The sequence below is a fragment of the Prosopis cineraria genome, unplaced genomic scaffold (genome assembly GCF_029017545.1).
Source record: "Prosopis cineraria cultivar Desert tree isolate PC_DT_omini unplaced genomic scaffold, ASM2901754v1 PC6, whole genome shotgun sequence".
NCBI lineage: Eukaryota > Viridiplantae > Streptophyta > Magnoliopsida > Fabales > Fabaceae > Prosopis > Prosopis cineraria.
The window spans coordinates 35,547,516-35,619,604 of NW_026555337.1; the positions used below are offsets into that span (position 1 = coordinate 35,547,516).

The window sequence follows — 72,089 nt, forward strand, 5'->3', positions numbered from 1 at the left end:
GAAAACAAGGAATCGAGTCAGTTACAATCAAGAGAACTTGGTAAAGCTCTTACTTTTATTTCTCAAGTCACACGGTGGATATGCTATCACTCCTTCCCTCTTCGCTTCGACCTTCCCTCATAGCTCCTTCTAAGCATCTGTAGTATGGCACTCCTAGACACCTCTTTAGCTTCTTCAATCTAAAATATAAGCTAAAGGCGACGATGCTCCTTGACGTGAGAAAGTGGTTCACAAGGCTGCTGATTTGTTACTACCAAAGGGAGGAGTATGTGGAGCATGGCAATTCTCACGAACCAGCTCAAGCTGAAATTTTAGGAACCAGAAAAGGAAGATGGTGGTGACGGCATGGAGGGTGGCTACCGGAAGTAGCCAATCGAGGAAGCCAAGATTGAGCTTTTGTTTTGAATGAAGGGAAACTTATTTGCAATTAAAACTCATTTTTCCCATAAAAAAAAAAATCTTGGGATTTTAAAGTTATTTTTACATTTCATGGGACTTTTAAGTTATTAGAATTCTTTTAAGGGACATCTGAATGATTTTCTCATGATAAATTTGTCCTTGACAAAAAAATGTTTCTTGTAATTATATGACACCTAATATTATTATTAGTCATCAACACTATATATAAAAAAAACCTAAAATTTGAGATAGAGAAATACCAATGGATTTGGGTTTAGTCAAAGAAACAAGCACATAACGTTAAGGTAAAAATTTAAATAATTGCCAGAAGATATGCTTATATTTAATATCCAATTGTGACTCGATTATGATTGCCTTTAATGAGGATTTTTGTGTGCAGGAAAATAAAGTTGAGATATAAATTTAATTAAAAAAAAAGACCTATTGCAAATTGACCTTGTGAAGATTTTGCAATAGGTTGTGTCATTGCCAACAAAGGACGTAACAAAATTTTTACAAGTATTTAATTGCAACATAAATTTATTTTATCAAAAACTCAAGACCTCAATCTTCTTTGCTGACTGAATTTCTTCTTTAATAAATCTTTAGCTTAGAGGTTTTGGTTCGATGATTGCAAAAGACGTTTGTTGTCTTCTCACCAACTTCAATGTGGTCTACACTATGAGAGATTACGCTCAGAACTAGTGCAAGCAGATGCGTGCCTCTTGTGTTTTAACTTATTCTTTTAACTTCCAGGTTGTAATGTCTTTTTTTTTAATTATCTTTTCTTTTTAGCTTCTGGTGTATTTGAAACTATTTGGTCATTTATCCCATAAAAAAAAAAAACTCTGTCATAATGCTTTTGTTTTGCAGTGACTTGTTCAATTTTAAAATTGTTGGGTCTAATTTTAAAATTGCTTTTGTCATATTACTTGGTTCAGTTGGTTGTGATTCCAACCTAACTCCAACTTAATAATTAATTAATTGATCCTGCGTCTAGAAAACATTTTTGGATTATATATGTAACATGATCACCTCATCACCTGTAACTTGTACTACAAATAAAAAAAAAAAGTTTCATGGAGATGAATGATCACAACAACACATGACCACCAAACTTCACAAATGCCATCTCAAAGCTTACAAGTGCCATAGAGTTCTAAGTTCTAACTAAACAACTTGAACACAATGATCGTTATTATTTTTGAGGAAAAATGCATTTAAATATTTGAATTTCAGTTTACCAAAAAAAAAAAGATTTGAATTTAAAAAATACTTAAATTAAATAAAATGAGGTTGCAATTACTATAAACTTTCACAAGATTCACCACTTGATTTAAGAAAATAATATTATATTTTCACAAATGACAATTTTAAGTAGTTATGCAGAAAATATTTTTAAAATTAAAAAATTTTAAAAAAATCTGTGTTAACCGTGAATTTAAGTGTTAATTTATAATTACAATTTTCAAGAACATTCAATATTTTTTTTTCAATTTTAGTTCATAGGGAAAAATATTTATTCCCTTAACTTATAGATTTATCTTCTTGGAAAATTCCATGAAATAATCTATGTCCAGTTGGATTTTGTCTCATGAAATGACAAAAATGCTCCTAATTTTTGGTTTGAAATTTTACCTTATAGTAATTATTTTTAATTGATGCTTTCAGAAGCTTATCGAAAACGTGTAAGAAGAGTATTTTATGAAATAAATATTTTTAAAACCCATACAAGTGAATGCACTTTTTTTTTTAACTACGCTTTAGGCAATATTTATTAACGGCAATATATTCCAGTATTATTATTTATTGTCAAAGGCAACCATTTTTCTAACTTTGAGGTAACAATTTTCATGTTAATCTATTACAATATTTTTAAATGTTGCTTTTCTATTAAAATAAAATAAGCAACAATCAAGAATTGTGTAAACCTAAAAATAAGCCAAATTTAATATACTTTTTCCGTACCTATAAGATTTTCAATCTTGCACTTCAAGAATGTAAGTCATGACTCCAAGTGCAATGTTTGACTTACTCATCCAATAAGTAAACTATTCTACCATGTTAATTAAGAATTAACCAATCATATTAAATCTTACCATGGTAAAAACAACTTGACCATGGTTTAAAATAGATCAGCTATTGTAGAAAAAGAGCAAACAAACTTCAGGGTCTACCAAGTTAAAAAGTAATTTACTTATAAATCGAAATCCACACAAAATATGCTACTATGGGTAGAAAATAGTTTACTATGATAGTAAAAATTAAAAACCAAGTTAATGAAAGGTCTACTATAGTATAAAAGGATCAAACCAATATTAAAAGGACTATTATTGTCAAAGGAATTTATATATCTTAAATTTTTAGTTAGATATCTTATCATAGTATAAAAGAGTCTATAGATAGAAAAGAAATAAAGCAAGCCAAATACGATCTACTATAATATAAAAGAATTAAACCAAGATAAAAAGAACTATCGTAAATTAAGTTTTCCAAATTAAAATCTTCAAAAAAATCCCAAAAACCCAAAATAATTAGTTCTTCTAAATTATGAAATTAGTCAGAATCCCTTAAATCAAATTAAGAACACATTAGGGAAGCATGAAAAATGGTTATGATTGAAAACATTTCAAAAAGAGGCTTAAATGACTCAAAATTGCTCAACAAAGGCACATCTAATACCATAGCCAGATGCATTCATCGTGACGTGACACAAAAAACCCCTTTTGTGTTTAGAAAATTTGGCACAATAGATGCTTCATATGCCATTATAGAAACATAGAGACTACACTCCAAACTTTGTACCATGCATAATGGCCAAGGCGCTATGTGTTGCGGTGCATTGATAGCAAATCTATTGTCATGACAAAACCCGAGACCAAGCTTCCAACATCACAACTTCTTTTTTTCAATGTCCTATTGAGATGATTCAAGCGTTCGTATAAAGTTTATTTAACAAATTAATTAATGACATAGGCTTCATCACAAATAATATCATATGAAGAAATTAGACACCTGGAACATTTTACCACTTTTGCTCATTTCAACACAATTTAAGAGTTCAAATCTCACAGTAATGCCATTTGCTTTTTTGGGTCTTGATTCAATGAACCATTATATAACATATAAAGCCAATATAGACATCTCATTGACAATAAATCATAAAATGGCTTTCTAAAACAAGACGACTTCAAGGGATAAAGGGTGAGACTTCAACCTGTTAGCCAACAACATTATTTGAAAATCATAATTCACTTGAAAACATATAAATACACTTGCATAAGTATTTAAGGTCTCACAAAGTACTCATTTGGCAAAAAATACAACAAAATGACCAAAACACATGTATGATGCAAGTGTAAAAATAAAAGTATCATCCTAGTTGTAATATAATATCAATTCACAAAACTCAAAATATGGAGGCATTGTACTCCCTAGCCTCTGAAGCTTCCCATTTGATCCTTGCAGAACCTTCGCCTATAAAATGTTAATCCACGGAAGTGAGACAATGTCTCAATAACTAGATAACCAAATTCAATCTAATGCAAGTGAGATAAGGTCTATGATCATGCAAAGTGAATATATGTGAAAACATTCATATCACATATTTGATTAATGTTATCATTTATAAATTCATGCTTGATTATTGCAAATCTCCCTTTTATTTGATTTCCTCTTATCAAATCCATAGGCTCTTAATATAAACATGACTAATCCAAGTGACAAGACTAGTACAAGCTTTCCAATCATGAGGGTAAAGCCTAGCCAAAGCAACCATGCTTACACTTGGACCATAGATTTCCTCTATTTGAATTAACAGGTGTTATATGCTCAACCCATACCAGTTCCCATTTGAAGGTAAGAAAAAGTAATACAAGGCAATGTCTGGCCTTACTTTCCCTTACCCATTTCCCATATAAGGAAAAGGGTAATACAGGGCAATTAAGAAGCTAGACACTAAGGCCACCATAGTATTGGCAACACCGTGTGGAATTGAGAAGTTCCCCAAGATGAACTTCCACCCTTACACTCATATGATCATGTCATCATGCAATTTCATTTTCATGTTCACGTATTTCTCAACATATGCAAATCATATTCATTCTTCACAATCATTTTTATGGAAATATAATTTTCATATTAAAATACAACAGTTCACAAACTTTACAAACAAGATCAAACAAGCTCAATAAAGGATTTAGGTTTTTCAGTTATCCTAAACCTTTAGTTTACCAAGTAATACACATGAAAAAAATCAAATCTTTTGACCTCTCTTTCCCATGAATGACTATTCGAAGTTAATCTACAATCCAATAAAAATTATAATCATCCAACATTTTACATTTCTAACTATTTAAATTAGCCCAACATTCTCTAAACTCATTGTTTCTCCCACTGTTATTCAGCTAAAACCATTTCTACTCCCCATTAACTTAAATAAACTTCTTTTAGCCCAAACATCATCATTGCATCGTTACATTTTCCTCAAATCATTATTTTCACACTTAGGGTTTGTGTAAAAATGACAAACCATCCACAATCCATCATAGAAGCCTAATCCAATCCATCAGAAATTATATAAGCTCTAAACAACTCCGTTAAAATCAGACTAATTAATCAGTCAAGACCTTTGCCATTTTGAACCCATGTCAGAAATCATTAAACTTAGGTGAAAAACCTAGCTAGCTAGAGAGTAAGGGAAACAAGATTGGAGGGTTACTTTACTGATTCAAAGCTCCAATCCACCCCAAATGACTGAGCAACTCATGCCCTAATAGAGCCCTTTCGTCCCTCTTTGTTCTCCTATTCTTTCATTCTTTAGCCATTCTCGTGAATATGATTATATTAGAATTCAAGCATCTGCCGCGGTAATTGTGTCATACATCACAGTGGATAACACAATGCGCTAACTTTCAAATTTGGTGTTCCTAGTCCAATTCCAAACTTGTCCAATCATCCAACACGCCCAATGGTCATCCTTAATTACCCTTATCACATCAATTATAATTAAATTACTATCTTAACTTTGGTCATCTTAATTAATCTTGAAATTTAAATTTGGGATGTTACACTAATCACTTCTAAAATTGCTATCATATAATGTCTTCCAAAATATTATTATACAGAGATGATTTTCAAAATAATTTTTAAATTAATTTAATAAATAAATTATTAAATTAATTAAATAATAAATAAAATAATAAAAATATGTTGAAAAATATATCAAAACATGAAATGTGAATAAAATTTTTATATATAGATTAACAATTGGCACAATTTTTAAATGTTGCAAAGTAGAACATTCAAAGGTAACATTTATTTTTTTTTCTTGCCTCTTAAAATAAGGAACCGTTTTCAAATATCGCAATAAAAGTATTTCTTTATAGGCAACATATTTTATATTTCCTTCTGAAAATTTTCCCCAGCAGTTGAAATTGTTGACTTATATTCCACTTTACAGTACAACTTTCACTTGTTGTGAAATATTTGTGGCTTAAAGTGGGGAGCAATAGCAACATGTAACACTTTAGTGAAACCAATAAAAACATTTACTATGGCAAAAAATTTTTTTAAACCAGATTAACAATAACATATCAAAACAATGCTTTTCAAATATGGGATATCCCAAAACTCGTGCTGGTATAAAATCCATCTTTAAATTAAAACATCAATAATAATATTTTAAGTCAAACAACTACAAGCATTCCTAGCCATAACGTTAATACAAAAATAAACTGATTAAATGTTGCTTATTTACATATTAGACAACATTTTAAGAACTGTTGTTACAAAACAATGTGTTGCTAGAGGTGAAAAAATGTTGTCGTGGCAGAGAATTATTATTCAGTTTTAATTTTTAAATTTAAATTTTAATTAAAATTAATTCTGTTTATTTAATAATGAAATTATTATTTTTCATGTTAAATTCCTGTCCTGTTGAATATAATTCGGACACCAAAATTATTTTTCATGTTAAAATTAATTCTGTATTTTTTAATAATGAAATTATTTTAAGAACACTACAAAAGCAAATAATAACAAACCAAGCTTTAAATTTCTGTCCACTTGAATATAATTCGGATACCAAAATGATTGATCAGGTAAAGAAGAAAGAAGAAAACTCTTTAATTACCCTCAGCAGGTGATATTCTGGTAAAAAGAAAAAGCTAAGAAAAAATGAACACCAACTATTGGAGAGTTTGAATCTCACACACTATAAACTAGGAGGGATGAAATGCTTTCAAAGCAAACTAATTTAATTAATCATATCAGTTTTTTTCAAATTGTAGCGAAATTCAAATCTGACAACAAAGGATACGTGTGTGTATTGGATTAGGTGGAATTGATCTATTCAAGGCAACCGCAACCTTCCAAAATGCTTCACATGATTTTCAGTCTAATTTTCTTCCGTTCACACTAGTAAATTTATTTTACAAAATAATATATTGGCAGAGATCGAAGTCCCTATATGGGGACAAATAATTAACTTCATGAAAAATATTTCTTTAACGTCAAGTTCGAAGCATTGTTTTAAAATATTAAAGATGGAAAACTGTGATAGCAACTACTCCTCCTGATACTCCCCCACATGAGAGAGATCTATTTTCTTCCCCCAAAATTTTAGACATTTTTTGGTACATTGCAAAACGTTTAAAAAATGAATGACATAATATTTTTGACTTATGAATTGAACAGTTTTGATGTAAATTATATATTTCAAAATCATATAATTGCTTCATTTTAACATATAAAAACTAAAATAATTGAGTAAATAAATATATTTTTAATGATCAAAAGTTTGAATGAGCTAGATTTTAGGAGCTTATTAGAGTCATGACATGCTTTTGAGTTCAAAATATATTTACAAAAGTATTTATAAACTGTTTATCAACAAAATTCTCCCATCGACAATAGAATCTAATCTCAATCTTATAGGTTCTGGACAAATATCCTAGCTAATTAGACTATTTTTTAATATTAAAAAACTATTAATTAAAAAATTGTCAAATGTCCCCATGCATGACATGGGACCAAAACAACCATCATGAATCATCAAATGTAATCGCATGTTTATTTTTCCAAGGAAAGAACGTTCAGCCATTTAAGTACGGAATCAAAGCTTTTCCACTATTTTATTATTCGTGCTTAGCAGTTAAGGAATCAAAGCTTTTCCACTAATTTGTAAATTCAAGAAAGGGTGTGAGTTGTTTATTTGTAATATATTATCCCCAGCATTAGTAATTAATTCATGGTTCTCAAAAAATATTAGTTAAAATCTTAATTATACATCCTTTCAATTTTACCCTCATTAAATACCCTATATAAATACTTTGATAATGATAACTAAAATTTAATGCATCATCTTTCAAAAAGAATAATAAATGAAGTAGGGGTATGGTTGAAAAACTAATTATAAAATTTATCCAATATCTTATATTTTGGAACAAGCAAAGCTTCTAGAAGATGCTCTATATTGTGATCTAGATGGAGTAATTGTTAAAAATGTGAGTGATCTTTCAAAAATGGGGAAGATAACAAATGGGCGAGACTAGTGAAAGAATATTATATCTCAATTCAAAATTTAAACTCAAGTTTATAAGTCATTTTTTTTTATTATATATTAGTTATTAAATTCAACTTTGTCTGAAATTCACTTACACTTGAATAAATTAACAGTAACTAATATGTAAGAAATTTATGACATATTTTCAAAAATAAACACTGCCATAATTAATGCACTAGCACAAAAATGCTCCCATGAATAGGGGTATTATGGAAAAGGAAATTTTAATAAGAACATCAAGAAGAAATTAGGATCAAACCAAAATCTTTAAAATAACCTTATATTTAATATTGGAGGGAGTATTATTAACCATTACTTTTTTCTAAACCACAATATAGAAAGTCTTCTAGAACCCTCAGTTGGTCCAAAATATAAAGTATTATGTAGGTTGTAGATATACTTTTTTGCAATTATACACTTTATTATATTCGACTCAAATAATTAATTAATATTTTAAATAAGTCAAATATTATATTCATTTTATTCAGGGATAAAATGGAAAAGGTATGAATTTTTTAGAAAAATTAAAATTTATACCAACTTTTTTTATAAATATAAATTAATTAACAGTAACTTACATCATGACATGGAGGGAGTACTAATTATGTTAATCATATAATAATATAAAGCATGAGTAGGCGTGGATTCCAAAGAATAAGCCTGTTTGGATTATAAATTGAGGTTTCCATCAAACCCTAAATTCTCCATAGACGTATGCCTTGTCTTCTTCATCTGTAGCTCTGAAAAGAGGCTCCAAGCAATTTTTTTCATCAATGGCTACCTTGATTGCTCCTAATGAAATCTCTCCTGTTCAAGATGCTAAGGCTCTCCACAAGGCTGTCAAAGGTATAAGATCTTTTTCTGTAAACCTCATATATTTATATATATGTCAATAAATTGTTTAGCATTTAGTTCTACTAATTATTCAAAATTTTAATTATCAGAAGTCTTTTTTTTAAACTGTATTTTTATTTATAAGTTTTGGACTCAAGATTAGCTGACATACGTAGGTTATTAACGGGGAAATACGTAGATTCACTTTTGCTTAAATCCCATCCATGTGACTCGATTAATTGATGTTGATGAAAGTGAAAATTTTAACCAGGCTTAATCACCAAAAATGAAGTATTACTAATTTTAATCTGGATCTAGAGGTAATAAATACCACAAAACTATCTGAATTATAAATCAGGTTGGGTTTCAAATAAAAGTAAACTTTTAACATAGTTTTTATTAATCCACACAATCTGAACTCAATATCTGACATAAATGACATCAAATTTCCCAAATATTAGACTCAATGACCATTGATAGAAGAGAAGATTAATTATGTTTAGGTTTGATTACTGCAGAGAATGTAATGTTCCTGATATTGTGGATTAAATTTTGTAGGATGGGGCACTGATGAGAAGACACTAATAGCAATATTGGGTCACAGAAATTCATTTCAAATTCAGCAAATTAGACAAGCTATGAAGAAATTTATGAAGAGAATCTCATCAAACGGCTCGAGTCTGAGCTTTCTGGTGACTTTGAGGTACACCATCATATTTCCTCTCCTCTATATTATAAGCATATTTAACTACCTTGTCGGAACCAAGAAGAGGCAAGTGGTGAGATTATAAATATTGTCTAAAAATAAAATAAATTTTTAATTTTATTCCTTTTTAAATGAAAACTTTTCAAATTTGCACTACATTCTCTCTCATAGTTAATGAGTTTAAATAGGGATAATATTGAAAAAATATAATTAATACCTTATCAAATGCCTTGTACTCCCTCCAATCTAAAATATAAGCAGTTTCTAGGAAAAATTTGCATATCAATAAAGTTCTTATTCTTATAAAAATATATATTATTTTTTTTTTTATCTTTAGTCTCAATTACAACACACTTCATAATGAGTGAGAGAAAATCTACATAAGGACCTAAGTTAATAAATATAAGAGGTAAAATAAGAGAAATTTTTTTTACATATACTAAATTGCTTATATTTTGAACGAATATTAGCTAAAGGAAAATGTTTATATTTAAGACGGAAGAGAGTATTAAGGACCAAAGAACTCTTTAGAATGCACCCTATGATAGAAACTGAGTATGCGTCTGTGCATGTGTGTGTGTGTGTGTGTGTAGCTTCTTATACATTTATTTAAATTAGTATTTTAGTCTTCCACAGTTGTGTAATTACAAGTTTATGCCAAAAAAAAAAAAACTAGAGAGCTATGTATCGATGGGTGTTGGAACCAACAGATCGAGATGCAGTGTTGGCAAATGTGGCCATTAGGAATAGCAAGAATGTTGATTACTGTGTCATTGTCGAAATCGCTTGTATTTATTCTTCCGAAGAGCTCTTGGCTGTGAGACGAGCTTATCACAATCGTTATAAGCGTTCTTTGGATGAAGATGTTGCTTCTCATACCACTGGTTATCTTCGTCAGGTAAGCTTTAGTTTCCTTAATGCAAACATCATCAATTAGCTTACCTACGTTTACATGTTACCTTTTCTTTCCTAGAACATGTGTGTGTGTGTGTGAAACCATCTGGTTTTCAAAAGTATTAGTGAACTCTAACTAATCCAAATCGAACTATATATGGGTGGGAAAGTTTATCTCCCAATGAGTTTTTAGTGTAATGCATATACCGAGCTAGGTCTCAAATCAATAAGACCAATGGTTAAGTCAACATACCTTCGTTAACTGGTAATTAACTGAACTTTATATAAGTTTGCTAGTGTAATATGAGTTAAAGGGCAATGCTATCATGCATTATTAAACTATAGATTTAGGAGCACCTATAATCCTAAACTTTTTCTTTTTTATGCATATTTCCCTCTAGTAATTGAAAACGGTACAATGTTATTCTTTATTAACAAAAGTCAACTTTCTACCAAAAAAAATTTAAGATCTCAAATGTTACTTTCTTCTAAAGAGTAAAGTTAGATCATTAATTAATTCTATATATATATACACATTGTTGATTCGTATTACTTAAAGGTTGAATAAACAGTAATCTAAGTTGATTAATTATTTTGAGCAGCTTTTGGTAGGGCTGGTAAGCTCTTACAGGTTCGAAGGTGATGAGATGAATGCAAGGTTGGCACAAACTGAAGCTAACATTCTTCATGATGATCTGAAACACAAGAGTGGCAATCACGAAGAGGTTATAAGGATTCTCACTACCAGAAGTAAGACTCAACTTGTTGCAACTTTCAATTGCTACAAAGATGATCATGGAACTTCCATCACCAAGGTTCAATAATTATTTTGATTATATTTATCATTATTTTAAAAGTCTTTCCTTATAGTAATTATTTCTTGATTTTATTTGTGTAGAAATTGTTGGATGATGGCTCTGATGAATTCCTCAAGGCAGTGCACATTGCCATTCGTTGCATCAATGACCATCAAAAGCACTATGAAAAGGTAGATTAAATTTTATAATTAAGTTTGTAATTATAACAATATTACTTTTCTTATGAGATTGAACTCGTATTTTTCCCAAGTGACAGATTAACGTGGCTGGAAAATTTCTTACTTATATCTATATATAGGTTTTGCGTAATGCGATTAAGAGGATAGGGAATTACAGGGATGCACTGACACGTGTCATCATGACAAGGGCTGAGAGGGATTTGAGAGACATAAAAGATCTTTATTACCAGATGAACAGTGCGCATTTGGAGCATTCAGTGGCCAAGGAAGCTTCTGGAGATTACAAGAAGTTTCTGCTCACACTTCTGGGACAAAGAATGAGATTAAGTACTTCGCTGATCTTTTCTAATCGATGAAGCAACTTATGATGAATAATGTTCGAGTTCATTAGTTCATCTTAGTGTATGTGGTGGTGCATGTCATATTTCATATTTCCTCTAAATCTGAGTCTGTTTCAGTCATTTTTTTATCAGAGGCACAACCTTGTCTTTCTTTATCTGTTTTGCGTGTGACCACTTTGGACTCTCTTATCTCAATATTTAGTGCAAGTTGGATTTAATTACGTACTAAAGTTATGATCAATTTCCACCTCCCAAAATATTTTATTTTGATAATTATCTGACATTTAAAATTGTTAATCAACATTATCGCAAGAACTAAAATTTGATATGGAAATTAAGAAAGATCTATGAGTTGCAAATAGACTTAATTTGTAATGGCATATTTCACTGCCAACAAGGGCTTAGCAAAATTTTTTACAACCCACCCAACTCATGGGTTAGCTCATTTAACTTACAACAACTCTTAATGATCCTTAGGATTGGAAGGTTGGGATTAATCAATGAATTTACTTTTCAAAGAATTGCAAGCCACAACTCATGTGATCCTTTTCCTTAAAATGTAAATCTCAATTACCTTGGCATCACTCAAACAACTTATAAATCTACAACTACATTTCTCATATCTAAAACATCATATTAAACTTTTTACGATGCAAATTATAATTGTTCTAGACAGCACAATAATTTCAATACCTTAAAAGTGTATAACCTTAATTCACCAACCCACCAACTATTCAACATTAATATTGTAGGAACAATTTGCATAAGAAAAATACTCACTATGTCACTACTACAAAATAACCCTATGGGAGCACTTATTTTTGGCCTTTAGGAGAGCTTCCTAAGCACTCCCTAATCCAGTGCTCTGGTATACATGGGAGTACTTTATAAAGCGCTCTCATATGCTAGACCTATGAGAGTGCTTACGAAAAAGCACTCCCATAGATGTAGGGAAAAAGCACTCTATTAAACGACCATATAATGAGCACTCTCATATTCCTTATGCCTCATATGGTAGTACTCCTATCATGAGTGCTCATATATGTCAAGATATTAGAGTGCTTTTTTCTAGAGTACTCTCGTATGTTGAGGCATTCTGGAGCACTCACACCACGAGCACTTCCTTATTCCCCTTTTATAGGAGCCCTCTGATTTAGAGCGCTCCTGTATATAATTTTTTTATAATTTAAATTTTCTTAAGCTACCTCCTTTGTATCTCTTAAAAATGACTAATCCTAATATCCAAAAACAATATTATTGAACATAACAATTTCTATACAATGAAAGAACTTGCAAATAAAACAACCTAACTACTTATGTTTCCCAACTTGTATAATCTCTAGCAAGTCTAACAAATGAAACTATTTGTATTTTTCTAACATTGAAAGCTAGTTACCTATTACAAAAAACCAATTATATATTCTGACTACTTTTCAATTACATCTTTTACTTGCTCCACAATAAAATGCGAAGCACTTGCTCCCACAAAATACTACATGAGAAATGAAAGTGATATATAAGTAATTAACATTATATTAATTTAATTTTAAAACACTTGACTTACATTCTTAGGAATGATCAACTCTTGTTATGTGATTATTTCTCTCATGAACTTCATCACATAGTATCCATACTCTTAATCTTGTATTTGTGTTTGTACCTATAAAACAATAAAAGATGTCATTATCCAAATATGATAGGAACAAATTTCAACTTAATTACTAACATTTTGGGGATGAAATTATATATATAATTCTGATTTGTTGGCAAAAATCCAATAGAATCTCCCCTATAAATTGGACATTCCAAATTTTTTTAAAAATTCTACATTAATCCAGAACAGCATATTCAGTAAAACAAACTTAAAATATTAATCAAACAATCATTTAGATGCACACCAACTTGTTTAATTAAGCAAATAATACAAATCTTTTTTTTCATGTATAAAACTCAACAGGATCAAGCTTTCCAATATTTGGAGGGAGACCTTCACCATCTCAGCAATGTGCTATAGCTTTATAAGAATTAAGCACACCAATTGGACATTCTTACTCTAATTGTTATAATAGACATGTATAAAAGATATATAATAGAAAACTTACTGATTAATTAATATCCTCATACATTTTTAGTTTTTAAATTCTCTATTTCTTAATGAGTCAAGATAATAAATTGCATTAAAGGATAGATGTGTAATGACTCTAAATAAACCTTTGCCTTTTATGTTATAATAGAAAAATTTTGGCCGTTGCTTGTAAGTTTCTCAATTCTTCTTTTGACAAGATTTTTTTCCCTTTCCTCGGCTATCTGAATATCAGAATAGATAGAGGGCGAAGCTTCAGGATCGCATCCTTCTATCTCCATTCTTTCTTTTTCACCGATCTAAAACCTCTGCCTCGTGATCTCGATTCATCGCCCTCCCACTTCTGTTGTCGTTGCCAGTGATATGAGTATGCCAGAAATCCTTACCTCCCTTTTGTTCCCTGCGTCTCCTTCTCGTTCGTGCCTCTGCTGTGATTGTCATCCTGTTGTGTTGCATTGCTGTCATCACTAGTGGCGTGGTTAAGGGCTGTATGAGATTCTTCCTTTCTTTCTCCTTCTCCATGTGACCTCTTCCTTCTTCGTGCTTCTGCTATCGTGGTCAGAGCTTTCCCTTGTGCACGACAGCAACCATTTCTTCTTCCCCTGTTTCTTTTATGGTGAGTTGCTGTGTTGGTTGCCGTCATTAATTTTTGTTTTCCTCTACTTGGCGTCGCCAGTCATTTTTTTTTTCTTGTTTGAACGGCAATATTTCTTTTCTCTCAGCTCCTACTCTCCTGTTGCTGTCACTGGAGGTTGAGGATGGTCGGAGAACTTCCACCTTGCAATACCTCTGTTCGTGTGTCACTGTAGATGTTATTGTTGGTGGGTGAGTTCTTTTTCCTCAGTTTCGATCAGCTTCTTTCTCTACCTCTTCTTTATTGTTGTTGATTCATGTATGAAGTTTTGAACTTTTCTTCTTATTATTTTAGTACGTGGACATTTTGCCTCTCTAGATGCTGAATATATACGTGTGGGTGAGAGGTGAGTTGCTTTTTGTTTATTATATCGTGTGAATGGATGGTGGATGATTAAGTAAGTAAGTTGGAATTTTAATCCACTGAAGAAGATGAAGCAATATGGGCTGAAATTGTATTTGAAAGTATTTTGATATTTGTTGAAGGAATGGCTTTGGAATATTGAGATAATTTATACAATCATATTGTTAAACTGTTAAAGAAGTGGTTTTGGATGAAATAGGAAGAAAAGAGCCTAAACTTGAACTTGAAGATGGATAGCTAAGGTATTTGACAAGTGTTTGTTAGGAGAAGTTTACTTGGATTTTATATTTGTCTAGAATTTCATAGATTCTTGGGTGAAGTTTGCTTAGTTGGGTGTTATTGACCCATGAATTTAACTTGTAAGGTTATTGGTAAATTGTCAGATGTTCAAATTGAATGAGTAGAATAATGCACCTAAAGTATTTGGTGTAAAGCTTGAGAGAAAATTATGTTTCAAGAAAATGGATTGGCATGATTAAAATAAATTGGAGGAAACTAGTAATGCAAATGATAACACTTGAGCCACCTCTAGAGCATGAATTTTGGTTTTGAAGTTATTATGTTGAATTATCATCTTTCAATTATTTTATGTGATTATTTGAGTTTATTATTTTAATTGTTTTGAATTCTATTTTGAGGATACTATTCACTGAAAAATTATTTTGGTCTCAGATTCATTAGCCGACGCTGATCCCACTACCAGTCTCTGAAGGAAAATACAGCTATATTGGGTGAAAATTTTATTTGGTGTTGTTACCTTTTTATGAAAATATTTAAGTCATATGTATTTTAATTTAAAAGAAAAATTAGTTGCTCCATGTAGATTATTGCTAGGATTTTATTTTGATTTATATGTTGTTTGCTAGCTAGAAGGAGCTAAGCTCTTGTCTGATATTATATTTTGTGAAAATTTTTGTGTTGTATAATTTTTAGGAGATCCTATTTACAGAACAAGTTCTACCGAAATTTTTACAAAAATATTGAAACTTTGTTATGACAATTAATATTTAAAGTGTTAGAATTTTCATATAACTCAATTATTAAAAAATGAAAATGAAACAAATTTACATTTTGAGGCTTATGAAAATGCATGATGTAATTTATACCCATGTCGGTCACCCTCTATTTTCGGGGCGTGACAAGATGGATACAAACAAGCATGCAATGTTGCCTAATATTTCATTAACTCAAATGTTAACTAGATTTAAAGATAAATAATAATAACAACTCAATCTGGATTGTGACAAGCTCAAAATAATATGTTTCTCTTGCTTTTGGCCTTGAATGCATCGGTAATCTTTTGAGAATGATAATCAAAATTGTAGGAACTTGTGTTGTGAGGGCTAACAAATGAAAATTTCATCATTATTGAGCTCGGCACCATAAAAGTATGTTACAAGTACCTAAAATAAAAAAATACAAATAATCACAACTAATATTAAATAAATACCACAATAAAAAATAAAATTTAAAAAGTACCTGATGTATAAACTAATTTGTGTGGTTTGTAGCCAATCCTTGGTCAGAATCTCATTAACATTTTCAGCCACTAATTTTTCGCTAATCATTTCACCATAAATCTCATTTTTAAATTTTATTTCAAGAATCTTATTTTTAAATGTTGTCCATATAATCACTTCACGTGTGTTTTAATGAGGATATTTTAGCTGAGTAGATTCTGCGCCAGTCTTCCCTACCTTAGTTATAGAGGTAGATTCCTTCTATACCTTTTCTTTTGATTTGATTGGCTTCTTTATTGTTTCTTGAGATTTTGAGGACTACAAAATGTAAAATTAATTGGTAATGCTAAAATTAAACATAAATGATTTTAAAGAACCAGCAATTATTATCCCTATAACTTAATAACCATTGTAAGCCAAGCCACATAAGTGCTAGCCGTGTCAAAAATTGTGAATATATCCTCATTTGCTATTTGCAGTGGCAACTCAGCATTATTTTCTATTGGGATAGTTATAGTCACCTTCAAGTGATCAGCAGGCAAAGGTTTAGGGTGTATAGTAATGCTATTATCATTATTCATAGGTTCGAGTGCCACAATATGATAATGTGGTGATTCTAACCATAATTGACATTGTGATTCACCTTAAAAAAATTAATAAATTAATGTTTTAAGAAAATGTGACATATAATTCATGAATAAAAAGAAATTATAACCTTGGAAAAATCTTCGATAGTGTAAAATGAGCAACTATCTTTATCATTGGGGTTGACTTGTGACACATTTACTACCCAATCACTTGATGTAATCTTTTTTCCATGTGATCTTGAATTTTTTTTTTTCCCATTCTTGCCTCCCTTTTTGCTATTTTGAATTAAAGTCATCTTCAGTAAAAACTTTAGACTGATGTCCAAAGTATGTACCTTGAGATCCAATTCCTCTAATGTGACTAGGGACCTTTAAGGCTCCTAATGCCTTACCAAGGATGTCCGCATATCCACCTATATCATCCTGTAATACTAATTGTGATAATACTTCCTATTGAACAATTGTAAACTAGTTATTGAGTAAATAATGTAAATAAAATCATACAATGAGATATCATTACTCACACAATCCTCGTATGGGTATTGGATTAGGTGGAATTGATCTATTCAAGGCAAACGATAACCTTCCAAAATGCTTCACATGACTTTCAGTCTAATTTTCTTCCGTTCACACTAGTAAATTTATATTACAAAATAATATATTGCAAGAGATCGAAGTCCCTATTAGGGACAAAAATTAACTTCATGAAAAATATTTCTTTAACATCAAGTTCGAAGCATTCTTTTAAAATATTAAAGGTGAAAAACTGTGATAGCCACCACTCCTCTTGATACTGCCCCACATCAGAGAGATTTCTTTATCTTCCCCCCATTTTTTAGACATTTTTTGGTACATTACAAAACGTTTAAATTATGAATCTCGTAATATTTTTGACTTATGAATTGAACGATTTTGATGTAAATCATATATTTCAAAATGATATAATTGCTTCATTTTAACATATAAAAACTAAAATAATTGAGTAAATAAATATATTTTTAATGATTGAAAGTTTAAGTGAGCTAGATTTTAGGAGCTTATTAGAGTCATGACATGCTTTTGAGTTCAAAATATATTTACAAAAGTATTTATAAACTGTTTATCAACAAAATTCTCCCATCGACAATAGAATCTAATCTCAATCTTATAGGTTCTGGACAAATATCCAAGCTAATTAAACAAAAATATTTTTAATGATGGAAAGTTTAAGTTAGATTTCAAGAGCTAATTAGAGTCATGACATGCTTTTGTTCAAAACATGTTTACAAAAGTATTTATAAACCATTTATAAATATTTTTTATTAGCAAAATCCTCGCATCAACAATAGAATCCAATCTCACAATCTTATAGGTTATGGACAAATATCCATGCTAACCAGACTTTTTTTTCTTTTGATATTAAATAAAACTATTAATTAAAAAATTGTGAAATGTCCCCATGCATGACATGGAACGAAAACCACCGTCATGAATCATCATATGTAATGGCATGTTTATTTTTCCAAGGAAAGAACCTTCAGCCATTTAAGTACGGAATCAACGCTTTTCCACTATTTTATTATTTGTGCTTAGTAGTTAAGGAATCAAAGTTTTTCCACTAATTTGTAAATTCTAGAAAAGGGAGTGAGTTGTTTATTTGTGATATATTATCTCCTTACCAAAATATAGAGCATTAGTGATTAAGTCACGGTTCTTTAAAAAATATTAGTTGAAATCTTAGTTGTTAAAAAATTTACATCTTTTCAATTTTACCTTGATTAAATACCCTATATAAGTGATTTGATAATCATAATTAAAATTCTAACGGATCATTTTTAAAAGAAAATAATAAACGAAATAGGGTATAGTTGAAAAAATAATTATAAAATTTACCCAATACTTTATAATCTTGGACCAAGCAAAGCTTCTAAAAGATAATCTATATTGTGGTCTAGATGGAGTAATCCTTAAGAATGGGAGCGATCTTTCAAAAACGGGGAAGATAACAAGAGGTTAAGAGTAGCAAAAGGATATTATATCTTAATTCAAAATTTAAAAAATCAAGTTTATAAGTCATTTTTTTATTATATATTAGTTATTAAATCTAACTTTATCTGTAGTTCACTTATACTTGAACAACTTAACAATAATTAATATGTAAAAAATTTATGACATGTTTTCAAAAATAAACACTGCCATAATTTAATGCAGTAGCACAAAAATGCTCCCATGAATAAAGGTATTATGCAAAAGGAATATGAAAATCACAAAGAAATTAGGATCAAACCAAAATCTTTAAATCAACTTTACAATTAAGATTAGAGGGAATATTATTAACAATTACTTTTCTCTGAACCACAATATGTGATGTCTTCTAGAAGTCTCGCTTGGTCTAAAATATAAAATATTATGTAGGTTGTATATATATATTTCCAATTATATACTTACTTTATTATATTCCACTCAAATAATTAATGATTGTTTTAAATAAATCAAATATTATATTCATTTTATTTATAGGTAAAATTGAAAAAGTGTAAAAAAATTTTAAAAATTAAAATTTTAGCTAACTTTATTTATAAATATAAATTAGTTAACAATGACTTACATCATCATATAGGGGAAGTATTAATTACATTGATCATACAATAATATAAAGTACTTCAACCAAGCATGAGTAGGCGTGGATTCCAATGAAGCTTGTTTGGATTATAAATTGAGGTTTCCATCAAACCTAAGCGCTCATTTGAATTTCAATTGGGTATAATAGATTATAAAAATAATTGATTAAATAGTAGATTTTAATCACAATTAATTATGTAATAACGCAATTTATTTGGATATAATTTTTTTAAAATTCATTTTAACAGAATTGAAGATGTTTGGATAATTTATTCAGAATCAATTTTATTTGTATAAATTACTATAAAGGACATTGCCTTTTAAAAGTAAATTATTGATAAATTTGTATATAATATTATTAAATTTTTTGCATTTTATTTAAGAAGTAAAATATATTATTTAAATTACATATCTAATTAATTAAAAAATTTAAATATATTAATATTAACATTTAAATTTACGTAAATAAGTAACTCAATATATCTTAGTTAAAATAAATTTAATAAAAGAGAAATATTTAATTTTTAAATACTAAATATCAATTTTACAATAACTAATGAAGATGATAATATATAAATTGATCTCTAATGACATCATGGATATGAGTTATATTTAACAAAGATGTTAAGCATTACCTTAAAGTTTTAGCAACATAAAAAATGTAGTAATGTAATAAATGACTCAAAATCTCTCTCTCTTTTTGGTCCTTTGCAACATTCTTTGTAACGAGCCTAAATTTTAAATTAAATAAAATTAATTTTTCTTTACCAATTAATATTATATTTGAATTTGAATTAGTTTTATAGTAAGTACTAAGTAGAGGATGTTTGGTTGACAAGAACTTATACTAGCAACTTTTTTGAAGATTCAAAATTTAAATTTTACTAAGAAAAAAATAAAGAAGAGAAGAGAGTTTGATTTTATTTTATTTAATGTTGTGCTTTTTTTATAATTTTTCCCAACACTCTTTGATAACTTTTTGCGAAAAGCTCGTTAAGAGAGCTTATGAAAAAACACGTGTATAAGCCAATAATTGATTTTTGACTTTTTTGACTGTTTGGATAACTTGGCCCAAAAAATCAATTTTGAGCTATTTAATCGATTTTGACCCTTATCCAAATACACTAAATTTTCCATAGACGCACCCCTTTTCTTCTTCATCTGTAGCTTTGAAAGAAATTGAAAGCTCCAAGCAATTTCTTTCATCAATGGCTACCTTTATTGCTCCTAATGAAGTCTATCCTGTTCAAGATGCTGAGGCTCTCCACAAGGCTGTCAAAGGTATAAGATACTTCTCTGTAAACCTCATATATATATATATATATATCAATAAATTGTTTAGTATTTAGTTATACTAATTATTCAAAATTTCATAATCAGAAGTCTTTTTTTAAAACTATATTTTTATTTATAAGTTTTGGACTCAAGATTAGCTGAAATACGTAGATTATTAACTGGGAAACACGTCGATTCGCTTTTGCTTAAATCCCGTCCATTTGACTCGATTCATTGATGTTGATGAAAGTGAAAATTTTAACTAGGTTTAATCACCAAAAATGAAGTATTAATAATTTTAATCTGGATCTAGAGGTAACAAATACCACAAAACTATCCGAATTATAAGTCACGGGTTTCAAATAAAGTAAATTTTTAACATAGTTCTTATTAATCCACAAAATCTGTACTCAATATCTGACATAAATGACATCAAATTTCCCAAATATTAGACTCAATGACCATTGATAGAAGAGAAGATTAATTATGTTTAGGTTTGATTACTGCAGAGAATGTATTGTGGATTAAATTTTTGTAGGATGGGGCGCCACTGATGAGAAGGCACTAATAGCAATATTGGGTCACAGAAATTCATTTCAAATTCAGCAAATCAGACAAGCTTATGAAGAAATTTATGAAGAGAATCTCATCAAACGGCTTGAATCTGAGCTCTTTGGTGACTTTGAAGTACACCAGGATATTTCTTCTCCTCTATATTATAAGCACATTTAACTACCTTGTCGGAACCAAGAAGAGGCAAGTGGTTATATTATTAATTTTGTCTAAAAATAAAATAAATGTTTAATTTTATTCCTTTCTAAATGAAAACTTTTCAAATTTGCACCATATTCTTTCTCATAGTTAATGAGTTTAAATAGAGATAATATTAAAAAATATAATTAATACTTTATCAAATGCCTTATACTCCCTCTGATATAAAATATAAGCAATGTTTAGAAAAAATTCACATACCAATAAAGTTCTTATTCTTATAAAAATATATATTATTTTCTCTTTTTATCTTTAGTCTCATTTACAACACACTTCATATCGAGTGAGAGAAAATTTACATAAGGACCTAGGTTAGTAAATATAAGAGGTAAAATAAGAGAAATTTTTTTTACATATACTAAATTACTTATATTTTGAATTAATATTAGCTAGAGGAAAATATTTATATTTTTGACCATAGAGAGTATTAAGGACGAGAGAACTCTTTTAGAATTGTGTGTTTTTATATAGCTTCTTATACATTTATTTAAATTAGTATTTTAGCCTTCCAGTACAGTTGTGTAATTAAAAGTTTATGCAAAAAAAAAAACTAGAGAGCTATGCATCGATGGGTGTTGGAATCAACAGATCAAGATGCAGTGTTGGCAATTGTGGCAATTAGGAATAGCAAGAATGTTGATTACAGTGTCATAGTGGAAAACGCTTGTATTTATTCTTCTGAAGAGCTCTTGGCTGTGAGACGAGCTTATCACAATCGTTATAAGCGTTCTTTGGATAAAGATGTTGCTTCTCATACAACTGGTTATCTTCATCAGGTAAGCTTTAATTTCCTTAATGCAAACATTATCAATTGGCTTGCGTACGTTTGCATGTTACCTTTTTTCTCCTAGAATGGGTGGGTGTGTGTGAAACCATCTGGTTTTCAAAAGTATTATTGAACTCTAACTAATCCAAATTGAACTATATATAAGTGGGAAAGTTTATCTCCTAATGAGTTTTTAGTGTAATGCATATACCTAGCTAGGTCTCAAATCAATAAGACCAATGGTTAAGTTAACATACCCTTGTTAACTGGTAAGTAACTAAGCTTTATATATGGGTTAAATTAAAGGGCAATGCTATCATAAATTATTAAACTATAGATTTAGGAGCGTATATAATCCTAAACTTCTTTTTTGTCTATGTTTCCCCCTAGTAATTGAAAACAGTACAATGTTATTCTCTTTGTTAACAAAAGTTAACTTTGTACCCAAAAAAAAATTAAGATCTCAAATGTTATGAGTTCCTTTGAAAGAGAAAAGTTGATAATTAATTCTATATGTATACACATTGTTGATTCGTATTAATTAAAGTTTCAATAAACAGTAATCTAAGTTGATTAATTATTTTGAGCAGCTTTTGGTGGGGTTGGTGAGCTCATACAGGTTCGAAGGTGATGAGATGAATGCAAGGTTGGCACAAACTGAAGCTAACATTCTTCACGATCCTACCAAACGCAATAGTGGCAATCACGAAGTGGTTATAAGGATTCTAACTACCAGAAGCAAGACTCAACTTGTTGCAACTTTCAATCACTACAAAGATGATCATGGAACTTCCATCACCAAGGTTCAATAATTATTTTGATTAAATTTATTATTATTTTAAAAAATTTTCCTTATACAAATTATTTCTTGATTTTATTTGTGTAGAAATTGTTGGATGATGCCTCTGATGAATTCCTCAAGGCAGTGCACAGTGCCATTCGTTGCATCAGTGACCATCAAAAGCACTATGAAACGGTAGATTAAATTGTATAATTAAGTCTGTAATTATAACAATATTACTTTTCTTATGAGATTGAATTCGTATTTTCCCAAGTGACAGATTAACGTGGCTGGAAAATTTCTTATTTATATCTATATATAGGTTCTGCATAATGCAATTAAGAGGATAGGGAATTATACGGATGCAATGACACGTGTCATCGTGACAAGGCCTGAGAGGGATTTGAGAGACATAAAAGATCTTTATTACAAGATGAACAGTGTGCATTTGGAGCATTCAGTGGCCAAGGAAGTTTCTGGAGATTACAAGTTTCCGCTCACTCTTCTGGGACAAGAATAAGATTAAGTACTTCTTCGTTGATCTTTTCTAATCAATGAAGCAACTTATGATGAATAATGATCGAGTTCATTAGTTCATCTTGGTGTATGTGGCGGTGCATGTCATATTTCATATTTCCTCTAAATTTGAGTCTGCTTCGGTGATTTTTTTATCGGAGGCACAACCTTGTCTTTCTTCATATGTTTTGTGTGTGACTACTTTGGACTCTCTTATCTCAATATTTAGTGTAAGTTGGATTTAATTACATACTAAAATTATGATCAATTTCTGCCTCCCAAAATATTTTATTTTCATAATTATCTGACATTTAATAATGTTAATCAACACTATAACAAGAACTAAAATTTGATATAGAAATCAAGAAAGATCTATTAGTTGCAAATTGACTTACTTTGTAATGGTATATTTCACTGCCAACAAGGGCTTAGCAAAATTTTTACAACCCACCCAACTCATGGGTTAGCTGTAACAGCCCTCCTGGGTCACCACTGCCTCTCCAGGGTCTTTTCCTCACCCCACCCTCACGGGGGTCTTTTGGAACCTCCCCGGACTCGAACCTCCAACCTCTACCACCTTAACAAAGTTGAGGCAAAGTCTGATACCATTGAGTCAAGTTGACTCAATGGTACCAGACTTTGCCTCAACTTTGTTAAGGTGGTAGAGGTTGGAGGTTCGAGTCCGGGGAGGTTCCAAAAGACCCCCGTGAGGGTGGGGTGAGGAATAACCACTGTACCACCAGTGGGAAAGCCAGCAATCATGTGGTGACATGTGTGTTGTCCAGCGCCTGGGAAAAGACCCTGGAGAGGCAGTGGTGACCCAGGAGGGCTGTTACATAAAAGGCGCCTTTTATGTAACAGCACGGAGCTACCCCTTGGGCCTCGACTCGGTACTGGACTCTGGCCCATCACTGGACCAAAGTCGACTTTCCCACAGGTGGTACTGTGGTTATTCCTCACCACTGCCTCTCCAGGGTCTTTTGGAACCTCCCCAGACTCGAACCTCCAACCTCTACCACCTTAACAAAGTTGAGGCTAAGTCTGGTACCATTGAGTCAACTTGACTCAATGGTACCAGACTTAACCTCAACTTGTTAAGGTGGTAGAGGTTGGAGGTTCGAGTCTGGAGAGGTTCCAAAAGACCCTGGAGAGGCAGTGGTGAGGAATAACCACAGTACCACCTGTGGGAAAGTCGACTTTGGTCCAGTGATGGGCCAGAGTCCAGTACCGAGTCGAGGCCCAAGGGGTGGCTCCGTGCTGTTACATTAGCTCATTTAACTTGTGATGACTCTTAATGATCCTCAGGATTGGAAGGTTGAGATTGATCCGTGAATTTACTTTTCAAAGAATTGCAAGCCACAACTCTTGTGATCCTTTTCATTAAAATGTAAACCTCAATTATCTTAATTAGAATCAATCAAACAAATTTATAAATTTACAACTGCAATTCTCATATCTAAACCATTATATTTAACTTTTTACAAAAACATTATAATTGTTCTAGACAGTACAATAATTTCAATACCTTAAAAGTATAGCACCTTAATCCACAAACCCACCAACTATGCAACATTAATATTTTAGGAATACAATTTGCATCTTAAAAATGCTCACCACCATTTGTGGTAAATAACTCATGCATTATTCCACACCTCATGATGGCATAATACATGTAAAATGAGCATATACGAGGAAAAGTGGACGTAGCATTTATTGAGAAAAAATAGTAAAAAATTATTTGAAATAGTCCTGACATGTACAAAGAAGACAGCAGGAGGCATTAGTGAAGAGAGTGTAATGAATAATTTTGAGCCCTGTTAAGAAGAATAAAGAAAACACTTATGAAAATAGTTGACCGATATCTAATAGTTAACAATATTTCTAAAAACTTAATAAATGATGAAGTATAATGGCATCTGCAATCTATGTTGTTGACCCTACCTAGTGGAATAAAGCTTGTTGTTATTCCACACCTCAATGCTACACGTTGCAAACTACTTGTGTTTAATGAGATGATGAAGATCGATGAATATTTCTTTAAGACAAGTTAAAATGGCAATGGAATTTCAGGTTGATCAACCAAGCTCATTCCTCAACCTAACATGTAAATAAATAAGACCATGTAAATCAGTCAAAATGAGATATTATTAAGCAAGACTACATTATCTACAGAAGGAGAAAGATGAGAAATAGCATGAGCCTTAGCTAGCTTGAAATTGAATCCTTCTTTTTTTGGCTAGTTTTCCTTGCATTTAGTAGGGTTATTTATGTCATTATGCTTTACTAATCTTTTATTGAAATTCTCCCTAGTTTTGTGCAGGCATGATTAATTATTAATGATTAATATTAATATAATAGTCATGATATTAATTAGAAATATCACTTAAGATATTTTTTGGCATATCGTTTCCGAAACTAAGAAAAACTTTGTTTTTAATTATTTTAGGAAGTTACTTTGAATAATTTTTTTAAAATAATCAGATGTGATGCTTGAGAAAGAAAGTTAATGAAAATACTATCAAACATACATGTCAACATGTCATAAGATTTAAATATTACTAAACAATGAATATTTCTGCATGTCCAAACACGAAAAAAGTTCTACTTTTAATAAAAAAATTATATTTAAAACTAACTTAATTTATAAACATGAACAAACACTAACAAAAAAGTTGTGCTTTAGAGACACTTCATTTAAGATGTTTTATAAAAACACCTTGAAAATTGGAACATTTGCGGTGTTTTCAAACAACACAACCCCTTTGGTGGCATTTTATTGTAAATGCCTCTTATGGGGGAGTTTGTCCGTACTATATACTTAAATGACCCTTAAGAGAGCGCTTGTACGAAAACACCCCCAAAACACCCCTTGCACGCGTTTCCTTCCAAACACTCCTTAAGGGGGCCTTTCTACATACAAACACCCCCTCAGGAGGCATTTGTACTATTTAAAACACCCCCTAAGGAGCGTTCGTAGGTCTATAAAAGGCAGGTCAATGAAAATTTTCATTTGCCCGCCTTCTCCTCCCGTGCAAAGTGATGAGTTTTATTTTTAAAAAAAATTTTCATAATTTTTTTATTTATAATGTATTTTTTGATTATTTTATTAAAAATTAGCAGATTATTGAAATATTTTACTCAAAATATTTGTGAAGAAAGCTTGTAAGTTCTTTTTTATGATTAAATTTAAATTTTTATCCATATAGTTATTTATTTTAATATTATTATGTGCTTGCTCAAAATAAATAAATGATGGAATTAATATACATCTAGTTAATGCATGTGTATTTTTTATGTTTATGATATTCAGTTTTTAAATTTTAAGTGATTTTAGTTAAATGTAATATTAAATTAAATTTAATAAATAAATATATTTAATGTGTGGATTGTATTGTTGTTAGGATATAAATATCATAAAAGTTAAATTTTTTTCAATGATGGATAGGGCGTGGATTAATCTGCCTTGGACTTCTAAAAAATATCTAAATGGACTAGAAACATTTTTAGATTTTGCAATATCACATGGAGATGAAGTTGAACTTATTCTTTGTCCATGTCCAAAGTGTAATTTTAAAAAATAGCATCAGAGGAATGATGTCCGAGAGCACTTGTTAAAACAATTTCCTCGAGGATATAAGTTTTGGGCAATGCATGGGGAGACATGTGATAGGGTAGATGTAGATACCTCAGCAACTCTAGAAGCAACAAGAATTGAAATGTTATCTCCAGTGCAATAGGAAAATCCGTTCATTAATATAATTCATGATGCATTGGGAGTGTCACAAGAAATGACAATTTCTAAAGAAGTAGATGGTGGTGATTCATTATTTTTGAATCAAATGGATGAAGAGACTAGAAATTTTTATGAATTTTTTAGAGAGGGAGAACAACCTTTGTTTGATGGATCTGAAAAATACAAAAAGCTTTCTTTTTTGGTAAAATTATATCACATCAAGTGCTTGTGTGGAATCAGTAACAAGGCAATGTCCATGATTTTTGAATTATTAATAGATGCATTAGAAAATACTAAAATTTCAAAATCATTTTATGCAGCAAGGAAAATGATAAATAAATTAGGATTAAACTATAAAAAAAATTGGTACGTGTCCAAATGACTATATGTTATACTGGGGTCTTGATGAAGGCATTAAAGAGTGTAAAATGTGCAACACTTTTAGATAGAAGTCAAAGAAGGGGAAGAAAGGAAAGAAAAAAGCTGCAAAAATTTTGAGATATTTTTCATTGAAACCACACTTATAGAGGTTATGTATGTCATCAAAGACATCCAAACACATGAGATGGCATTATGATGAAAAAAGTGATGATGATATGTTAAGACATCTGAGGGATTTTGAGCCTAAAAGCATTTCAACGGATTGTGCCCAGAATTTGCAGTAAACCTATGAAAACATTAGGCTAATTTTGGCTATAGATGGTTTTAATCCATTTGAGACATTGAGTACAAGTTATAGTATCTGGCTAGTGCTTCTCATACCATATAATCTTCTACCATGGATGTGTATGAAACAAAGTTCTTTCATCTTGTCAATGATTATTCCTACAAAGAGAGCACTTGGTAATTCAAGAATTGTTACAACCATTAATTCAAGAATTATTAGATATGTGGAAACATTGGTGTTGATACTTATGATTTGTACTCTAAGGAAGTTTTTAATTTACATGCGGCTTTGATGTGGACTATTAGTAGTTTCCCAAGCTTAGGGACATTATCTGGTTGGAATGTACATATAGGATTAGCTTGCCTATCTTGTAACTTTGATTCAATTTCTTATAGGCTTCCTCATAATCAAAAATGGTGTTTTATGAGGCATTGTTGATTTTTGGATCATAAACACAAATTTAGGATATCTTGAGTTAAATTTGATAGAAGCCAGAGATCCTCCTATTCTTTTAAATGACATGGATATTTTGAGACAAGCTAATAATATTAATAATGTCTTCAAAAAAGATAATGTGACAGGCACATTAGGAAAAAGGTCTCGAGGTACATCTAAGGGGACATTTAACAATGGCGTAAGAAAAGCATCTTGTTTAACCTACCATATTGAGCAAACAATTTGTTGCGTCACAATTTAGATGTCATGCATATTGAAAAAAATGTATGTGACAATGTAATCTTTACACTACTAAATGAGATTGAAAATTCAAAAGATCATCTTCAAGCAAGGAAGGATTTACAAGAAATAGGCATTCGTTTAGAATTATGGCCAGATAACAATGGTAAATTTGATCTAGCTTCATTTAAACTATCAAAAGAAAATAAGGATAGGTTTTGAAAATCTTGAAGAACATAATTGTGCTTGATGGATATGCTAGTAACATTTCTAGATGCGTTGATATTGCCCAATGTAAGATCTGATGAATATATTTGAAAAATACACTACTGATGGAAGTGTCTACTATTTTGATTGACTTGTCTTCTTTCTTCAAGAAGCTTTATAATAAAGCACTGGTTGTGGATGAGCTTGGTCAACTTCAACGTAAAGTCATGCTAATGCTTTGTCACATGAAAATGATATTTCCGCCATCGTTCTTCACAATAATGATGCATTTGATTGTACACTTGGTTGGTGAAGCAAAACTTGGAGGTCTAATACAATATCAATGGGTGTATCCTATATAGAGTCATGAATTAGGGCTAAGCTCATTAGGCTAGCCCTTTTAAGTCTGAAAAAATCTATGGCCAGACTTCTTCTTTGAGCTATAAAATGGTAAATCAAACTTAAAAGGGCTAACCCTTTTAAACCCTCTTATATTTTTTTTAAATTTAATATAAAAGTAAACACTTCAAAACTAAATGTTATGTGTAATAACTAATAGAACACCACATGAAGAAAGATCAAATTATATTAATGTTGATGATAATAAAAATAATCAAAATTTAGCTAATGATGCTAGTAAAGTTTAATTATTATTGGTGTCAATTTTGTGATCTTGCTACTTTTAATTAGACCTAAATTTGTTATTTTGTGTATTGTTATTATGCTAGACTTAATATTATGTGTAATAATTTTTTTAGGATTTTAAATTTATTTTTTAGAATTTTAAATTGAAAAATAAAATATATATGTGTGTGTGTGTGTATATATAAGGCTGAGGCCTGAGGGCCAAGGTCGAGCCGGCTAAAATAGAACCTTAAAGTGAAATCGAGCTTTATAGAGCTAGCCTTTTTAGGCCCTGACCCTTCAAGGGCAGACCTTTTAGAGCCAGGCAAGCCTTAATTGATAGCTCTAATCCTATTAAGATTTTTAGGTAAGTTAAAATCTTATGTAACAAATCAGCATATGTTGTTTCTTATTAGCTATACATTATTATTAATAATGTCTTCATTATAATAGGGAATTTAGAAGCATTGTAAAGAGACAACTTTGAAGTCATACAATGTCATCTACTGAGATTGATAAGAGAGTTCACCGCAAATTTTTAGATTGGTTTTATCATAAAGTAAGTAATGAAATATATCTTTCATAGTAATATATTATACACACAATACTTATTAAAAATATTTTTTAGATATCAAATGAATATAATGATCACTACTCAAGAGACCTCAAGTTCCTTGTATTGGGCCTTCTAGATCATGCACATAGATATTTGACTTACAATGTTATGGTTTCAAATTTTGAATTGCTACATATGATGAAAGCCTTCAAACACAAAATTGTGGTGTGTTTGGGACATTTGAAACAAGAAGTTATGCAAGTAGTAGTAATGAGATATGCAATCTGGAGGGGTTCCATATTATGGGATGTTAGTTGATATTGTTGAACTAAATTACCATGGACGTTTTGCAGTGACGCTATTCAAATGTTTATGGGCCAATACAACAACTTCCCCAAGCATTTCCACTAATAATTTGGGAATTACATTTGTAAATTTTTCTCATTTAATTCACATTGGTGAATATGAAGATGATGAGCCATATATTCTCGCATCAAAGGCACAACAAGTTTTTTATGTGCAAGAAGTTTCAAATCCTAATTGGAGCATGGTTGTGCACTTAAAACCTTGGGACTTGTTTGACATGGGGGTGAAAAAGTTGATTCCAATTATGATATTGAGTCTTTCAAACTAATATATTTGAAAATAATATTTCTCGATGATTTGAACTTATCAAGGTGTCATTTTTTTATTTTATTATAAATATTGGTTTCTTCCATTTCTTTCAGTATAATCTCCACCAGAGGTAGATGAAAACAATGGTCTAAGGCAGGAGGGAGGTATTGATCAAGAGCAAGAGATGGATGATACTGATTTAGATACTAAATGATCAAGAGTATGCAAAATAGCAATGTCAAAGCCATGCTCAATGATGGGGTTGGCATGTTCCTATTCAAGGTATGTTTCTTGAACAATTTAATATTGACTTTTAATATTTTAAATGAATTTTATTTAATATTCATACTTATTAATTATGCATTTGTTTTTTTTTCGTAGATCAATTTGGAAATATTAAAGTACGTCATTTATATGTGAAGGATGTTTGGTCATTACCAAAGACAGAAAAAATTGTGATTGAGAAAAAGGAATATGGACAGTCAGATAATGAATCCAGTGGACTTTTGCGTTTTTAATTGCATCCATTGCAAAAAATCCTAAGTTGTGTTCTATTGGATTTAATAATTGAAAAAAGTTTCCTCAACAAAAGAAGGATGACATTTGTGAGACCATGATTAAGGTTATCAATTTAATTTTGTGAATAATCATATCGCTTAATAGTAATAATAATTAAATATTTTTTGTATAGTTTCATTTTATAGCAATCATGGGCAATGAGTATCCTAGGCTGCTATTAAGATACTATTTGTATGATTTAAATATTCTCAATTAAAATTTGTGACTCTTGCTATGGTGTGTTTGTAAAGACTTATGTATTTTTATTATGTGTGGTTAATATTATGATGGACTTTGTTTCATATATGTGTTCTTATATTAATATATTTTCATTTATATACTGTATTTAAATAATTTAAAATAAAATAAATAAAAATAATTAAAGAAAAATATAAAATATAATTAACAAATGTCTTTTGTTGGGGCATTTGATCAAAGAAACGCCTCCACATGAGGCTTTTTTTTAGTTTGCGTTTGTGATAAATGCCTCCGTTGGCGGGGTTTGGGGTTTGTATCTAAAAATGCCCCATAGGAGGTGTTTACAGCTAAAATGCCTCCTGTGGAGGCATTTATTACCTCATTTTGTTTATAAATAATGTCATCCTCTTCCATGCTCCCTGTATTTCAAATCTTTTTACAATACTTTCATCTTTCTCTTCTCCACCAAAGGCTTTCAAGGTTGCCAATTATTTGATTCAGCCTCTGTCCACAAGCAATTAGCATCAACGTACAATATTAGTTTCTTCTTCATCACATTCTTAATAGTTAACATTTGTAATTTTATCATCATGTTAACATTAATTATTATTTTTTATTATTTTGGTCACAAAATAATTTATTTCTTACAAAGAAAATAAAATAAAATAAACTTATGACACTAAAAAAGAATTAAATGATTTTTGTTGAATATTAATTTCAAATATGTAAATTAAATAGTAAAAATGATTGAAGTAAAATTTATATATTGAACATAAAATTCATATTTTGAAAATTTAAAACATAAAATATTAAAAATTTTGGAAAACGTTTTAAATTGGCTATTTATACTAAAGCACGTCTTCTGCAGTTGTCAATACAAATGCCCCCATAGGGGGCATTTTTCCTGAAACACCTCCACAGGAGGTGTTTTCTCAGAAGCGCCTCTTAAGAGGGCGTTTGTATAAAAATGCCTCCAAAAATTCTTTAGTTCCATGACTTCTTTAGAGACATTTTTTAGTTAAAAAAAAATGCCTCCTTATGAGGCATTTTTTGTGGTTTTCAAGTGTTTTAGTAAAACAACACCAAATTAGTGGCGGCATCTGTTTTGGTGGAGCTTTTAGAAAACACCGGAATCACCTAAAGCAGAAAAAAATGCCCCAAAAGTAACATTTTTTTGTGTAGTGAAATGGACCCAAAATCTCTACCGAATAAATCATAGATGAGTCTAAATTTGCACTAGAGAAGAGATATTTAAACCAACTTATAATATATATATATATATATATATATTAGTAGTTTAGTAAAATTTTTGAAGACAACAAATTTCGATAATACTCATTGGTTTATATCCCTTCTTCTTTTGTTCTTTTTTTTTCTTCTCATTACTTTAGGAGAGGTGGTCAGACCCAACAATTTAGATTAGTCACAGAAAAACAAAAAAATTGACAGAATTTGTTATAAAACAATTTTTTGTTGCAAATTCGTTGCAAAAATTTTGCTACATCCTTGTTGGCAATAGATTTTTCTTGATTTCTGTCTCAACTTTTTTTTTTCCTTGCACATCCTGATTCTTCTTAGGAATATTCTTGTTCAAGACAAGATCGAGGATTAAATATGAATATTTGAATCATGGTTCTATTATGAGTTACTCGCCCTTTTTATTAAACTCAATTCAAGGAGATATTTCCATCTTAAGTTACAGTTCTTACTATATACGGTGTCGATCAAAAATATTGATGTCAAGTAATTGCAAGAAAAAATATTTTGGTGGGAGAAATTAATTATGATTCTAGTAAAACTAGCTATGGCATTAACAATGGAGATTGAAAGTCCAAGTTGTCACGCACAGAGAGATGAATAAACACAGGTTTGTGCCTCTGATCAGAAATGATCGAAACAGGGACTCAAATTTAGAGGAAATATAAAATATGATGACAAGCACCACCACATACATTGAGATGAACTAATTAATGAATTCGATGAATGTTCATCATAAGTTGCCTCATTAATTATTATTAGAAGATTAGCGAAGAACTTAATCATATTATTCTTGTCCCAAAAGAGTGAGCAGAAACTTCTTGTAATCTCCAGAAACTTCCTTAGCCACTGAATGCTCCAGATGCTCACTGTTCCTCTTGTAATACAGATCCTTTATATGGTTCAAATCCCTCTCAGCCCTTGTCACAATGACACGTGTTAGTGCATCCTCATAATTCCCTATCCTCTTAATGGCATTTTGCAGAACCTATAAAAATATAAATAGGAAATTTTCCACCTACGTTAATCTTATAACAAAAGAAACTAACGTTGTTAATTACAAACTTAATTATACCTTTTTGTAATGCTTTTGATGATCATTGATGCAATGAATTACAGTGTGCACTGCCCTGAGGAAATCATTAGATGCATCATCGAGCAATTTCTGCACAAATAATTAAAATCAAGAAACAATTATAACTATAGTAAAAGGAAAAATTTGAAAATAATAAATATAATCAAGAGATAATTATTGAACCTTAGTGATGGAAGTTCCACGATCATCTCTATAGCGATTGAAAGTTGCAACAAGTTGAGTCTTGCTTCTAGTAGTAAGAATCCTTATAACCTCTTCCTGATTGCCACTCTTGTGTTTTGAGAGCATCATGAAGAATGTTAGCTTCAGCTTGTGCCAACCTTGCACTTATTTCATCACCTTCATACCTGTATGAGCTCACCAACCCTACCAAAAGCTGCTCAAAACACTCAACTAAGATTAATATTTTTTCACTCAGCCATTCATTTCAACATGTTTATATATACTAGGAAAATAACATTTCCATCCCTATACATTTTTTTTGGTAGAAGACATGTCCCTATACTTTAATGGAAGAATCACGTTCAAGGATCCGGCAAGAAACTTATTATGCAAACAATGACTAATAACAAGTTCCATTTAAAAAAAAAAGTCCGTGTTCCTATTTTAATAATAATTTATTTCGTATTGATCCTTATTTGCGAATAAATTTCTTGCCAGGTCCTTGGATGTAATTCTCCTTACTTTAATCGTGTTTTGTTATCAGCTCCTGTATATTATCATTCTTTCTATTTATTTATGCAATGTTAGTTATTCTTATTTTGAAAAAAAAAAATACTTGTAAGGACCATGAGCTAGTCTTAACGGTATTTATTTTGCCGGCAAATGAACTTAACACAATTTACAGTTCAGCATTCATCTAGCGGATCAAAATCAGTTTTCCAAATCATCATATAATTTGAACTGTGTTAAGTCTACATTAGCAAGATAAAACACACCATTTATTTGGTGCGGTTACATGGTCCTTGTGGGTATTTTATAAACTGCAAATGAATTAAATAGAATGGATGATATGAACAATAATGAAAATAAATTATAAGGACTAAAAACAAATGATAATTGAAGTACAAGCATATGGAGTGATATTTTTCCTATTGAATAGCTAATAATGTCAAGTTTGAGACTTAAATTTGCATTTGGGAGATCTTTACTAGTCTTCTTGTTGAAGTTCAATGCATCGGAAACTGAATGTATATAGGTAAAATTTAATTTTGTATATACATTATTACACATAGCCCTCATTAATTAAATAAAACTTGCCTGACGAAGATAACCAGTGGTATGAAAAGCAACATCTTCTTCCAAAGAATGCTTATAACGATTGTGATAGGCTCGTCTCACAGCCAAGAGCTCTTCAGATGAATTGATACATGAGATTTCCGCAATGACATTGTAATCAACATTCTTGCTATTTCTAATGGCCACATTTGCCAACACTGCATCTCTATCTATTGGTTCCAATAACCATCGATACACAGCTCTCTGTATTTTATTATATTTCCAGATCAATTAAACTTGTAAATACACACATAAGGTGGAAAAGAAAAATACTAATTTTAATAAATCTATATAATATATCCAATCCTAGTTTATAAGACACTTTAGGAGATGATTTGATATCTCAAAATATAAGATATTTTAATAAAAATAAGGTTTTATTTGTTATACTTATTCCAACATTACTATTCCCTTTTTATTACATTTTTCCCTCTATTTAGTGTTTCAAAAATAAGGCTATATTAATTGAGGGGTATTTTGAAAAATTTATATTTGTGTTTTGAAAACATAAAATTGTAAAGTATATTTAATGAACTTTATTATTACCCATAATTTTGCCATAAAATATCTTATAAAATTGGGATGGATGGAGTTGTACTGGCCTGGTATTTATTATAAAGCACTTTTAATTATCTTACTATGATGAAATAAATTTCTAATTTTACACATATTTTAATGAAAATTTTTCATATATGCATTGCATTATCTCTCATTTCTAAAGACTTAAAATAGGGATAATATTAAAAAAAACTTAATGTGCTCGACCAAGTGATCACTTATAACAAGGATCATTTATCTATTCAAGAAGGTGCCATATAATAAAGACGGAAAGAAACATACCTCAAAATCACCCAAGAGCTCAGACTCGAGGTGTTTGATGAGATCTTCTTCATAAAGTTGTTCATAAGATTGCCTGATTTGCTGAATTTGAGAAGTGTTTCTGTGACCCAATATTAACATTACTTCCTTCTCATCAGTGCCCCATCCTACAAAATTTAACTCCACATCAGTAGTATGAATGGATATATTCATATTGAGTGTAATGGAAATGATTTGGTGTGATTTAATCGAGTTAAAAATTTTGTGGATAAAAAACTGCGTTAAAAAAAGTTACTTTTACTTTGAACCCAACCAGACTTAAAATTCGAATAATAATTGTAGCATTTAATTCCAGATTATTAGTAACACTTTCATGAACAGAAATTTATGGAATCAAATGGGAGGGATTTAAGCCGATGGCATGTTGTCACAATGGCATCAACAACTCCTTACGATGGAGAGAGTATTGTATCAGTTTAATTAATCAAAGATTTCGAGTTTGAATCCTAAAAATGTAATCACATACATAGTAGAGTTTTTACTTGAAAGAGTCCCGTTTCGATTGAATTCACGAATAAATACAGAATAATTTTATTATATATATGTATGTGTGTGGGGGGGGGTTTAGATAGAAAGATCTTATATACCTTAGAAGGCCTTGTGGAGAGCTTTAGCATCTTGAACAGGAGAGATTTCATTCGGATCAATCAAGGTAGCCATTGATGAAATTGCTTCGAGCTTCTTTTCAGAGCTATATAGATTGAAGAAGATAAAAGTGATGGGTGTTTTGAAAGGAACCTCAATTTATAAGCAAAACTGGCTTCGTAGGAATCAACGCCTGCTCATGCTTGTCATGTGTTTGAAGAACTTTATATTATTACATATATTAATATAATATATAATTAATGCAATGAATGCTTAATTAATACATTGAACTCCTTAACTGCTAAGCACAGATAAAATAGTGGAAAACTTGATATTCTCTCACATTCCCTACTTCAATATCTGAAGGTTTTTTCCTTGGAAAAATGAATATGCGGTTATTTATGAGTATAATAGTTCATGATGGTGTTTTTTTGGTCCATTATGGTTGCATGGGCGACATTTGGCAATTTTTCCATGCTAATACTTTTGTTTACTCAATTATATTTCATTTTTTGTATGTTACCCCTTTTGTTCAGTATTATAACACATTTTAATCAAATTAAATTCAAAAAAAGATAGTTGCTTATCTTTGAAATTACACATTCTTTACAAACAAGCACATAGCTCAACTAATAAGAGGTTGTAATAACTAGTAATCTTGAGTTTGAGTCTTGAGTATGTAGATGTATTAAATACTCTTTGGGAAATTGTGGTCCTACCTAACTCAACCTATGAATAATGGTCCCACCAAAAATAAAATTACACATCTTTTCATGTTTACATTTATTTAATAAGATGTCTCAATTTAAAACTTTATTAATTACCCCTTAATTAAGGGTATTTTTAAAAAAATTTATTAATTGCACCTTAAAAAACCAAAATGCCTTACATTTTTTAATATAATACTTTACATAAAAATTCCTGAATGAAGAAAATAAAGGGAAGCAATTAATATACCAATATATATAAAATAATCCCTCTAGTTCTTATACAAGGAACCTCTAACTATTTCACTGAAATTAAGATGTGGTTTAGTTATTAACTTTGTCTAAAAATATAATAAACTTTTATTTATACCTATACAAGGCATTTTTAACTAACTTCCACCACCAATAAAATAATTAATATAATTAAAAAATAACTACTCTTTCAATGTTTTTATCCTTGTTTAATAGGACAATATAATTACAAATAAATATGAGAACTTTATTAGTTTCAAATACTCCCTCCATTAAAAAATACAAAACCTTTTTTTAAAATAAGATGTTAAAAAATATAAACCATTTCGGATCCTTCAAGGTGTAAATAATGAGATTTTTTTTTAAAAGATGCCATTAATTAAGGAGTGTAATTAATAAAATTTTCTAATTGAAACATTCTATTAAATAAGTGTTAACATGGAAAAATGTATATTTTAAAGATAGTTAATTAATTCATTGAAGGTGAAGTTAAGTAATTTGATTAAAATTCTCCTATAATATTCAACATAGTAAGTATTCATTAAAGATATTTTTAAAAAGATCTCATTAATTATTCAAAGAAAACACCAAAATTGTTTACATTTTTAAACACAATATGTCTAAAAATGTCCTGTGATTTTGAACGGAAGGGTAAATATGATGACATATTTAAAATTTTTTGCAATGTACCAAAAAAATGTCTAAAAATTTAGGGGGAGGGGAGAGGTCAGTGGCGGAGCCACATGCAATTGAGTGCCCCCCTCAATTGGAAAACATTACATGTAATGGAATATAGATTTTTTTATATTTTACACCCTATTAATTTTATATTTTGCACCCTCTTGTTTCAGTATTTAAATTTTAAACCCATTTTATGTTACTTTTAACTCAGGTCCAATTTTAAACTCAAAGCCTAGTAAATTTTAGCCCATAATTTTACTATACCCAGCACTAATATTATTTTATAAAAAATCAGTAATTCAATTTTTAAAAAATTAAAAAATAGAGTGTTTCCGTCTTCCCTAATTTCCCAATCTCGCTTTGCTCTGTGTCGCATGTTGAAGGTTTGCCACTGACGCCCACTGTGCCCACTAGTATTTGAAGAATTAAAGCATGCTATCGATCTCACTTTGCTCTGTCTTTCAAGTATTGAAGCAAGAAAGAGAAGAAAACAAAGGACAAAAAGGAGGAGAGAAGGAAGGAAAAAGACCAAAAAAAAGAAAAAAAGGTGAAACCTTTCTTTTCTTCACACAAGAGTGAGCACATGGCTTGTACCAGGTAACACCTTTAATGGCATAAAAAATTAGTATTTATTAAGATATTTGTCTTATATGAATTTGTCTTCAAATGCCTAATTTTTTCCACTTTTATATTTTAAGAAATAAATTTAGTTTTTTTAGCCATTCTCTTAAATCTTAATCTTGAATATATTGCAACTGAGTAATTACAATTTTTATAAATCTTGAATAGAAAATGGAGATATTTTTTAAGAGAAAATTGTCATTAGATGAACAAAAACAACCATCTTCATCAAAGCCTTGTGAATCGAGTTTTCAATCACAGCAACAAATTGGAATAAACTTGCAAGATCTGCAATTTGATCTAGGAAAAAGAATTAAAATTTCATCATATCATCCTAATGTTCAAGAAAAGTTACGAAGAGCATATTTGTAGAAAGGACCATGTTAGCCTACCCAACATAATTTTCCACAAAGAAATTTTAGGAATTCTAAGAGAAGATTTTGTCCTGCTTGGTTTAGTGAATTTGGAAATTGGTTGGAATATGGTATAGAAAAAGATGCAACATTCTGCTTATGTTGTTATCTTTTTAGGCCTGATGTTGGAAAGTAATCAGGTGGTGATATATTTATGACACAAGGATTCACAAATTGGCACAAGAAAGAAAAGCTTTCATCTTATGTTGGAGGTCTAAATAGTGCTCACAACATTGCTTAGAAAAAATGTTAGGATTTGATGAATCAAAATCAATATATTGAAGTTGCTATTGTTAGGTAATCAGAGCAAGTTTGAGATTTGTATCGAAGACATTTGATAGCATCAATTGATTGTGTTCGCTTTTTGTTAAAGCAAAGATTAGCCTTTCGTGGTGATGATGAGTCAAGCACCTCCAATAATCAAGGTAACTTTCATGAACTTCTTAAGTTTCTTGTTAATCACAATGAATCAATAAATCAAGTTGTCTTGGAAAATGCTCTTGAAAATAATCAATTAACTGCTCCTAAAATTCAAAAGGATATTGTTAATACCGCTATATTAGAAACCACTGATGCTATAATTAGTGACATTAAAGATGAACCATTTGCTATTATTGTTGATGAGTCACATGATTGTTCAAATAAAGAACAAATGGCCCTTGATTTATGTTATGTTAATAAGAAAGGAAGTATTGTTGAGCGTTTTATTGGTATAGTCCATGTCATAGAGACTATTGCTTGGTCCTTGAAATTGGCAATTGAAAATTGCTATGTAAGTATGGGTTAAGCATATCAAGAATTCATAGACAAGGTTATGATGGTGATAGCGATATGCAAGGTGAATTCTATGGTCCGAAAAGTTTAATATTACAGAAAAACCCATATGCATTATATGTGCATTGCTTTGCTCATCAACTACAACTTACATTAGTTGCTGTAGCTAAAAATCACATTCAAGTTGCCTCTCTTTTTAATCTAGTGTCCACTATATCAAATGTTGTGGGGGGTTCTTGTAAGTGACATGACTTGTTTCATGAAAAACAAATTGCCCATATTAAAGAAGCATTAGAAACAGGAGAAATTCCCAGTGGATGAGGCTTGAATCAAGAAACTAATCTTAAGCAAAGTACTGATACTCGTTGGAGTTCATATTATGCAACTTTCATAAATTTAATACTCATGTTTTCTGCTGTGATTGATGTTCTTGAAGTTATAAAAGAAAATAGATCAAATGTAGATCAAAGGGCTAAAGCCAATGGTCTTTTGTATTTGTTAGATGATTTTGATTTTGTATTCACCCTGCATTTAATGAAAAATGTGTTGGGTATCTCAAATGAGCTATCGCATGCATTACAAAGGAAAGATCAAGACATTATCAATGCCATGAACTTGGTTAACATCACAAAGCAATGGTTGCAAACTTTGAGGGAAAGTGGATAGGAGTCATTATTAGAAGAAGTAATTTTATTTTGCAAGAAGCATGACATTGACATTCCTAACATGGAAGATACTTTTTTGCCTAAAGGTAGATCACATCGTAGAGGTAAAGTTTAAGCAGTCACCATGGAACATCACAATCAAATTGAATTATTTTATACCATTATAGATATGCAACTTCAAGAACTTAATGATCAATTCATCAAGAGAAATACTTGATTGTTGATTTATATGTCTTGTTTGAATCTAGTCAACTTGTTCTCTACTTTTGATAAGGAAAAGTTGATTGAATTTGCCAAATTTTACCCATTTGAGTTTTCCTCAACTGATTTAGTGATACTTGACAATCAGCTTGAGACTTACATCATTGATATATGAAGCAATGTTTGAAATTGCATCTATAAAAGGAATCAATAGTCTTGTAGAAAAATTAGTTGACATCAGAAGACATATTATTTATCCATTGGTTTATCTTCTCTTGAAATTGGCAATGGTATTGTCTGTTGCCACAGCAATAGTAGAAAGAGTTTTTTTTGCTATGAAGTTTGTGAAAAATCAATTACACAATTGAATGGGGAATCTATGGATGAATGACTGCCTAGTGACATACATTAAAAATGATGTATTCAAAAGCATTGATAATGAGTTGATTATTCAACGATTCCAAAACATGAAACTATGTAGAGAAAATTTATAAGATATGTAATTTTTAAATAATTTTTTAATTCTTGGTTGTTGAGTTATTAATATGTAAATGAACTTGCCCCCTGACCTAAAATCCTGGCTCCGACACTGGGGGAGGTGCAATATATATATATATATATATGATTTTGAATAATTAATTTACAAATGTGAACAAAAGGAAATTATGGACTGAAAGTCACGTGAAACATTTTGGAAGGTTGTGGTTTCATTTTGCATTGGATTGATCAATTCGACCTATAATATAAAAACTAGGGGTGTTCGTACAATTCCAATGCCAATTAGCCTCTCCTTTTCCTGAAAATCTTTAACATTGTATTACCAAAATAAAAATTTATAAAAAATACGAAAAATCTTAATATTAAATCTAGGAAAAATTAATCTTAGTCCTCCAACTTTTAATTCACTTGTAACTCAGTCCCTCAATTATGACTTGCTGTGACTCGGTCCCTCAACTATGACTTGTTTATGACTCAGTCCCTCAACTTTTGAATTACTTACAAATTAGTCCCTAAACTTTTGTTAATTTTTTTTTCATGTTAGCTTATATCTCACATCAATGAGCAAAAGGAGGGTATTTTAGAATAATATATGAGCATTTTTTATCCCTCTTATTTGATAAGATATTTTTTAAAAAAATTAAAAAATAAGGATCGAATTATAAGTAAATTAAAAGTTGAGGGACTGAGTCACAGCGAGTTATAGTTAAAGGACTAAGTCGCAACGAGTCATAGTTGAAGGACTGAGTTACAAGTGAGTTAAAATTTGAAGGATTAAAAGATTAATTTTTCCTTAAATCTATAACATCCAGAATACATCTAGGTAGTTAATTTATAAAAATTATAAAAAAATAAATATTAAATTAAATTGTTCAAGTGATATCTTTACTATCCAAAGTACATTTGGATAATCAATTTATAAAAATATAAAAATTTTAATATTAAATTAGATTGTCTAGGTTAAATCTGTACTAGCCAGATTGGTTATAAATAAATTTGTTAACAAATATATAATTTTATTTTGATAAATATAAAATAAAAATGAAAAGTTTGCTAAGCCAGAAGACAATCTATATTTAATGTTAAAATTTTCATTTATAAATTTTTTGGCCCAACAATTTTTGGGATGAGAGACGGGTTGTCTTCTATTATTGTGTAAAAAATGGGTATCGCTTTTTTTTTTTATAGGACTTTTAAATGTGGAAGACAAACACTACCAAAAAAAAAATAACTTTTGGCAGCAAGTCGCTACTAAAAGTTTTTAACGGCAATTTTTTTGCAGCCAAAGGATCACCACCAAAAGTCTGATCGTTAATAGTTTTGGAGGTGACAAACATAGTCGCCGCCAAAACGCTAAAAGTTTATTGTCATTGCCAAAGGTTTACTTTTAGCAGTGATAAATCACATATATTGCACACTTTTTTTTTACATTTATGACTATATTTTATTGGTTTAGACTCTTATATACATGATTGTAGTATTAGATTTGATCATAGGCTCATTTGCATTGAGTTTTGGCATTAAGGGCATTTTGATCATTTTTCACATTTTATTGAAATTAATTGTTTTCAATCTAAAATTTTAATTCCTTGACACATTTTATTACTTGAGAAATTTTTATTCTCATTTTTAGGATTTTATTTGGTTTAATTTCATTAGATTAATTTAGTTTTGTTTATTTTGCATTTTTAAGCATTGGAGGGCCAATTTGGTAATTTGTTTAATTTTTATTTTAAATCATTTTGTTGACTTTTCAGAGGGAGCGGAGAATGGAAGAAAAGAAGAAAAAGAGAACACAAATGAGGAGCTGATTTGGTTCATCTCTTCCTTCATCGCACAATTAAGAAGAGTAGAATAGATAATTTTGAACCGTGTTAAAAAAATAAAGAAAAACTAAAGATAATACTTATGAAAATAGTTTATCAAGATCTCTTAATTAACAAGATTCCTAAAAACTTAATAAATGATGCAGCATAATGGCATCATGCAATTCATGTTATTGACCCTACCTAATAGAATAAGGCTTGTTGTTATTATTGTTATTCCACCCCTCATGCTGCACGCTGCAAACAACTTGTGTTTAATGAGACGATGAAGATTGATGAATCTTTCCCCAGCCTAACATGTATATAAAGAAGACCGTGTAAATCAGTCAAAATGAGATAATATTAAGCAAGATTACATTATCTACAGAAGGAGAAAGACGGGAAATGGCATGAGCCGTAGCTAGCTTCAAATTGATTCCTTCTTCTTCCGGCTAGTTTTCCTTGCATTTAGTAGGGTTATTTGTGTCATTATGCTTCACTAATCTTTTATTGAAATTCTCCCTTTTTTGTACTGGCAGGATTAATTATCAACATTAATATTAATATAATAGTCATAATATTAATTGGAAATATCACTTAAGATATATTTTGGCATATCGTTTCTGAAACTAGGAAAAATTTGGTTTCTTATTATTTTAGGAAGTTACTTGGAATAATTTTTTAAAAATAATCACATGTGATGCTTGAGAAAGAAAGTTAATGAAAATACTATCAAACATACATATCATAAGATTTAAATATTACTAAACAATGAATATTTCTGCGTGTCCAAACCCGAAAAAATTTCTACTTTTAATAAACTTTTAATAAAAAATTATATTATTTAAAACTAACTCAATTTATAAACATGAACAAATGGACCCAAATCTTTACCGAATAAATAATGGACGAGTTTAAATTTGCACTAGAGAAGAGCTATGTAGGCCAACTTATATATATATATATATATATATATTAATAGTTTAATAAAATTTTTAAATCAATAGATTTCGATAATTATACTAATACTCATTGGTTTATATCCCTTCTTCTTTTGTTCTTTCTTTCTTCTCATTACTTTAGGAGAGGCGGTCAGACCCAACAATTTTAAAATTGGATTAGTCACAGAAAAACAGAAAGATTGACAGAATTTGTGATAAAACAATTTTTCGTTGCAAATTCGTTGTAAAAGTTTTACTACGTCCTTGTTGGCAATAAATTTTTCTAGATTTCTATCTCAACTTTTTTTTTCTTGCACATCCCAATCCTTCTTAAGAATAATCCTGTTCGGTCAAAGATTAAATATGAAACCCCTCCTAATGAATATTTGAATCATGGTTCCATTATGAGGTACTCGCCCTTTTTATTAAACTCAATTCATGTTGATATTTCTATCTCAAATTACAGTTCTTACTACATACGGTGTCGATCAATAATATTGATGTCGGATACTTGCAAGTAAAAATATTTTGGCGGGAGAAATTAATCATGATTCTAGTAAAACCAACTATTGCATTAACAATGGAGATTGAAAGTCCAAGTTGTCACGCACAGAGAGATAAGTAAACACAGGTTTGTGCCTCTGATCAGAAATGATCGAAACAGAGATCAAATTTAGAGGAAATATGAAATATGATGACAAGCACCACCACATACACTAAGATGAACTAATTAATGAACTCGATCAATATTCATCATTAAGTTGCTCATTGATTATTATTAGAAGATCAGCGAAGAACTCAATCATATTATTCTTGTCCCAGAAGAGTGAGCAGAAACTTCTTGTAATCTCCAGAAACTTCCTTAGCTACTGAATGCTCAAGATGCTCACTGTTCCTCTTGTAATACAGATCTTTTACATGCTTCAAATCCTTCTCAGCCCTTGTCACGATGACACGTGTCAGTGCATCCTCATAATTCCCTATCCTCTTAATCGCATTTCGAAGAACCTATAAAGATATAAGTAAGAATTTTTCCACCTAGGTTAATCTGTTAATCTTATAACAAAAGAAACTAACGTTGTTAATTACAAACATAATTATACCTTTTCATAGTACTCTTGGTGGTCATTGATGCAACGAATGACAGTGTGAACTGCCTTGAGGAAATCATCAGATGCATCATCCAGCAATTTCTGCACAAATAAAATCAAGAAATAATTATAACTAGTATGAGGAAAAATTAAAAAATAATAAATATAATCAAGAGATAATTATTGAACCTTAGTGATGGAAGTTCCATGATCGTCTCTATAGCGATTGAAAGTTGCAACAAGTTGAGTGTTGCTTCTGGTAGTGAGAATCCTTACAACCTCTTCGTGATTGCCACTCTTGTGTTTGAGAGCATCATGAAGAATGTTAGCTTCAGTTTGTGCCAACCTCGCATTTATTTCATCACCTTCGTACCTGTATGAGCTCACCAACCCTACCAAAAGCTGCAAATAATTTTTTGCTAGTCCTTAAATGTGATTCTCCCTGCTTTAATCATGTTTTGTTATTAGTTCTGTTTATTTTCATCCTTTCTATTTATTGTCTGCAATATAATGTTAGTCCTTCCGATTTTTTTTTAAATTACCTTTAAGGACCATGAGCTAGCAACAATATTTATTTTGCGGACATATGAACTAAACACAATTCACGGTTCACCATTCATCTAGCAAGTGGATCCAAACCAGTTTTCCAGATCATCTTATAATTTGAACTGTGTTAAGTCTACATTAGCAAGAAAAAACACACCATTTATTTGGTGCCGTCACATGGTCCTTGTGGGTTCTGTTTAAATTGCAAATGAATTAAATAGAATGGATAATATGAACAATGAAAATAAATTATAAGGACTAAAAAGAAGACACAATAAAAGTATAAGTATGTGGACTGATATTTTTCCTATATGAATAGCTAATAATCTCGGGTTTCAGACTTAAATTTACATTTAGGAGATCTTTAATATACATTATTATACATAGCCCCAATTAATTAAATAAAACTTGCCTGACGAAGATAACCAGTGGTATGAGAAGCAACATCTTCTTCCAAAGAATGCTCATAACGATTGTGATAGGCTCGTCTCATAGCCAAGAGTTCTTCAGATGAATAGATACAAGAGATTTCCACAATGACACTGTAATCAACATTCTTGCTATTTCTACTGGCCACGTTTGCCAACACTACATCTCGATCTCTTGGCTCCAATACCAATCGATACACAGCTCTCTGTTTTATTTCCAGATTAATTAAACTTGTAAATACACACAAGTGTGGAAAAGAAAAGTACTAACTTTAATAAATCTATATACAAAAAGCAATATAATATATTCCGTACGTCCTAGTTTATAGGACACTTCATCAAGAGATAATTTGATTTGCCAAAATATAAGACACTTTAGTAAAAATAAAGTTTTATTTGTTAAACTTGGCACAATATTACCATTTCTTTTTTATTACATTTTCCCTCTATTTAGTGTTTCACAGATAAGGTTACATTAAATGAGGAGTATTTTGGAAAATTTACATTTGTGTTTTCAAAAATAAATTATAAAATGTATTCAATAAACTTAATTGATATGCATAATTTTTCCAAAAAAAATATTATAAAACTAGGATGAAAGGAGATGTACCACCCCAGTCTTTATTAAAAAATAAATTTTTAATTTCACACATATTTAAAAAAATTAATATATGCATTATTACATTATCTCTCATTGTTTTAGTCTTTAAATAGGGATAATATTAAAACAAACTTAATTAATGTACTCTATAAAGTGATCACTTATAACAAGGATCATTTATCTATTCAAGAAGATGCCATATAATAAAGACCCAAAAAAATATACCTCAAAATCACCTGAGGGCACAGACTCGAAGCGTTTGATTAGATTCTCTTCATAAAGTTGTTCATTGGATTGTCTGATCTGCTGAATTTGAAAAGTGTTTCAGTGACCCAATATTAATATTACTGCCTTCTCATCAGTGCCCCATCCTACAAAATTTAACTCCACATCAGTAATATTACATTTTCTCTTATATGAACGGATATATTCATATTGTGTGTAATGAAAATGATTTGGTGTGATTTAGTTGAGTTAAAAATTTTGTGGATAAAAAACCGCGTTAAAAAAAGTTACTTTTATTTGGAACCCGCGACCTGACTTAAAATTTGAATAATAATTGTAGTATTTATTTATTTCCAGATTATTAGTAACACTTTCATGAACAGCAATTTATGGAATCAAATGGAAGAGATTTAAGCCAATGGCATCAACACCTTCTTACGATAGATGGAGTTTTATCAGTTTAATTAATCAAGAGTTTCGGGTTTGAATCATAAAAACGTAATAGCATAGGTAATAGAGTTTTCACTCGAAAGAATCTTGTTTCAATTCAATTCACTAATGAATACAGAATAATTTGATTATATATATACAAGGTTTAGAGAGAAAGATCTTTTATACCCTTGAAGGCCTTGTGGAGAGCTTCAGCATCTTGAACAGGAGAAATTTCATTAGGAGCAATCAAGGTAGCCATTGATGAAATTGCTTCGAGCTTCTTTTCAGAGCTATATAGATTGAAGAAGAAAAAAGTGATACGTGTTTTGGAAGAAACCTCAATTTATAAGCAAAACTCGCTTCATTGGAATCAACACCTGCTCATGCTTGTCATGTGTTTGAAGAATTTTTTTATTATTATATATAGTAATGTAATATATAATTAATGCAATTAATACTTAATTAATATATTGAATTCCTTAACTGCTAAGCACAAATAAAATAATGGCAAACTTGATATTTCCTTTTTCAATGTCTGAAGGTTGTTCCCTTGGAAAAATAAATATGCGGTTACGTATGAGTATGATGAGGTGTATTTTTGGTCCCTTATGGTTGCATTGGTGACATTTGGCAATTTTTCTATGTTAATAATTTTATTTACTCAATTATATTTTGTTATTTACATGTTACTCCTTCTTCTGCTCAATATTATAAAACATTTTAATCAAATTATATCCAAAAAATAGTTGTTTATTTTTAAAATTACACTCTTTACGAACGAGCATGTAGCTCAACTGGTAAAGGGTTATACTAACTAGTGATATTAAGTTTGAGTTTTGAAAATATAGCTGTGTTAAATACTCATTGGGAAAACTTTGTTGCCAATATGATCCTCATACATAATAGGTAATTGTATCAAAAATAATTACATATTCTTTTTCATGTTTACATTTATTTAATAAAGTATCTCAATTAAAAAAGCCTTATTAATTACCCCTTAATTAAGTGTATTTTGAAAAAAAAAAAAGCTTTATTACTTGCACCTTGAAAAGAACCAAAATGCTTACATTTTTTAACATTATACTTTACCCTAAAAAATGCCTTATAATATTGAATGGAGAAAATAAAGGGAATTAATATCCTATATATATATATATATATATATGTATAATACTCCCACTATTCCCTACACAAGGAACCTCTAACTATCTCACTAGAAACAAAGAAGATGTGGTTTAGTTATTTACTTTGTTTAAAAATAGAATAAACTTTCAATTTTACTTATACTTAACTGAAAATTTATATTACATTCTCTCATAACTAGATGTTATACCCATGCAATGCACTGGAATATTAACCCCCATTTTTTGTTTAAAATAAATAAAAAAGATAATATTTTAATGAGTTGATTTTTTATAAAATGGACAAAAATGTTATAAAATTTTAGTTGAGAGATGTAAAAAAATGAAAAAAGAAATCAACTCAAAACTTTCTAACCACAGTTATCTCTTTTTCTAAAATTGAAGGCACTAAAATTTAAAATCCCACCTCTCAAACATTTTCATATAGTTTGTTGTCATTTTTTTTAGAAGCAACAAAATAATTTTTGAAAAAGTATTTATGACATTTTTTTCTTAATTACTCTTCATTAAATGATAGTATCATTTCTGTCCAAAAAAATGATAGTATCATTAAATTAGGAGAAAATAAAATGTTAGTCACAAAAACGTCTCAATTCAAATTTTTTTAATTTCAAACATAATTATCAGGATTGATCAATTTTTTACATTGTGTGAATTGATTAAAATTTACTTATATATAAAAACAAATGAGAATTAGTTGATTGATTTAAATAATAAAATATTATATTTGATACTTTATTATTTAAATTTGTATGCTATATAAAATTAATTATCTTATACATATACAAAATACAAATAACAAATGATATATTTCTTACATTTGCAAAAAAAAAATATTAGATCACACACATATTATTTTTTATGACTCTCATATTTAGAAGCATTTTTTACTATGGGTTCCACATCTATTTTTTTAATTTTTATTATGGGTTCCATATAAACTCTTAATATAACAAAACAAATTAAAAAAAGAAAAGAAAAAAAACAATGATACTGTTCATCCAACTGTTGATGAACAATACCATGGTATGCACTTTACGATATATATTAATGATTAATGAATTATGGATAATATTGAAAAACATAATTACCCTATCAAATGCCTTATACTCTCTCCATCATAAATTATAACAAAATCTCATACACCAATAAACCTTATTAAAAACACTTTACAACTTTTTTTTTAAAAAATGAAAATATAAAATTTTAAAAATATCATTCATTTAATATATTAAAAAGAGAGTAGGATGAAAATTAAATAGAGATAGAAAGGATAATATTAAAATAAGATTATTTAATAAAATCTTAATATTCTCAAAATGATTTATATTTTGAGATGTCAATTTTAAAAAAAAAATATCTTATAATTTAAGATGATTGAGAAGTATTAAGGACTAAAACATCCTTCTAGGATGTGCTCTAAAATAGGGACTGAAGAGAGTATTACTGTCTCTAGTCCATGACATTGATAATTACTTCATGTTTCTAAAAAGGTTGATTTAAATCTTGACATTTAAAAAAAGTATATATATCCTTATAATTATATTATGATTAAATATCCTATATAAATTGATAAAAAAATAATCCACAATACTTTAATAAGAACAATTGAAATTCCAAGAACTATTTTTTACAAAGGAATAATAGATTACATAGGGTACAGTTGAAAAAAAAATATAACTACTCAAAAATCTATATCTTGGACAAAGAAAGTTTTCTAGAAAATTTTTTTAAATGGATCAGGATTGGGGGAGCACAATGAATCACCTTATTCATGTAAATCACGCTCCTTCCATTTGAAATTACAAGGCATTTTTTAACTAACTTCCACCACTAATAAAATAATTAACATAGTTAAAAACTAACTACTCTTTGAATGTTTTTATCCTTACAACTTAATTGCAAATAAATATGAAAACTGTATTAGTTTCAAATACTCTCTCCGTTAAAAAATATAAGACATTATTAAAAAAATATAAGGCATCTTAAATCTTTTACAGTGTAATTAATGATATTTTTCTAAAAATATTATTAATTAAAGGGTGTAATTTATAAAATTTTCTAATTGAAACATTCAATTAAATAAGTGTCAACATTTTTTTTTTTGCCAATATATGTGTTAACAAGAAAAATATATAATTTTAAAAATAATTAACTAATTCATTGAAGGTATAATTAATTAATTTTTATTAAAAGTCTCCTATAATGTTAAACGTACTGAGTATCCATTAGCGACATTTTTTAAAAAGATCTCACTAATTATTCAAAGAAAACACCAAAATTGTTTACATTTTTAAACACGATTTGTCTAAAAATGCCCTCTGATTTTGAATGGAAGGGTAAATATGATGACATATTTAAAAATTTTTGCAATGTACCAAAAAAATGTCCAAAAATTGGAGGAAAAAAAAAGGTGCTATATATATATGAGTTTGAATATATATATATATATATATATACATGATTTTGAAAAATTAATTTACAAATGTGAACAGAAGGAAATTATAGATTGAAAATCACGTGAAACATTTTGGAAAGTTGTGGTTTCATTTTGCATTGGATTGATCAATTCGACCTATAATATAGAAACCGGGGGTGTTCGTAGCGTTTCAATGCCAATTAAAGGTCTGTTTGGATTTCAGTTGGGTATAATAGATTATGGAAATAATTGATTAAGTGGTAGATTTTAATCATAATTGATTATGTTATAACGTAATCTGTTTGGATACTGTTTTTTTAAAATTAATTTTAACAGAATTAAAAATATTTGGATAATTTAATCAAAATTAATTTTTAACTATATAATTTAATTTTTAAATATCAAATATTAATTTTTAAATATATAAATTTTAAATTTTATTAAGGAAAAAAAGAAAAAGAAGAGAGTTTAATTTTATTTTTATTAAATTATGTGCTTTCTTTGTAATTTTTTCCTGGGCCTGTTTTTGTAATTTTCCCCAATGTTTTTGACAAACTTTTGGCAGAAAGCAGACGGAGGGAGCTTCTGGAAAAACACGCGTTTTGACCCATAATCGATTTTTGATCATTTTCGACTGTTGGATAAATTGACAGAAAAAAATCGATTTTGGATCCAAAACGCGCGTTTTCTCCTTATCCAAACGGGCACTAACCTGTCTTTATCCTGAACATGTCAGGACCTGGTCATTTTCGGCCTGAGAATTTTTGGGACGAGACGCGGGTTATCTTCTATTATTGTGTGAAAAATGGGTGTCACTTTTTCTATAATACTTTTAAATGTGGAAGACAAAGTGCTTAAGAAAAACTATGAAATTAATATTGGGTAATTTGAAAATAACATTAATGAGATATATAATTAAGATTGAGGTCATATATATTTAGGACATGATAGGGAGTAATATTTTATGCCAAATTATATGATTAATTCCAATAATTAAAGATTAAAGATTAAATTAAAATAATATTTTCTTTTGTTCCCCCCCCCCCAACCCTTTCCCGGCAACTGCTTACTCCAACTCATGACTTCCAAGTTAAGGTAAAAGCACCCTAACCAGTAAGCCGCAAGCCTACAAGGCAATAGCAGCTTCAATTTGAAAGTACAAACTGTGAGTTTAGGAGAAGGCAAACATACATTGTAAGTGGGGTGGGTTTCTTTCCTCTGCTGTTTTTCTCTACTGTCTCTCCATTATAAATCTAAACTGTTTAAATTAAATTTGTATTTTTAAAAATTATTAAATTTAAATTTTTAAATCTAATTTAACGGTTCATATCTGTACTAATTTTTTCTTTTCTCTCCTTTGCAAGGGAGAAAAATTCAACTCCATTGTAAGTTGCACAGGATGTTAGGAGCATCAGGGAACGGAGTCAAGAGATTGAACTCGATTCAAAAACACACAGCAAATACAGAGCGCAGAGGAATGGAAGAGACAAAAGAGACGAGAGTAAGTTATTGTAGAATGCAGAAAAGTTAGAACGTATTCTCTCTAGCCTCTCTTATAAACCAGCCATTTGGTGATAATGTGGAGATCGTGCATCATCTTCAAAATGACAATAGAAATGTTACACTTATGGCCAGTTTTATTATGTGCAAAAAACCCAGCCTTTCTAAATATTCTCATAAAGCCCTCACTTTGATTTGGGCTTGTAGTTTGGGTTTGATCCATCAAGATGGATAACCCCGCATTAACAAAACCCACCTTTATTAATCAATAATCATGCCTCACACCCATTGAGTGAGTATGGTATAAATGTTAACGATTTCAGCCTCTTAAGCAATTTCAAAGTTCAATTCCTCAAGATGTGTATAGAAAAATATCGCTTGGGGGAAGAAAAACCCTTGAATATGCTTAGATTTCTTGTAGGATTAGTTTTACAGCTGGCTACTGTGAAAATACTTTAGCCAATCCCAAAAAAAAAAAAAAAACTATGCCTTAGACCTGATACATGTTTGTCCCATAGTGATCACGTGTGAGACACAGCAAAATGCAATCTGAGGATTCCCTGCTTATAAAAATCCAAAGTGATTGTGTGTAACCAAGTAGGGGACAAATTATTCACAATCCAAGATTCTGGATATAAATTCACGTGTTAGTTACCTTCACGCGCTATTTTCATAAGTAAACATATTTTAAACTTATATTTGAAAAACCATAACAAATAATTCCATTTTGTATGGATTTTTAATCTACTTTTTTTATTTTCATGGTCTTGAAATGATTTTGTTAAATTAGAACAAGTTTAAGGAATAAATAATAAGAAAATATCTTCTTTTTGCCAAAGACTGTGTAAAGAATTTACATCTAAAAATAAAAATGTTTTCTTGAAAATTTGATTTTAAAAATAGGTTTGAGAGAACCACGAAGGGAAAGTCATTAAACAGATGAAGAGTCCATTTGATTTATGATTTGAAAACTGTCTTCTATTTTTTAAAACTAAGAAAATTAAAAAAAACAACAAATTTAAAAATATTAAAATAAAAGGTTAAGGATTTTTTTCCCCTAAACTTTTTTCTTTAAAGTCTATGGGTTCCACCATTATATTTTTTATAACAAAATATTAGGTTAAAAGTCACTTTTGCTCACAAATTCAGGGTGCTCATATAAGGGAAAAGTTCAAAGACAAAAGTAACCCTTAACCCAATATTTTTATAATAAAAGAATATTAAAAAATGGTAGGACCCATCCTACCAAAAACAAATGTTATGGTGCATTAAAAGTGGGATGATGAGGCAACATATTTCAAACATTCAAGGATAGAAATGGCCCAATGTTAAGGTTAGGGTACACATAAACCCAGTTCAAGGATAAAAATGACTATTAATGCTAAAATAGAAAACAATCTTGTGGTTGTTCAGGCATGATAGAATACATAAAGCACAGCTTCGAGCCATGCGAGGCCTTGAAAGAGGAGGCTATTTTCCCTCTTGAATGCAATATAATCAACTTGAGGATTCTTTACACCTGATTAGAGACTGTCCGAATGTAGTTGGACAATGAAAAACTACGGTTAAACTAGAACCACGGACAACCTTCTTCACTTTGCAAGGTATGGGGTGAGTCAAATATGGAACTTAACTCAAGATGAGGCATGTATGGAATGGGTCAAATGTGGTATGTGATCTATTTTTCATCATACGAATTGGCATGTATGGTTTCAACATATTTATAGTGAGGAAAACATTCATGCTCACCTCCTTGCTAGTTTTTCTCATAGTCCTGATGAAAATTATTGTAATCCTAGATCATCCTTCACCTTTTTTATTACACAAGAAGGATATATAGAATGATGTGAGAATCTGTCTTTTTGTAACCTTTTGTTGTTTACCTTTTTTTGTGCAAGATGTTCAGTTTTATTCCAAAAAATAAAAAATAAAAGTAAAAAACAATTACTCACACAATTTTTTTTATTCAGTTCGTGAGGTTAAGAGTTATTATTCATTAGGTTCATGAAGGGGGTGTGATACTACCACATTTGTGGTATCTAATATTAAATTTTATCATGTTTATCAAAGAAGAAAGGTAATTTAATTTGTTTTTTATTCTTATTTCTTTAATCTATTTCATTCACATCCTTTTAGCAACTAAACCACTTTCTAGTATCTTATTTATTTAATAAGCCTTAGGGAAAAAAAACTTATATTTATTCTATAATACTCTTGTTGTTAATATTATTAATATATTAACATACACTTACCTTGATTGGATAAAAATATATTAAGTGTATAAAACTAATTACATAAACCTTACCCTAATTCTTATTGAATATCAGCCAAGCTATTATAGGTGATGCTGATCTCAGCGAGGCATAACCAAAAAAAAAAATCTTATTGAATATCAATATATTTTTTTGTTTAATTTTCCAGTTTTATCTTAAAAAACGGCTGCATATATTTTAAAAATTATACAATTTTATATTAAGAAATTTATATTTTTAAATGTTAAAACCAATGTAACAACCTAAATTTTTGGCTTAGAAGCTAAAAAATATGCCAAAATTTAGTGAACTACTAACCCTAAGTAATCAAAAGTTCCTTAGGTGACTTGAAAAGAAAAAATAATTCTTAAGGACCATATCATGAGTTTAAAGTCTTTATTCTGCAAAAATGTAATATTTTTAGAGATTTCAAGTAAGTGCCAAAAACTGAGAAATGAGCAATTTAAATTTCAAAAGTATCTAGAATAAAAAAAGGAATAAATATGGCCTGAGAGGGTAACCGAGGTAGCTAAGATCAATCTTAAATAATAATCAGTAAAGTTGCCGAATTAAATAAAAGTGGAGCTATTTGACAACTTCATTCTTACATCCTAAGTCTCCTAAAAAATGATCGTAGTCAGATCCTATAATCACAATAGACTTAATAGAAAGTTTATGAGCCACATAATATATGATAGTTCTCTAGGAAGACAACGGCCAATGATAATTTTTCAATATAGAGGCCTCTTAAGTTTGGTTAACTATTACAGAGAGAGTATCATTGACTTTTTTTCCTTAGATATCTCAATTACTAATTGGGCTGAGAAAGGAAAGAGAAGAATAATGAGTAAGAAGACTAATAGCCTATCTAGGACCAAATGATGATTATTAATATTTAAGGGTAATTACATGCAAATAGATATAATGATGAGATCATGAGAAAGTGCCTAAAATTAAAAACAATAGAGTAAATGTTAACGGGGAAATGTTAAGCTCAACTGGGTTAGAATGTAATTTTTGAAAGTTTTTGGGTCTTACAATATAATTACATAAAATTGCCCAAAATTTAGGAAAAATTAAATGACATTATTAGTATATGAAAAGAAGAAATATTTGAAAGAGTAATACAAATTTTATTGGTTAAGAGTTTCCTGAGGACTTAATTATAGAGATTATATTATATTAGGGCAAGAAAATGTTCAAATTCCTTTCCAAAATTAAAAATTATCAAGAGGCCAATAAAGTCCATCAACTTGTGAGAGTGGCGTGATATTAGGCAGAAAATGAAGGAGGAATTTTAATTTTTACTTGGCCCAAATAAAAGGGAAAAATGCTTGGTTACAATTAAGGTGGGAAGTTAGATAATTTGGAATCTAAATTTCACAAAAAATGGTTTAATCTTCCACTCAAACCTAAAACACCATCATACCCATTTCATCTTCCTCATTTTTGGTTAGACTAAGGAGAGGAAGGAGAGAGAATTTCTAAGCTTCTTCCATGGATTTGCATGAGAGGTTTAGAGAGAGAAAAGGAAAATCAACCAAAATCACCATTAAAACCACATTTCTACCTCAAAGTGCCTTCATAAAAGTTGTTCTACTCTTCAAGAACAACAGTCCTATGGTCTTAGATTCTTGAGAGGAGGAGTTTGGTGCAGCCAGAAAGTGTGGAAGTTGGAGAATCCAAGAAAAAAATTATAGCAAAGGAAAGAGGTAAGCACAAGCTTTATTTTGAGCCAAGTATCTTGGGATTTAATTAAGTTTTTATGGAGTTGTGCTGCTGCCTGTTTTTGTAATGAGCAGACCTTGGGACTTTGATGATATTAAGATCATGGAAATGATGTTGAAAGAGGTTTAGGCATGAAAGAATAATTGTTTAGCAAGTTTTGTAAAAATTGTAAAGCTTAAATATAAGTGGAGGTGCTGTCCAATTTTCCTCATGGTAAAGCAATGAATTTAATCAAGTTTAAGGTCATGAAATATGATTTAAGACCTAATCTTGAGCCATGAAAAATATGAAGCATGAAAAAGCTTGTAAGCAAGCACAATATAGGGTCTCAAGTATCCATAATTGCTGCCAAGGCTGGTTCAAGGGGAAAGAAGTTGAATTTGTTAAATTTGAGTTCACAAATGAATTCTTCATGAAAAATTGATTGGGAAAATGATGGTATGAGAATTTTATGCAAAGGGAAAATAAAGTGAAAAATTAAAATAATCAAAGTAATAAAGTGTAAGTTGTCATGTATTGACAATGTGATTATTGGCTCTAATAATTGTCATAAACATTCAATGGAAAATATATAGGGCTAATGAGTGTCATGGAAAAGGAATTGGAGTTTTGATCATGGGGGATCAAATGGTAGCAAGAAAAACAAAGAAAAAATAGTAAAGGGAAAAGATAGTAAACTTACCCTTCACTGTATGCTTGGTATTTATGTTTGCATAATGATATCTATGATTTGTTTCCTTGATTGTATAAGTCATGCATGAATGTTTGGAGCTCTGTTTTTAAGTGCTCCATGGTCTATGTATGATGTATGAGCATGTAACATGTTAATAAGTTAGTAATGAAGTCTTATAATGCAAGTATATGTTATGTATGAAACTTTTGCCTTGTATACTTGAATGACATTTTTTACTACTGAGGTTCTTTCAAATCGCAACCCCAATGACTAACTATGCTAGATTATAAGCATTCAAAGGAAGAGCTAGAGCAAGAAGCAAAAGTAAGTGGACTAAGCTAGGAGATGATTTTCCTCTGGTATTACTTTTATAGAAATGACAAAAGTATAAATCAGTCCATATGCTATGTAGATTTATGATGAGACTTTGGTATGTATAAATGATTTGTGGTGATGTATGATGGTCAATTTCAAGCCCTAAACTATCCTTGAAATCATGATTTTAATATGCATGATTGGGACTATTCAGTTTAAGATTTTTAAAGGAAAGTTATTGTTTTATTATGTAATGTATAGTAACCCATGTCCAATGCTCATGAGAATTTTTACGAGCAAACTATACACCTATAGATTTTCAAAAAGCCCTAAACTAGGTTATTTGAACATGTACAACTTGAGTTATGAATTTTTCAAGTTATGGCACATATTCTGTCAAAGAAACAGAGAAGATTTGGAAAAACCAATAATCTGCAATATTTGGGATGAAAAAAAGGCTAAAAATTTATTTTCACTATAAAAAAGGCTTCAAGAGCTTTCAAGACAATTTTAGAGCATCCTTTTATGAATTTTCTAGATTTAGATATGAATTTTTAAAGTTCAATAAAAATTTTAAACTTACCAAATGAGTAATAACCCAACAACTGATTTCTAAAGTTTAATTTAAGGGTATCGCTTCTAGTTGCATAGAGAAAGTGCTAAAAATTAGGTTTTGACAACCAAATAATCCAAAATTTTATCAATCTAAATTAAAAATATATCCATTGGATATTGTTTTTAAATTCAATTAATCTCACACTCTTATCTCTTGTCAATAATTAACGTTATATATAATCATATATTGAATCCCCTTGGATTTTGTAATCAACGTTACATCATGCATGATATGCGCGCGCGTGCAGTCGCATCGAAGCCATCATATTCCAGTAATCTCTCTTGGCCATAATTAAATTAATTTCAGGGAAAATATAAAATGATAAGATGTGAAAAAAAAAAATTAAACAAGAACAATGACAGTACGTAACACACAGAGACGTAATTGCTACCCTCACAATCAAGACCGTGACATAAATATAGAAGACATCAATTGATCTGTGAATTGGTTTCTAGTTTATGGTTGTCTTTGTGAAATTATATGCCTCTCACATACCTTCATCTATTATATAATAAATTTATTCTTATAGAATCATAGATTTTTTTATTTATAAGTCACATTATTAAATTTTTATCATATCTTTCCTATTTTACCCTTACTTAAATGTTGATGAGAGAAAACACTCCCTCTATTTTTAAATATTAGGTAAAATATCAATATGGTTTCTGTTTTTTCTTTACTAAGCAAAACAACAATTTTCAAGAATTATTTATGATATCTTTCAATTTTCCTTCATTGAATGATATTATCATTAAATTAAGGAAAACAGAAGGATTAATCACAATGACATTTTAATACAAAATTTCAACTTCATACATAATTACTAGGATTAACTAACTTTCTTAAACTTTGTGAAGTGGTTAAAATTTGCTTACACTACTCTGTTTTTTAATATGAAAGAAACTACCATGTATCTCCTTGTTTTTATTTATAATCAAAACTACAAATTTGAAGAAGCATTTATCATTTTTTTAAATTGTCCATCATAAAGTCAATGTTTATTTTTACTTGACAAATTTGTTCTATTAAGTATGAGGATAATTTTGTCCAAATTTTTAATTTTAATTATAATTATTATATTTAACTAACTTTTTTAAACAGTGTAAATTAATTATTTTCTCCTACATTTGAAAACAGAGAGTATTTGAAAATTGATAAAATATGTTATTAAAATATGTATATTTGATATGAATAAAGTTTAAAACTTAATTATTAAGATAAGTAAAAATGGTTTTATGAAAATAGTAAATAATGCAACTTGTTATATAAAGTATATTTTTATGATTATTATGATAGAAAAATAAATTTATAATCACTACTCAATAATAGTTATATATGGCAGGAGCAGGGGCTTGATTCAATACTTCAACTGCTTGAAAGAATTGAAGAATAAATTTGTCATGGGATTTGAATTCAAGTTTTGAATATATAATCGTGTTAAATAAATATGTTAAAGATATTTTTAAGGTACCCGTGAGGTTTTTGTTGGTAATAGTGATCCCATACAAAGGGAGTTTGAATTAGTTTGGATAAGAAGTGATAATATCTCTATTCTAGACTACTAGGTGATGAAACAAAAAGTTGACATGTGGTGGTAGGATAATTGGTAAGCATTAGAGATGTTCACATGGTAAAACGTATCATTAGAACTAAAACTAATTTACTCGGTCTATTGATGAAAATTGAACCAGATTCTTTGAGAAATTTGAGTCATACATACAAAATAGAAGTAAATAAAGTAGAAAATAGTTATTTTATAGAATTATCTAGATATTTATCCAATACCCCATAAAATTTCTTATTAGTATTCCAAACACTTCTAAACTATTTGAGTTTAATTTTTTTATCAACTTTAAATTTTAAAAAACTAGTCCCAAAAAAAAAATTAGCCAGATTTTTCACTGTTAAATAAACTTAATAGGAGAAAACCATATATCTTTCTAGTCTATGAAAATCCTAGATCTTTCAGTTTTTCTCCCTACTTTCTCTTCATCTTTTCATGTGAAAATCAAATTCAAGAACCTCCATAGAAACCTGTCTACTAAATTCAAGAAATTACATATGGAAATGCACTTTAAAGAAAGTCAGCTTAATTTATTTGATACTGCCTAATGTACCAAAATTTAAGTCATTTTTTTAAAGTCCTATATAAGGTTTAAAATATAAGTCACCTTTTCATTCAAAGAAAAAAAATCAATCTTTATATCGTTATATCATTACTCCTTCCATTTAATATTATAAAGTATTTTTTTAAAATAGGTTTAAAAAGCAAATTTGTCTCTAAATTATAAGTCTGTGAGCATTTAAGATTCTAAACTTGTTTCATATATAATATTTTCCTTCAACATTTTAAAATAATACAATATGGCCCCCACAGCTAGAAAATGTTTGAGTAACTTTGATAATTAGTTGATATAAAAAATTATAGAAAATAATCAAAAAATTTTACTTGGTCCTTTTCTTTAATTTTTTTTAATTTTTACATCTTTTTCTATAATTTTTGAAGTTATTTTTCGGTCAATTAATGATTATAGTTAATTTTTATTAGTAGTAGCGGAGATATTGCACCCTTTTCAAAAATGAAAGAGAACATTGCACCAAAAAAGAGTTTAAAGCCCCAAACATTTTTGGATTTATAGTTTAAGAGTGAAATTATCTTTTAACCCTATAAAGTACTATATTAAAAAAATAAGACATTTTGGTTTTTTCAAGATGAAATTAATAAAGTTCTCCCAACAATATCCTTAATTATAAGTGCAATTAATAATATTTTCTAATTTAGATATCTTATTAAATAAGGATAAATATGAAAAGAGAATGTAATTTTGAAGACAATGTTATTGACGATGTTATTCAATTAAAAATACCTTACAATACTAGTAGATTTATTACTAAATGATTATTTTAGCCACATGCTAACTTGCCATAAACTAAACATATAGATGTATGAGTATGTATATATTCATGAAACTATCTATTCATTCATAATTAATTTTTCATATATTTACAAGTTATCTTCCTTAAATTCACAACTAACTTTCCATAAATTTATTAATGACCTTCTATTGGTATTTCAATAATTAGAAGTATTTTAATTGCAAATGAAGAATATGATTCTTCTTTAATTCAATATTTTGTGATATTTAATTGTCATTAATATCTTTATACAAGGTCCCTAATTGTCATTTTCTCTAGTTCAAGTCGTCTTAATGTATCAAAAATCATTAAATGCTTATTTCAAAATCAAGAAGCAAAGAGAGATAAACAAGGAAAAATTTGGAAAAAAAATTAATTTGAAGCATATTTAATGAGAAAAACTAATTTAACTAATTTTTTTTAATATATACTCCATGAGCTAAGTAATTGTGACTTACGAGTGTGCTTCATACCGGAGGTAACGTAATATTTGAAATCAACATGAAATAATTGGCTACCCTTGACAGGGAAATATGGTTAGAGGTGTTTGATATCTTGCCAACAATTGGATAGAGATATAGATTTAAGAGTTTGTTTTTAGATTTTTTAGATTATAAATCGTCTTCATGAATTATATTTTATATGGCTTTTACATATTTAGATTTTGTTGTCAGACCAAAAAATATTTTTTTTACAAAATTATGTTTTTAACCATCGGCAAAATAATAGAAAGCCTATTAGTTGTTAAAATCTAAAGTAAAAATGTTAATACAAAAAACATACTCACTCTATTCAAAAATATAAAATATTTTTGACCGAATCTCACCCCATAATAAAGTAGTTACCTACTTTTCAATTAACCCTATTTTTTCATATTTACTCCTATTAAATACTCTACAATAAATATAAAATTATTATCAATAAGGGCACTTTTGAAAAAAAAAGTAATGATTACACCTCGAAAAACTAAAAATACTTTACATTTTTAAACATCCAACTTCTCAAGAAATACTTTACATTTTTAAATGAAGAAAGTAGTTGTTAGTTTAATTATGCAATAATAAGTACACTAACTTTAGCTTAGTGATTAATAATTTCAGTTTACTTGTTAACAACATACCTATCTATAGCTTCATTTTAGTTATGTAGTAATTAATGTGGTTAGAACTAGACTGACATTATTGAACATTTGAACAAGTCATGGTACTGGTTCACTGAATTGTGGACCATGGTTGGTCTCAATGAAGTTCAAAAATTGTGTATGAAAAATAAAAATATTTTAGACAATATTTAACTATATTCTTATCACAAATATCAAATTTATTGTCAATTGCACAAATACTATAATAAATTATTTATTATCAATTACAAATAATTAAAATAATTGAACATGCCACAATAATTGTCTAGTCAAACAAACATAAATTTTTATTATTAACTAAACCATTAATAAATTATCAAATACATATGTAACACTTAAAGAAAAACCAACCACAAAACAAATAAAAATATAAAATAACATAATTTTCAGTTATTGGTTTTTGAAAAAAAATGATTTTTGGTTGGTTTTACTGGCAACCAGTTCACTTTTAACGTATTTTGGCAGGTTGACCGGACCAAATCATAGGCCAATTCTTAGTCAAACCAGCCGATTTAATCCAGCTTTGACAACAATGATAATAGCTACACTTTTTATATTAATAACAATAATTTTTCATTTGTTGTTAACAGTTTTAATTTATTTTTAACAACCACATTTTTTATTATTTTGTAAAGAGTCATGACATAATTTTACAAAAGAAATTATGTCAAATAAGTCTTTAGAAACTTTAGAGTAGCTGCCACATTTTATGGTACTCCTTTGTTATATCTAAGGATTTATTTGTCATTTATCTACACTTTTTTATGTCTTAAGAGGATTATTCAAATTTATTTCTTTGGCCGAACAATTTTAACTTTTAGCTGGGTAAATCAAGTAAATTTTTAAAATGAAAATAAAATTTCTCCTTTTTTGAATGGGCGCACACATATATATGCATGTATATGTATATATATTACCTGGTATTATTTATTATTTAATGGTATGGTAACTTCAAACCCATTTCTTACATATCTTATTTTATTTTGTCACACTAGATGCATCTCATTAAGTTCAGTCCATTTAGAGATTTTTCAGAGACAGAATGACAAAGAATATTGCAATATATTACTATGTCATAAACTTTTATTTAATTCCAATTTTTATTATTTTTTCTCCTAAACTAATTTCAAGTTCTCATGCTACCATACCAAATTCTTTTATGATTTCTCCATGCATCGCAATGCAATTAAGGAAGAAAAGTCTATTTTTAATTATTTTTTCTAATAAAGGACATTAATTGGTGTAGTTAACATTATCTTTAGCTGGCACATAGGGGAGGGAATAGATCAAAGCTCTATCAAAAGCTTACGTTCAAGCTTACTTCAACTCAACCTATAATCTATTTGCTAAATAGACTTAAGTTAAATTCCAGCATTTAATTAGGTCAGGTATATTTTTTTGAAGTCTAACTTACAAGCCTAACAAGCCGGCCTATTTACATGCACATTATATAATATATCACACATATCATTTTCACCCTTTGATTTTGAGTCAATCTATTCTTTTTTTTATTTCTAATTATATTTTTAATCAGATTGGACTTATATATAATTTTAATGTTATTACTTTATTTTTGTATTATATTGTAGTTTATAAGTCCTTTTAATTATTATATATTATAATTGATAAATTAAATTATATATTATATCCTAATAGTTCTAAAGTATATTTGAAATGTTTAAAACTAAAATTAAGCCTATTTAAAAGGTTTACATTTAAGTAGATAAGCTTTTATGCCTGAGTAATGAAAAAAGTCTTATACGGGTTTCAGGTTAGGTTTAAGCCTCTAACTTGTCATACAAGCTCAAATGAATTTGACTAGAAGTCTAATTCGGTCTAGCATATTTCCACCCTTACTAGCACATTACTTGTTTCAATGCAAATAAGGAATAAATCTCCCACATTTTTCTTTCTGTGCATAACATGAATTTTTTTCCATGATTTGTCAACTTCTTGTGTTTTTTAAAAAAATTAAATTTCATATTTTTAATTATTTTTACCGTTAAATTGGTTTGATAGGCAAAACCTTAGAATTACTACCAACACGGCAACAAACTAATAACAGTTGGATCCAGTGAAAATGATTTAATTATTTTTAAACAAAATAATCATTATTTGATATATATTCAATCATATATGATATTTGTCTCTGCTTTTTCGGAAGCACGTCGTCTCAGAGTCGTTAAATCATGCCCGTCTAAATAATCTGCTGGCTCATAATGCATCACATCAATAGCTTTTTCAAAAAAGAAAATAACGGCCCAAAAAAAAATTGAAGATAGCTTGAGTTCCGAAATTTTTGAAAAAGTTTGATTGTTGCATTTAATAATTTCAATTATAGATTAAGAGTGATATTTAGAATTTAAATATTCTAGTTACAATTAAAATTTTTGAATTTGTAATTATTTAAAATATAATATTTATAAATTATTTTTAAAAAAAATATCAAAGACTTGAGTGTTACTCCCTCAAGGCATTTTTTAATGAGTTAAATGTTTAAAAATGTAAACTATTTTTAATCTTTTGATATGTAATCATTGCCTTTTTTTGTCTAAAAATGCCACTATTGATAATAATTTTATATTTATTGTAGGCTGTTTAATATGAATAAATATGAAAAGATAGGGTTAGTTTAAAAGTAAGTAATTACTTTATTGGGAGGTGAGATTCAGTTAAAATTTTTTTTATATTTTTGAATAGAGGGAGTATTAAATTCATCCTTTAGAACAAAACTATTATTCTCCATTTTAAAAAAATGCTTGAATAATGAACAGTTTATTTTCAAATTTCTGATACTGTCATCCCCTTTTTAAAAGCCTTGGAAAATCTGAATTTACAATTATTTGAATAAATATTTATGATTTATTTTTTATAAAAATTATCAGAGATTTTAATTGTTATTAAATTTCTCTTTTAAGATTTAACTTCATCTCTCCTTTTAAAAATGTATTAGTGAACAGTCTAATTTTAAATTTTTAATATTGTCATTCTCCTTTTTTAAAAGCCTTGTAAAATATTTAAATTTTAGATGTCGCTCTCAATATACAATTGGAATTCTCATATGCTACAATCAATTTTTACAACTCATTTAAAAAAAAATTGTCAGAAATCTAAATGTCGCTAATTTCTATTTTTTCGGATTTTTCTGTCATTCTTATTGTTTAAAAAAGTCTTGTGACGTGGCATATTATGGGCGAACAGATCATTTAAACTGGCAGGATTTAAAGCCGCTGAGAAGATCGGCACCCGGTTTTCCAGGAAAAAATTGAGGGACTCATGTAATTAATTATATACATATCATATAATGAAGTTTATTATACCGGAACAGAAAATTTAGATAACGTGGCAAAATTTGTGCCAGTTAATTTCAAAAATTTAAGAAATGTAATTTTGAATATTTATAAAATTACTTTACAGGTAAACTTTATTAAAATTGAATACAAAATAAATAATATATAGATGTATCATAATATTATTTAAAATAAAAATAAAACTATCTTAATACAAACAAGTTTTTTATCGAACCTATACACTATTAGAATTGAAGTTTTTAATTTTTTCTTAAATAAATTTAGAACAATTGTCTCTTATTAGAGAATATATCATCAATATCTGTTAGAGAATAAAAACCACAAATTGATTTGACAAACTTTAAATTATTTTATCTATTCCATAAAATTTATACTTCTTCTGTTTAAAAATGTAAGGTACTTTCTGAGGAGTTGGATGTTTAAAAATGCAAGGCATTTTTAGTCTTTCAAGATATAATTATTGTCTTTTTTTAAAAGTGCCTCTATTGATAATGATTTTATATTTATTGTAGGGTGGTTAAGAGGGATAAATATGAAAAGATAGGGTTAGTTTGAAAGTAGGTAACTACTTTTATTGAAAAATAAGATTTGATTAAAAATGTCTTATATTTTTTAATAGAGGGAGTATTTAAAATCAATAAGATATATATATATATATATATTTATATATTTATGTTGCACAAGATCTTAATTTGGAGTCTATATAAATCTAGAAAATGTCTTTAGGATAGCTACCCTAATTGGACTTAATAATATTTGATCTCACTTAATTAGATATCCATAAAAATATATTTTTTTAAATACACATATATGATTTTGGGTCAAAAAAAAATTTAAGAGGCTAGTGAAATTAACTTTTTTAAAAAGAAAATAAAAATTTTAGAAAGGGCAAGTGAATATTTTATAAGGAAGGCGAATAAAAAATTAAAGGGTAACATATAATTTTTCCTTCCCGTGAGGCGAACATATATTAGTAAATTAAAATATACATTAGTTAAATTTATGAGTATTTAAATCCTTATACTAAAAATTCCCAAAAAAAAAAAGAAGAAAAGAAAACGAATGCACCAAATTGATTCTCCTTTCATGTGTCATGTCTCTTTTTCCTATCATTAAGCTTTCAAACATTTCATTTCTATTCTAGAAGATAAAACATCAATTAGCTATGGACTCTAATTAGCTCTCTCTCTCTCTCTCTCTTCTCAATCGGAAAATTCAAATCCCTCAAGTTCTGTTGTTTTAACGGATGATAATTCACACCCTCAAGTTCTGTTGTTTTGACGGATGATAATTCAAGCGTTTGTCTACTTGCCATCAAAAAACAAAAAACTAAGGGCATGTTTTATAGTTTGTTTTAAAAGTAGTTTTCTATTCTTTAAAATAAAAAATATATTTGGTAATATATTTTTAAAAAGTGTTTTAAAAAGAACTAAATATTTTCAAAAATAGAAAAATGAAAATATTTTTTAAGTGTTATGCGATTATTGTTTTGAAGAACAAAAAAAATAAAAAAATACCTATTTTTATTATTCTTTTGTTCTCATAAGATGTTCTACAAAACACTAAATCTTAGAACAATAAAATAAAAATAATTTTAAACAGGCTTTAATGCTCCTTTAGTTAAAAAATGTAAGGCATTTTAACATAATCTCACCTCAATAAAGTAGTTATTTGTCTTTAAACTAATTCTATGTTTTTATATTTATCCTTATTTAATAGAATATTTCACCTTAAAAAAATATAAAGTTATCTATTCAACAGGGGCACTTTAAAAAATGTACTAATTATACTTTAAAAGATTAAAAATAGCTTATATTTTTAACATTCAACTTCTCAAAAAATCTCTTATACTTTTGAATGGAGAGAGTGTATATATATATATATTTGGCTAAAAAATATATATTATTGAAACCCACATAAAAAATCCTTTACTCCATTATTAGTTGTTTACATTTATTTTTGGGAGAATGACAAGTAAGGACCTTGTAAGAAAATTAATATTAAATCAAGACTTTTAATATTGAAATATGGGAGAAGGAGTACTAAATTTAGGAATGCTAGTGTTAAAAAATTCTAATTCGACATTAATGTTCTTATGAGTCCTTATTTGCCATCCTCCTTTTATTTTTTTCAGACCATTTCCCAGTTTGTTAAATGTTACAAAAATATAGCTCTTGATATACGGAACATAGAAATATTATACACAAATAACTTTAAATTTCAAAACTAAATTAATAAATTAAAAAAATTAATCATGTAAGGGATTGCTGGCTTTAAGTTTTGATTTTACAATGCTTCTATGTTGTTCTTTACATATGCTGAAACAGTTGTTGTCATGTTCCTGTGTAAAGAATCAATTCCTTTGTCAAATACAGAATATGCTTGATGCTAGCTGGAATACACACATGGCCCATATTTATAGGGAAGGAAATTTTGGTGCTAACTGGTTGGCTAATTGAAGTTTATTATAGGAATGTGGACTATAGGTTTTGAGTGAGCCTCCTAAAGATTTACTTGATTTACTGTATGGAGATGGACTGGACTTAACTTGCCCACGATTAATTTTAGTCTAATTTTATTTGGGCTTTGTCCCTGTGTACCCAAAAATCAAAAGTCAATTCCTGCAGCTCACTTGAATAATCTAGTATAGAATAATTATAATATTGAGTTATTTGTGGAAGAAGATAAGACATGTGGCTTTTACGAGGGTCAAGAAATCGCATGGGAAAGCGACCTCTAAAACGACATCATCCACCAAAGCAAGAGATTCGAGACCCAAAATCCTAACCAATCATAACTCACTTTTAGATAGACCTCTCCAAGCCACTAATTTAGATATGTGTACTTCCTACGTATCAACCAAACGGCTTACAAAATCACCTAACGTAACGACCCACGTGACGTCACGTGCGATGGACCCCGTGCCTCCTATCTCATCTCTCTCTCACTCTCACCCACCCTCCGAAAACTCTGTTACAATTTTACCATGTAAGCTTTGAAGAGAAAAGAGAAGAGGGAGGAACTGAAAGAGCTTCGCTTCTTTTTCTCTTCGGTTGCGTGTGTCTCCGTTATTACTTTTTGTGATGTCTCTAAAAGCTGCTATTTTCTAGGCCTGATTGAACAGTGGTATTGGGTTGCTTTTCTCTATGATTTTTCTGCGAAATCTGGCAATGAGTGAGCTAACTTACTGGATTGTGTTTGATTCTAGTTTTTGCTTTAAGGATTGCTGCAGTCTATATGCAAGAAATGTTTGATTGGAATGATAAAGAGGTGAGTCAATTTTTCAATTATCTTTTTCCCTTTTGTGATTTTTTAGTTGTATTTTAAATTTAAGTTAATGGTTTGCTGTTTATATGGTTGCGTAGTTGCACATTATTGTAAACATAAGAAATTGAGGTGAATTCATTACTTTCCTCTTTAGTTTTTCCCTACTATCTTTCCAATTTACGTTTGGCGAAATGGTTGTGCTTGTGGCATTCTTCTGTATAGTTTAAGGACCTCTTGAATTGTATCTTGAATGTGATACATTTTTTGAGTTTATGTAAATTGTCATGCACATTATGGGAGTTGTATTAACATATTCTCTATCATTGGTGTATCTTTGAGGCCTAAGTCCAAACTAAGAGGGAAGAGAAGAACTTTGATTTCTTTTCATAATGTTCATATGTTTGTTTACCCTATTATAGGCATATTGAATAATGACTACATATTTGAAACAAGGAAAGGGAGATTTTTTTATATATTTAAATTCCTAATGATTATATTATCAAGGCTATAATAAATTACATTATTTTAAGAAGAGTTTGTGTTGGATGTGGAATAACATGAGTTCACTTGTTTTTATTCAATACGTTGTTGTTGCTTTTCAATTTATGGTAGTCCTAAACTTGTTTAAGAATATGCCAATATGAGTTCATTAGGAGATTTTTTTTCCTTTTCCTTTTTTTAAGTTGCATTTACATGATGAGACAAGGAATCAATTGGGTTTCAGTGTGTTTTTATTTTAACGACTAATGTTCCAGTTTAAAATTATTAAAGTATATGTAGTTATAAGGGTACTGAGAATTGAGTTGTAATTAGTTTCCATGAGAAGATGTGAGATAGATCTTGACCACAATATGGAGTTATGGAGATGGTATAGGGTTGATGACATGGCTAGTGGTCTGCAAGTATAGTTACATTAAGTTGGTTTGAGGATAAAATGTTACCTTAAGCTAGTTTGAGGAGATGGAATAACTTCATATTTTAATGATCCCTTTTCTTAGAAGAGATTAGAAAATCCAAGACATATCGGTAGCTTTAGGGAAGGTGAGTTGTCTCTAATTCACAATCTTATGTGGTTACCTATTATACTAAGGTGGCATGGGTGAGGAGTGGAGTAAGATATTGCATCTAGAGCTATTAGGAAGATTTGGTTTCTTCCTATCATGATTCTTTTAGTATTGGTTCTTATTAACCAATATTTAGAGAAGTGAGCTAAAAAAGGTGGATACTGAAAACCACTAAAACACTCACTTTATTTAATTTTTCATTTGAATAATAATTCTATTGTTTTTCCCTCCAAGTTCTTTAGTTTTTCCTTCTTTCCTTAACTTGGAAATCTAGATTGATGGATTCATATAATTCTTTTGGTCTTCTATCCATTATAGTCAATTTGGAAATAAAAGGCCTTGATAACTCATTATTTGGAAATAATGATTTTGATGGTCATTGAATAGTATGATTTTAATCTCTATTACATTTCTTCACGCAAAAGTCCTATTATGTCTTTGACAAAACCTAGTCCTATTATATATTTTTCTGAAGCTTTACTTTAATTAAGAGAATAAAGATAAGATTCTTTGCCATTTGGTTATAGATGCTGCAATACCATGTCAAAAACAACTTTAACTCTAAACTTACGTTTGTAAGTAAAGGTCCACGAATAATATTTGTTATCATAATCTCTAACAAAGTGGGAGAAGGATTTTAAATTTGATGCATGGAGTCACTTTTTCTCTTTTTTAAAAATTAGATTAATATCATTGTCTTTAAAGAAATAAGAAAATACAAGAATGGGTACAAAGAAATAGCTTAGAAGATAGAAATTTAAAAATAGTTGAAAAGATTGAAATATGGTGCAAGCACTGTAGATTATAGATTTGATAAATAAGGTGCCATACTAGGAAAATTCTATCGTTTGGACATGCCTTCATTTGTGAACCATTCTGTATTTTTTTGTTATATTAAAATTTTTTATATTGAGTCATTTTCATGCTTGATTGAAGCTTAGATTCTGTGTAGTCTAGGTCTGCCATCTATGGTACTTTTAAATCTTTTTGTTTCATGGCTAAATGAGTAAATTATATCTTGAACGTTAGGTCTAATAGCACCATAGATTCTAAATTTATTTATTGTTCAAATTAATCCCTCAATTTTTAAAAATGATACAATGTAGCCCTTGCCATTAACATAGATTAACTTTGATAGTTAGTTGATCAAAAAATACCAAAAAACATTACAATAAAGGACCTAAAAATTGCAAACAATTTTTTTAGTCATTTTCTATCATTTTTTAGGTCATTTCTATATTTGTTTGGTTAACTAATAGTCAAAATTAATTTCTGTTAACAATAGAGGTAAGATTACACTGTTTTCAAAAGTTAATGGAATAATTTGTATAACAAATGAGTTCAGAGTCTATGCTGTTACTGGACCTAAATTTCAGGGGCTAATTTACACAATAACCCTAATTTCATCTTTTTTTTATCCTTTACAAGTAATAATTTTTATTTGTTTAAGCTTTAATTTCTTTCCCTTTCATCACTATTGTGGATTTTAAGGAAGCTAAACTACCTTGATTCCTATTTATGTATCAACCCTTTATATGAAAAAAAAGGAATGAAATAAATAATCCAGTGAAACAAATTAATATTTCTCTCACCTTTTTAACATGGTATTGGAATCTCCCTGGCCTGATTTTTTCCCACGACCGAGTATAGCCACCAGTCCATTATGATTGAAGAAAAAGATGAGCTCCCACTAATAAGGAAACCTAAACCTTTTAGACCTTCTCTGTCAACGCTCATTTGGAGCACTGCTTACATATTAAATAGATTAGGTCACGGTTATCTATTATAGGGCGAGTCTATGATAGCTTTTAATTAAGGGAAGGAAGGGGAGATTACTTGAGTGGAGAGGCTACTTATTCAATTGCTTGCGATACAAAATGTAAACTTGAAAAGCTGAAAATTATCAAGTCATGACTTGGGTGGTAAACTTTAAGCAAAGAGATAGGTGAGAATCGTACACCTTTTCAGGGCTGCCCATATTGAAAGGCAACTTATGAAGCCTATTCTTCTTGTGATAGTATAGTTGAGACATTTGAGATAGAATGCTCAATTCATCAGCCTATATAGGGTATAACCCTTTCAATGAGAATGTTATGGACAAAAAAATAGAATTTATCTAAATAGCTAATGAGCTCAGGGTGTGAAGTTATATGGAATATGCATAGGAGGAAACATAAGGGAATGGCAAGTGGCAGAAAGGGGCGACTATAGATCAAGAAGAAAACTCAGGGATTAAGAACCAGAGAACACAAGAAAGAGAGGAGAAAAAGGAAAGTGTAATGAGGAAGAGCAAAGAGCTAGGAGGAAATATTTAAAAAGATAGTTAGTAGGTATATAAAGAGAGTGAAACTGAGGCAATCTTAA

The 72,089-nt window shown here is 29.3% G+C and overlaps 1 protein-coding gene and 3 pseudogenes across 1 annotated transcript; 2 read left to right on the forward strand and 2 right to left on the reverse strand.

The window, feature by feature from the left end:
• Positions 1 to 8,736: 8,736 nt before the first annotated feature.
• On the forward strand, positions 8,737 to 11,907 carry LOC129312350 (annexin-like protein RJ4; annotated as a pseudogene).
• Positions 11,908 to 20,671: 8,764 nt separating this feature from the next.
• Positions 20,672 to 23,706, forward strand: LOC129312426 (annexin-like protein RJ4). The gene is made up of 6 exons (XM_054955046.1): positions 20,672 to 20,744; positions 21,277 to 21,425; positions 22,064 to 22,285; positions 22,866 to 22,921; positions 23,162 to 23,251; positions 23,379 to 23,706. Exons 1-6 carry the CDS (start codon positions 20,672 to 20,674, stop codon positions 23,404 to 23,406), a joined length of 618 nt encoding a protein of 205 aa, XP_054811021.1. The 3' UTR covers positions 23,407 to 23,706.
• A 9,743-nt stretch (positions 23,707 to 33,449) lies between these two features.
• On the reverse strand, positions 33,450 to 36,599 carry LOC129312506 (annexin-like protein RJ4; annotated as a pseudogene).
• Positions 36,600 to 44,865: 8,266 nt separating this feature from the next.
• LOC129312508 (annexin-like protein RJ4) lies at positions 44,866 to 47,664 on the reverse strand (annotated as a pseudogene).
• Positions 47,665 to 72,089: the final 24,425 nt, after the last annotated feature.

Coding starts and splice junctions, on each gene's coding strand:
- LOC129312426 (XM_054955046.1), top strand. CDS start 20,672: ATGGCTACCTTTATTGCTCCTAATGAAGTCTATCCTGTTCAAGATGCT. Junction 20,745..21,276: donor TCTCCACAAGGCTGTCAAAG/GTATAAGATACT, acceptor AAATTTTTGTAG/GATGGGGCGCCACTGATGAG. Junction 22,286..22,865: donor CAACTGGTTATCTTCATCAG/GTAAGCTTTAAT, acceptor TATTTTGAGCAG/CTTTTGGTGGGGTTGGTGAG.